Raw genomic sequence first — 54,080 nt, 5'->3', positions numbered from 1 at the left:
ATGGACATGGACAAAGTTAGACTTTGTTTGTGCTGAAAAAAAGGATGGAAGGACCCATGCATGTGGGGCGATTATAGTTATAAAGGTGCTAAACAAAGACAAAAATGAACATATAGAAAGTTGTCAGAAATCAACCAAAATGAACCTGGACCCTAGAGAGTTAATGGACACCTTTAATATCTTGAAGTTTTCTTAAACCTTAAACCAATCTTAATAGTTTTGCCATTGAAATTGGCTCATGAGAAGAAATTATTCAATGGCACAAACTATTTACTATCAGCAGTTTTGGCCAAAAGAAAGAAACAGCAGAATGTGGACTTCCCCAATGAAATGACAATAATTTATACTATATGTGGATGTGAGAAACACATGAAATGATGAGTGTAAATGAGGCCTACAATAAATGTTTTACATGTGATTTGTGATGTGCTGAAATATTTTGGTGATGGGTCTTTTTCACTGAAGACATGTCACAGCAGGAAAAGCACAGATGTTAATAATAAAATTAATGATGGCTTAATTCCATTTAGCCACATGCTGACTCGCTGTCACACCGTCACTGTGACACTTGAATAGAACGGAGGCGTCGTTAATGTTATTAGTAACACCTGTTATGATGTGTCAAAATGTCTGCTGTGAAAAAGCGGTATGCTGGTTCTAAAGCTAACTGAGCTGACCCTGAACTGAATCAAACTGCCAAAAATGTACCGTGATGTTGTCATCAGGGCCGCCTGTCCTCGTGGAGCGCCCTCATACCTTCACCTCAGCCTACAATCCTTTTTAATTCAACCTCCACCCTTCGAGGACTGATTGATACCAACACCCAGGCCTACAGTATGAACAGAGGTGAGTCCTGACACACACTCATCACTGCCATGGTTTAGTTGAGGAATGATGCTGATTGTCACAATATCCTTTAGATTACTTGGGGTTAAAAATGGATTTAGTGGATGTATTTTCATACACACATACACAACCACACAAACAGAGATGTTTTCTGTCCTCTGGATTCCAGTGTGTAAGCCTGAGTGACAGAGCTGGTGTTGGAAGTGAATCCAGAGCCGGAAACAAACTTCACCCTCCTGTAGACCTGACAGACAAGTGTGGCGTCAGACCCCCAGAGACCCCTCATGGTATGATTAACAAATTTGCAAACACACACACACACACACACACACACACACACTTAAAATATGTCTCCCCTGTTGGCAATGTACACGCATCTTACAGTCCCTGCCTCCTCTCTTTTTGCTCCCTCACTGCCGCCGCTGCTGCCGTAGAGCTGCCTGACCTGTCTTACTGCCTCGTTTGTCATCTCCAATCACTTGCTCTTTGAGAAGCTCTGACAGACAGGGGTATTAGCTGCCTCTGTCTGGTGTTGAGAGCTGGGCTTTCCTGCTGAATAGAGAAACTATGTATGTACGCCACAGGAAAACATGTAATGACACACACTGGCACACTCCCACCAACAGCTGCTCCTCAGAGTGTGTATGTATGTGAATGTGTATGTGTATGTGTGCGTGTGTGAACTCTTTTCTTGGTTTGGCTTTAATTTCTGTTTCCATTGCACTATATATATGTATTTTGATGTACTTTCTAAACCTTACTTCTCTGGTATGTGTTGTTAAGTGTGTGTAAGAGGAGGAGAGAAGTGTAGAAACCAGGAGTGTAAGAAGTACTCAGATCCTTTATGTAGCGACACCACTATGTAAAAATACTCATTACAAGTAAAGGTCCTACATTGAAACTGTTCCTGAAAGACATGAAAGTATGTTATTATTATTAGAAAAATGTACAAAAAGAACTAAATCAATGCAGAAAAATGCCCCCTGTCAGTATGATAGTATATTATTGAATGATGAATACTGATGCATTAATGTGTAAGTAGCATTTTAAAGTTGCAGTCGGTCCAAGTTGAGCTAATTTGAGCTTTTTCACATACTTTTGGGCAGTTTCTTCTATAATAAGGCATCATATTTTATGAGCTCACATGTTTTGTATGTAAAATATGATTTTTTTAAAGTAAATAGCAACTATAACTGACAATAGATGTGGTAGAGTACAAGTATGAAGTTTAATAAAATGCCAACACTCAAGTTAAATACTGTACATGTATCTCATCACATTTAAAATATAGTAACAACTGACGGGAGCCGTTCGGCTGCATAATGAGTTATACTTTTGAAATGTTTACGTACGTTTAGTTGATGCAGTGCAGGACTTTTTACTTATTTATTGTGGGTTTACTACTTTTACTTAAGTAAAAACCATAAAGTCGAATCAACAATTTTAACAAAAACTCAACATTATAACCATCATGAAGGATTTATTGTAGGCTGTTGTATTAGCTTTAGCTAGGTGTAGCAAAACTAGCAACTGAGTGTATTATGTATGTTTGGAAACCTTGAAATGTTGAGTTTAAACTAATTTTCAGTGCTTGGTCATGCAACATGTATTTTTATAATGGATCCAATTGAGTTGAAATGATGAAGTAGATTTTTGTCTAATGCTAGTTTTGAAGTAATTTGTTGTGGAGTTTGTAGAGTTTAACAAGTGCTTTTCTTCAAATGTCTTTTTTAAAGAATACATACAGTAGTATATACATTATATACATTATCTTTTACATACTGTGTGAATGGGCAGTAGAGCCGGTTTTAATGCACTGTAGGTCGTGTGAGGTATATACTTTGTTCCCTCTGCTCCAGTGAGAAAGTGAAACATGTCTGTAACTGGTGTGGGTGTCTTGTGGTCTGTTGCGGTTTGGGGTTGGCCAGAAAACAGATGCAGTCCGCCATTCATGCATTCAGAGCGGCGGCTGATTCAAGTGTCAAATATGATGGAGTGGCTGACTAACTTGCCAGTTTAAACTAGCTGAACGGCTCACTGAGTGTGCAGCATCGCGCCTCTTTACACGCAAACTAAGTGAATTGTGGAGTCCAAAATCCTGCAGACGTTTCGGTTCAGCTTGATTTCCTGTCTGAATTTAGATCAAAAATGGCAGCGACAAGAAGTGTTTCATAACACCTGTTGAAATGAGCTCAGTCGTGGTTAAGGATCGTCTGCCATCAGTTGTTAGAAATGTTCAGTGTGTGAGTGTCTGTAACGCAGTACGGCGTGGGCAGACACAATGGCTGTGAAGGATTTTTGGAAAAAGGAGCTGCTGTCTCGTGGTGCTGTGTCCAAGCAGGCCACCCACCAGGAGAGAGGGTCTGAGGAATGCTTTTTACTGGATTGCCTGTCTTGTCCCCCCCCCCACCCCCACCCCCTCACCACCACACTTCCACCTCCACAGACCTACAGTGTGTGTGTGGGCATGTGTCAGGAGTGCTATTATATACATTACCTGGAAAAGAGGAGAGTGTGTGTCCATGTGAGGAGTATTTGTGGCGTGTAGTCATGCTGTGTTTGTTTTGCTTGGACATGGATTGCACTGTGACCACCAGTGTTGTGGTTTTCAGTCACTTGTTTCTTTTTTTATCCGCCTCGCTGACATACTATTCAAGGAAAGAGTGAACAAGAAAGCTTTTTGTTTTTCTCATAAGTTAGAGTTGAAATGATCGACAGAAAATAAATGGCAACAATTCTGATAATCCATTAATAATTTGGGTCCAGTTCCTCAAATGTTATTATTTGCTAGTTTTCTTTGTCTTCTGTGATGGTAAACTTAAGACCTTTGGACTGTTGCACAAAACAAGCATTTTGCACATGTCAAATTGGGTTTTTGTAAGTTATGATGAGCATTTTTCACACCAAAAGATTAATCAATGATAATCTAGTTGCGGCCCTACACACAGTAGCTTTGATGGTGAGCCTAGATCAGACATCACGTAAGTCTGAATCAATAGAGCGTTGTTGTCATTGTGTCTGTCAAACAAATTACAGCAGCAAATAAACTGAAGTGCCAAGTAAGATCAAAGACAAGATACCAAAATATGGAAAACACAGAGGTTTTTATACAAACAACAATCAAGTGGAAAACAGTGGATCTTTGGCAGCCTCTGATTAATCACTTCCCCAGTAATCTAAGTACCTAATACAAAAAAAGGGTCAAGTTGGACAGGAGGGTTCCTGACATTTCTATGTAGTACATATGATGAGTGAATTTGCTTATACAAATTGAGGGACAGTGAATATATGTCTGTAAAATATGTTTTATATTTCTGCATAAAGGATCAATTATCCTCCTTTTTTCTTGCTGTTCGCCAACCTTTTATGGCTCAGAACTATGATGTTTGATATTGTTGTGTTGAGCACTGTTCAGAATCAGAAACAGGTTTATTGCCAAGTAGGTTTGCACAGGGCCGGGGCGAGATTTTAGATTGAAGCCCCAAAAGATTTAGATTGAAGCCCCCAAAAATGGACAGCAAGACCAAATTTTCCATATCGGGCCTCTCATCCACAGCCACTCCAGCACCATTATAGACCCATCCAGGCCATGCTCTGTTTTGCATACATATACTTAATATGATTATAAAGCACAAAAGGTCAAGTCAGTTATTTCTAAACAAAGAAAAAAATATTTCAAATTAGACTGTGACAAGAAAGCAGGTGGAGGTCAGTGAGTGTTTGGTGGCGTTGCCTGAGGTAGCACAGGAAGTTTGGTGGCTGTCGTAAACAGTAAAGCTTTGAACATCAAACCAGATGAAAACTCATGTGAGTTAATGGGGAAAAAGACAGAAGGGAGAACATGTACGCATTTCCAAAAGCTGTATACAAGCACACCTGTTGGTACGAAAAAAACAAACAAAAAAAACCCTCCACTTATTTGGCACCCTAGGCGACGCCTACGTGCCCCATGCCACAGGCTGGCCCTACGTCTGCACATACAATAGAAGGAATTTGCCTTGGTGTTGTGGTGCATAAAAAAATAGAAAGTGAAATGTAATTAGACATTTAAAAAAAAGATCAAACATAACTGAGAGAGAAAGCAAGTAAAAAAAAAAAGGAAGCATAATTACCAGTAAAGATAAACATATCAGTTACCATCAGCGATCATGTGGACCTAACTGCAAAACAACACTTCCATGTGAGAGCTTGCATGCTGAGCACTGTGAGTTTACCACCACTAGAGGATGCTTTACTTCTATTTTCAGTTTTAGAGTGAGTGAGAGTCAGTCAGAGAGCTGGCGTGGTTTCATAAACAACATTAAATAGGAGACGCCCTTTATCCACAATATCCAACTGTACACATGTGACAATGCCAGTTACTGTATCTTGTGGTTGGCCTAAGCGCTTGTGGATTTATCACACCTGAACCATGTCAAACAAAGTGCAAACTGTGTCTATATTTGCAGTGATCAGCAGAGCGACAGGCCACAGGGCGTGTGACTAGGAGGGCGACATGCTCTGATGCGACTCAAAAGATGTAGTTGATTAAGTCTGAAGCAGGATGTTACAGTAGTCCCCGCTTTACTAGACCAGTGTCAGTAAAGCAGATGAGTGTGTGAATGTGTGCATACGTGTGTGTGTGTGTGTGTGTGTGTGTGTGCAGCAGGACAGTGGAAGTTAAACTGTATGCACGAAAAGAGGGTGTAGCTTGATTGACTGGTGGTGACAGATAATGGGTGGGGAGACAAAAGGTAAAAATGATATCACCTCACACCTGATGTTAACTGTCACACAGTTATAACCTGACCTGGCTTATCAGATCGTCATGGATGCTGAAGTTCCTCCTATCTAATGCACAAACACCAGTATATATCGCACTATTTTACGATGGCATTGGCTTGCTTTAACTACAGTTTCAAAGTGGAAAAACACAAAATTATGCTTCTAATTCTGGGCTCAAATTCTCAAAAAAAGCACATAAAATGAAAACAACCATCAAAACAATTATTGAGTTTATCAGAGCATCACAACACTGTATTTTTTCATCACTGAATTTTCTTTTTTTTTTTTTTAATTTTATATATAGTATCAAATTATGTTGTCAAACAAGAAACAATCTCATCAAAGCAGATCACAATGGTCACTTCTAACAAAACTTGTGCTGTTATGACGTGGCTTTATTCTGAAGGGTGAGCATATGAATTTAGTGTATGTAAGAACACGTTAATAATTTAGTTTAGATTGAGCAAGTCAGTTTCCCTTTTAGCTTTTAGACTTTTCTACACTGAAATTCTGTGAAGATTAAGCCAAAGCAATCATAAAATGCTGTAATACATTCAAACATTTTGAGTAAACAAACAAAAAACAATATTGCAGTAGAGATGAAATGATTAGCAATAATGCTCATCTGGGTGATGTTCACATAGAGAGACATGTTTGCAAACACAACTGAATTGATTCAGTCATCTGTACATCTAGTGATAAGAATGAATTCAGTGCTAATATGAGGTGTTTGTTTTCTGCAGTCTGAGTGTGTGAATTCAGTGTTTTGCACTCTGTATGTAAAGAAAGCTTTTTGTGTTAAAAGATAAGAATTTAGTAAGTCAGTTTGACTCTATGCATCAGAGGTTTAATACATAGAAATGTTGTGAAAATTGAGCCAAAGCAATTGTAAAATACTGAAAATCAACCACAAAAGATAATTTTCCTGAACAAAATATAATTTTGCTCTGAGATATTCCCAAAATCCTGCAGAGATTGACTGTCTGCGGCTCCCAATTTGTGATTATTGTTACAATTTTACTTCCTGTCGTACTATTGCTGCATATTTGTCAGTGGCTTCATTTCTGTTGATTTATAGTGCACACTAGAACTCTACTATAATTCTTCATTTGTGCAGGATGTACAATATTTACAGGTTAGACATGTATATGATGCATATTCTTTGGAGCCTTTAAGATGCTTGAAGCTGTAGTCATGACTTCAATAATGTCACACTAACAGGATTATTAAGACATTTCAGCTGTCTTGGAGATTTTCTGTCTTACCTGACCTATTTTTTTCCGTTTGGATTCTTGCGAGAGGACATGAAAGAATCCACCAGGCAAATGAATAATGCATCTATCTTCATCTATTTGCTGAGCCAAGTCCCTGCTGTGTGCTCTCCATGTTCTGAGAAAACAACAGCTAGAGAAGCGCAAATGTAAAATAGCTGCATAGAGAGACATCAAATGATTTCACGTTCAGCTTCGGTTTTAAATTAAATTTGAAAAGTCGTTGTTTCTCATAACGGATTTCCACCTGCGACATATTTCCAAGGTGTGAGTGTCTATAAACAGAAGGTCATTGGGGCAATAACCATTTGTCGGTATTTATTTGAATAAATTACACTGACTTATCACATTTTTTTCTTTACATCAAGCATACAGTCTTAGAATCCAGTGCAAGAATAAAATAAAACAGAAAACAAAGAAAAAAAAAAACCAATCCAAAGACAATCATGTGCAGCACAGAGAATCCCTCCTTTCACATTGCTTCTGGATAATATACTGTATATATACATCTATATGTGTATACTTTTGTCACAGTTACAAAAATAAGATACGTTACTGTTGATGAGCGACTATACACACAAGGTGAAAACAAAACACAGAAAAGCTGTACAGTCCTCATTGAGGGCAAAGATACACACGATTGTTTAAAAAAAAATTGAAAGAAAAATCAGGGAAGGAATTTTTATCGCCTTTAAAAAAAATAAATACGTGACCTCTTCCAACTGTAACGTTATTCATAACCAGCCAACAATGTATACTGTCAGTTTAAAGTTGTGCGTCCCTTAAAAAGAAACACTTGATATGGGTTATCAGTCGATTTAGCATCATTTACTGTAATTTCTACTTAATATATATATGTATATGAATTGGTCCTTTGATCAAAGAGACATCCATGTTTGTTTTAATGTCGAACACTGTCAGAAACAGTATATATCTGAAATACCTCAACATCAGAGGTCCTCTGCAAACCTGTCCCTGTGCATAACACGAACAGTATGCAAACCCTAATACCCCGCCCCAAATACACGCACAACATCATTACAAGATGGGTGAAAAGAAATAAGTGTTACTGCTGCACAGATTATTTTGCAGAAGGGTAATACGTTGTCGACATTGCAGAGAGTAAAACCTCAGGGAGACCGTGTGCACTACAGCTCCAAACTGCTCAGCTGACTAAAACATGTTTTGGTTTGATTTCTAGATTATCAGTACATCATTAACAGAAGGGAGAAAAAAAAAAACAATCTCACACAATACTCCATACAAGCATGTAGCTAGTTAGAGAAAATGAAACATAATAATAGAATATCTAACACTTTTTCTGAGGTCTGACATGACACGGAAAAAGAAAACCAGTGGCTTTTTGTTTGTATTATGATGGCGAAAGGGTTTTTTTTTTTTAGTGTATGTTGCATCATTTCAATTAAGAAAACATTTCCATCAAGACAAAAAAAGAAAGAGCTCTCATTCCATTCAGCCATTTGTGCACTCCTTTGTCCTCCTTAGAAAGCATTTCAAAGAGAGGATTGTTGGCTATGTCTAGTTTCATATTAATGGCTTATAGACAGCTAACTAAAGGATACTAATTGGACTACAGTAGTAGGAATGCAGCAAAAAGAGCTACACCTTCTGCTGCAGAAAGAAACAGGTGCCTCAATGAGCATTAAAGTCCTACAAGTTATTATTTCACAATACTTCAACCATTTGTCACACAAGTTGTTGATAAAATACACGTCAGAGGATTGGAACTTATTTCATACTGAGCAAATGCACCATAGTTTTCTTACATCACTTCAAACGGTTTAAACTGCACAACTTGTGTTTTTTTTGCAAATCATGTCATCACTTCACTAATCACTGGCTCAGACATGTAATGTCACATACTGAAGAATACAATTTTTCTCCCCCAATAAAAATACCAAAGAACTAGAACTTCACCCTGTTGCATCAGATTTGTTGACACCTTGCTGTCTTGTTGATTCAGGTTTCTGCAGGTAACTTTGGTATCTAAATCACATATAACCAATCACACGCACATGTAGATATGTTCAAAAATAACTATAGGTAATCTTAAGTTGTTAGCAACTAGATGAATCAGTCTACAACTTTTTTTTTTAAATGTGATGACATCCTTTGGACTGATCTTTTAGAGCATGACAGGGACCTGGTTTCTCTAGACACTGCCCGAGCATGCCAAGAGACGACTAGCATTAAAAAGAGGAAGATTTAAAATGAAACTAATCAGCTCAATGTATTTTGTATAAGATAAGTCAACACTTGAAACCATGCTTGATCAAGAGTCTCTAACAAACATGAAGCACGTGGATTTTTTTTTCTAGTATGTGAGAAAAAATTTCTATCTACTGTAGAGGTTTGCCACAAAGTACAGTGAATGGGATAAAGTGTGATTATTTTGCAAAGATGTTCTGATAAACTCATGAGAGACTGACAGCCAACCTAAACTGAGACAAAAGCCAGGACAGAAATGGGTAAAATGGCTACGGAAGCCTGAAGGCAGCTCCTTTTAGAGGTGTGGAGGGGAAGGAACGACATCAATGCTGATTTTTCTTCTTTTACTTTTAAAGTTTTTATGCTCAATTGGTGCATACTTGCTTTTATTCATCTTCGTCAATCTCGTTTTATCTTTATTGTGTTGCTGTTGTTTTGACCCCTTTAAAGCGGAGTACAGGTGGTCGGTGGGAATGTTTAGGAACGGTAACTGGGAATACACAGGAAGGAACTGGAGGCCAGGATTTGTTGCAAACTCAGCTGGTGGCTGGACAACCTGCCGTCCTAGTGGGGCAGCGGCACCAGGATATCCACGTAGTTGATGGGGAAGAAGCCGGAGTTGCCGTGCAACATCCCTTCGTACCAGTTGTCATCGATCTTGTTGGTCAAGGTGATGATATCGCCTTCCTTAAAGCCTAGCTCACCTTCATTCTCGGGGTCAAAATCGTACAGTGCGCGACAGCAAGGCTGGTCCATGGGAGCTGGAGGAAAGGAGGACGGTTGGAGAGATAAGAGAAGAAAAGGCGAGTTAGAGGAGAAGCTAGATGTGGAGATAAGATGCTGCATATAGATTAGAGGCATAATGATCATAAGAAAACTCGTAAATGGCTGAAAAAGAGAGAGGCTCACCTGGAGACCTTGCTGAAAGGTGTAAAAAGAAGAGAAAACAGTAGAGAGGAGGAGACAAAACAAAAGACACAAAACTTATTTATCAGTGACCAGAAAACAATAATTAGGCATACAGTGTTTAAAGGAATAGTTCAACATTTTGGGAAATATGCTTGTTTGCTTCCTGGCAGATAGTTAAAGGAGAAGATCGACCACTTTCATGTCTGTATGCTATATATGAAGCTACCGCCAGCAGCCAGTTAGCTTAGCATAAAGCCTGGAAACAGCTAGTCTGTTTTTGTCAAAAGGTTACAAAATTCACCTAACAGCACCTAAAAAACTCACTTATTATCATGTTAGATCTCATTTGTTTAATCTGTACAAAACCGTGCAGTTATGGTTTTACAGGAGGTTATGTGTTGGACTATTTCTTGGCTCTGAGCAGTTGCTGAAACTCAAGGAAGTTACTGCTTCTGGCCAAGTAGTAGTCTGGCACATAATGTCCCGTAAAATGGCATATCGTCTTTTTTCTGCTTAATTTTTTTAATAAAAATAAAAACAAACTAAATCGTATGTTAATTAGTAAGCTTTAGAGGTGCTGATGGGAGGATCTTTGTGCTAACCTAACCAGCTGCTGGACAAACATGAGCGTAGTGTCAAACTTCTCTTCTAACTCTCTGCCACAAAGTGAATAAGCGTGTTTCCAAAAATGTCAAACTACACCTTTAACAGTAAAAGAAACATAAGCAATTTCATAAAATACAGGAACAAAAGAGAAACCAGGGGTTAGACAGAAACAGCACTGCAGACGAGCTGCACTGCAGACAAAAATGCAGACAAAAAAATACAGTCTATTTAAAAAAAAAGATAAATAAATAAAGAGTGATAAAGAGATTTTGCATCTCTTCCCAAGTCACTCTTGCTCACCTGGAGATCTTGCTGCAAAGGGGAAAGGAGAAAACACAGGTGAAACAAGAGTACTTTAGCAATAGTATTATTTTAAATGGATAAATTGGAGGATGGATAAATGATGAATTAATATTAAATTGAATTAATAAGTATTGTAGGCGCAGCAACAAAGAGGTCAATAAACAACAAGGCAAGAAGAAACAAGTAGGACAACAAATTGAAAGAGAGGCAGGGAGACAGACAGACAAAGAAACAGGAGGATAAGACCGATCAGAGGATTGACAAGAGAACAAAACAGAAATAGCAAATGCTTGTCCGCTGCCAGTCTTTTCATTGTTATTGTAGATCTGCTATTCTTTTATACTGTGAGCGGGCTGCAATTGTTTTTTCTGCTGTTCGTTGGTATCAATTGAATGCAACAATTTTTCATACCAAAGAGACAAACAGAAAAAAGAGATGGACAAAAAACAAAACAAGAATGATGAAGTGATTAAAGAGATATTGTTGTATCCAGGATTCACTTTTGTCTCACCTGGAGACCTCGCTGCAAAGAGGAAAAGACACGGGGGGGGGGGGGGGGGGGGGGGGCAATGGAGGTAGTTTTGAGTTTTTTGCAAAAGATTGCAGTGTAAATGAAAAGGATGTAGTTGAAGAAATTAATTTATGAGCGCACAGATGGAGAAACATATTGACAAGTGTGACCTAGGCTCACCTGGAGACCTCGCACCTAGAAGAACAAAAAAAAATCATAAAAGAGGGGAAAGAGAAGAGTGCAGAGTTGAATCTATTTATTCTGGACCGAAGGACATTCTGTACAGGTAAAAACTGAAATGTTGGGAAAAAGAAAGATAAAATTAGCAAACACAACAAATGTACCATAAATTCTCAAATTGCAGCCTTTATCTCAACTGAAGACAGAACCTATACTTTAATTTAAAAGCCTCCCTGTTTTCTTATCTACTTCCTTTGCTGTATTAAAGGCAGGGAGGAAAAAAGAAGATGTAATCCAGGATTTAAAATCAGCTTTGGAAATATTTTATGTGAAAAGATAAGCATTAATTCTGTTTGTTAGGCCTTAAACATACACTGAATGCATTTTGGGAGGAAACATTGAATGTAAACATACTGTAATTTTGTTTGTTTACAAGAAAACCCCACATGGTACCTTTAATTATCTTAAACCCCCTGAAAGGCTTTTATTTCAAAACATCTGCAGAAATGGGACTTTCAACAAATCAAAATAAAAATGGCCATAATTAAAGCAAGCGAGTGGTAAATATGGTATGGGTGTGCAGTTTTACTAATTACATATGCTGTAGAAATGATTGAAACTAAATTAAATTTACCCCTGAAAGCATTTTTCAACATCTATTGGATATTGGATTTCCTTTTTTTTTAATGGTCTGTATTTGTTTGAGACTTGACTATCACATCTTTACAGGCTTTTATTTGAGAATTTACAGTAGAAATAAAAACATAGAGAGGGTTAAAGCAAAGAAAATCATTGATAAATAGAAACTAGCCCAGAAACCTGTACAGTTGAATTCTAATCTACATTAGACACAAACTTGTGAGATTCCCCAATGACAGACTAAAGTGTGTCCACCCAGGCTGGTTTCTGGATATATTTCTGAACGATGAGGTTTCTGTTACTGGACTCACCTGGAGAGCGAGCACTGTGGATGCCTCCATTGTGGTTCTCACTGATGGAGAAGTCCAGAGATGTACGTGGTTTAGGCATGTACTCTTTCCTTGGTTTGTTAGAACAATCCCTTATCCTGCAGTGGAAGTGGAAAACAGAATTCATCAAAGCTTCGCTGCAGAAACGTACGAATGCTAACATTCTGTTGCACTAGTAGGTAGTCCAAAAATCTATTATTATTTGTGTTTGAACGCCACTGAAATTCTATGTTATTGTAATTACATCCAGTAACCTACAGTAAAATGAGAAAGCTGAAGTCCTGGTGGGACAGAAAAGTGTCAATACTGACCGTTCATCAATCTTACTGGTGAGCTGTGTGAGGATCTCCGCAGCCCGTCTGTGATACTCCATCTGAGCGTGGACCAGTGCGGCGACCTGGCTCACCTGTTCAATCTGTTGATGCACAGAGTTAACCGCTACATTTCAACAACATGGCTGCCCGGCAGACATTACAGAAGTGCGTCTCACAACATAACGAGGATTGTTACTGGAACTTGGAGTCAAAGTCACTTATACTACGACCTCAGATGTAATTGAGGGAGTGTTTTTAGATGATTTAGGATTACATATACACAATAGTACATATGGACGGCTGGTAGGACAAACATAATTGACATTTTTAGCTGCATTCATTTTTGTGTTGTTGTTTTTTAGTGATTAGAAAGAAGAATGAAACAACAACCTGAAAAAGACTAGCTATGTTTCCATCCAAATGTAGCACAAATCTGAACCGAATTTTCAGAATATCTGTAGAGGACAATTTGGATTAATGTGCATTTCCATCCACTGCTGATTGCAAATATTTGGAGTTAGTTCATAAAGACAAACAGCTGGTGGCGCTATTTTTCCCATTCGAGGACATTAAACCATTTCATGTATTAATTTGAGGAGCATCTCGTCTGTAGAGCGGAAACATAAGTGGACATTTAAGTCTCATGCTTCATGTACATCATGATTCAATTGCTAAATCTGTTTCCACTTCACTTTTTCACATTTAGCTTTTCCAACTCAGCCAAGCGTAAAACCTTTTTGCAATATTTCAAGATTTTTCCGAATTTTCGCTGTTTCCAAGTTTTTTTATGCGCAAGTTGAAAATGTGAAATAAAAACTGGTGGATGGAAATGCTTCTACTGACTCCAACATACAGAATTATCACTTTATATAATGACTATAGTGAAGGTGTTTACAAACAATTGTATATTTACACATCCAGCAGACACGGAGCAACGTAAGCATTCATTTGGAGACTGGCTGTGTCAATGGTGAGTGCTATTAACAAAGCGAGCAGGCAAGAGTTAAGGGGGAAATAATCCTTACATCACTCTCCAACAGGTTGAACATGCTCTGCTCAGCAGTGTCCTTGGATTCGTCGAATTTGTCTAGTGCTTGTTTGAGCTCGTCGTCTGTCAGCTTGCCCTGACGCTTCTTCTTATAATCAAAGTCCAGACGACGGCCCTCCATTTTCTTCAGGTGATGCTGCAAAAGTCCACACAATAAATCTGAATCCATGACCAAAAGAATCATTTATTTATTATTTTCTGTAGTGTATCGGTGTTCCCAGATGAATTAGTGCTGCTGAGAACCAGCTGGCTCCACCTGTAGGCTCTGTACCTGAATCTCCTTGAGGTCTTTTTCATGGAAGTTCTGCAGTGGATCAATGAAGTTCTGTTTGACCTCCATGTCCAGAGCGTCCTTAACCTCTCCCAGCTCACGCATGGCTTCCCCAGCATCAATCAGAGCAAGGCCTGAAAAAAAAGAGACATTTTAGCACAGAGACACATCAATAACACAGTTCAATGTCAGCATAAAGTGCAGAAAATCTCCAAATTTGATAATAAGGTTTTCCTTTTCACCATCACTATCTCATTCTACAGTAGATTTTGAAGATGGGTATTTCTCTTTAAAGGACATTTTAGCGCCTTCACTTGTGAACTAAATAAAGCAAACTGTAGGCATCTTGTCTGGAAAACAGGCTCATATATTTTTCATAAATTTTTACTGAGTCCTTGAGGGAATAAAATTATGCCACTTTGTTCTTGTTCTTATTTTTCTATAAAAAAAGTGTGCTTCTCAGTCGTTCTGAGGCAAGACTTTTTATGCAAGGAGCTTCACCGAAATTAGACTCCTCTCCGAGCTCCCTGCCAAACCGCTGCATGGACTCTCCCAGGATAGTCTCAGTCTGTGTGTAGCCCGGTCCCTTCTCCTGGCCTCGCATACGTGACATGGAGTTCATCATGCTCATCTTGGCTCTAGTGGCTGTAAACACAAGGCATAAATAAGATGAAACACCTCTGAACTCAATGCTTAATGAAGTTTTAACTCTGTTGTCAGGAAAACAGAAAGCTTGAGGTGCCAGAACTTGTCAAGTAATTGTGAGTTTCATTCTTTTTAAGTCAGTAGTAGAACAAGTGAGAAAATATTTAGTTGCAATATTAAGGTCAAGTAGCATCCATGATACTGTAGTGAGACATAAACATTGAGTCAGTATAAAGAATAAAGTCTACAGACATGCTAGCATCTCTTTGAGGATGTACTTTAGCACAGCAGTGCTTTGAGCTAAATGCTATCGTAAACAAAGTAACATACTAACAATGACAATGCTAACATGCTTATTTAGCATGTTAGCATGCTAACATTTGCTACTTAGCACTAAACACAAAGTAAAGTTGATGTTGATGGGAATGTCATTAGTTTTGCAGGTAATTGGTCATAAACCAATTTATGATTTATGACCATAAATAACAGCATTGGACAAATAAAAATTTGGACCTGATGATGGCGCTAGATAAAAAGTCAGAGGATGACCAAAGTCAGCAGAATTCATCCACTGGGGATCATGAATGTCTACAAAGTTTCATGGCAATCCATCCAACAGTTGTTGAGATATTTTAGTCTGGACCAAAGACAAAAGTGGCGGATGGGGCTGGGAAGTATATTGATATTATATTGATATCGTGATATAGGACTAGATATTGTCTTAGATTTTGGATGTCGTAATATCGTGATATGGAATAAGTGTTTCTTTTCCTGGTTTTAAAGGCTGCATTACAGTACAGTGATGTAATTTTCTGAACTTACCAGACTGTTCTAGCTGTTCTATTATTTGCCTTTACCCACTTAGTCATTATATCCACGTTACTGATGATTATTTATCAAAAATCTCATTGTGTAAAATATTTTGTGAAAGCATCCCCACAATATTGTCACAATATTGATATTGAGGTATCTGGTCAAAAATATTGTGATATTAGATTTTGACCATATCGCCCAGCACTAGTGACGGACTACGCCCCGCTGCTAGCATGGCTAAAAAATATGTAATAATGAGACTGGAAGGTGCATCCCAATTTGCAGGATAATTAAATTATGGAACTGTAATAATAATGCACTTTCACAATTAATAATACATCAGTTGTACTGTTGTTTATAAATTTTAATGTGACTGTCAACATGCATTATTGTCTTCTTAGTACAGTATGTGTGTACTAGTATAGGAATATATGAAAAGATGAATGTTCTTGTAGATGACTTTGTATATCCGTGTGTGATAATAAATTCTTGATCACATGCACATAGTATCATCTTGTCCAGTTGATTTATGTCACCTGGGTTTGGCTGCAGATACTCAGTAGTCTTGGTCATGATGTCCATCACGGCCCGAGAAGTGGTGTCCATCCTCTGTAACCCACAACATAAACCAACATGTGAAAGGAGAGAATAAAAGAAGGCACAGAAATAACTGTTAAGATGAGGATGTGGCTAGTAACATAAATTTCTAATGGCTGGTATATTGTGGGAGAGGATGAGAGAAATAAAACAGCACTGAAACATTTTTTTATCTAGCAAAGAGAAAAAAAAGATAGAAGGAAGTGTTGCTTTGTTGTGCAGTGTGGTGGTGAGAGGGAGATGTGCAGAGCTGAGAGCTGGCCGGGATCTTGTTTTTGTTCTTGTTTCTGTGTGATGAGACTCGCCAGCTCCTGCAGCCCTCAGCTTCACACTATTTTTACACCACTTACATATAAACACATACAAAAGTACATACTAGTAGTACATAGACAAATACACAGTGATGCTAAAACATGTAAGCACTGTATTTATACTGAAAAAGACATACAATATGTTATTCAGGCACTGATGTCTGTGAGCAAACAATTACATTCACAAAGATACAAGAGTAATTCATTTTTTGTGATAAATATTGTTCCTACAAAAGTCCAGCTGCCATGTTGTGAGTTAAAAGGAAATTTCTACTGAAATTGTCCAGATTTGACTTGTTTGAGTGTGAAAGAGGAATTTCTAGAAAATAAATCATTTGAATGATTTTCAAAAATTAGGTCAAAACAAAATTCTGAGAAATTGAATACAGCTACTAACGTTTACTGATGTATTAACATGGGTACATTCGTGGTCTGAGCAGTGCCCTTCAGCTTGTGAAGCTTTCAGTATTATGCAGGTATACTGTAAAAGTTTTGCCTTGTAAAGTCATTCATGCAACACTCTCAAAGTGTTCAAGGTAAACAGGCAATTTGACTTTTTCAACCAACTTGCAACATTTGAGTTTAAATTCAATTTCAATGTGAAGACTTGTGCAACATATTTCAGGTGGGAATTTATAAGTAAAATATGGCTTAACAGTTTTTGGAAAGAATATAAATGTCTTTAAGGTGAAGCCATGGGTTAATGAGAAAAGTTGTGTCAAAGTGAAGATGACCACATGCTAACATGTTTCAATGATTTTATTATATGACTGATGTTTTGACCACACTTGGTCTCTCTCAAGACAAGTACTTGACTTGCATTCACCAGACAATTCTTTCTGACTTAAATGACGAAAGTTTACACTGCAGACAAAAGTGTGTTTCCCTAAAACCGTAGGGAGACACAAGCATGTTGGATGTGTTTAATAATGCAGGAGAACACTGGTGGACCTCTATAACCATCAGCTGTTGGTTGTCTGATAACATGATGGTGGTTTTTTGATGTGACAGCAGAAATAGTTGGCGTAATGATCAAAGATGCTTCAGCACAGATCTGTGTGGATCCTGCAGGATTTGTTTATCTTCTAGAAATCTAGTAATAATCTCCAGTATAAGTTCCCAACAAGCTAATAATGGGACAATGAAAAGAGTTCAGTCTTGCCTTTTCCATTTCGGTGAAGTCATCATCAAGCTTTGTTCCTTCTGCACCTCCGACTTTCTCGCTCACTCTCTACAAAACAAACAAACAAACATGTTAGACTTTAGTGTTTTATAAGTTTCATGCAGTAAATTATGCTGCAGTGAGAAAACATGAAATACTACAAATTCCATGTAGTATGATGAAAGTCATCGTTTAAGTGACATGAGGAAAAAAGAAGAATCTGTCAAAGGAACAACCTTAAAATGTTTTGTCTTTTTAAGTGTTACACATGAAAACTCAAATATGTTTTTAACAAATTCAGGTATGTAAGATTTGTTTTTCATGTTATATTTGTATTTATTCATTCAAAACTACATCCTTGCTGCCAAATCTTAACCAACAAGACTTAAAGAAAGGACAGATTATGCTGTTCTATAGTAAATTATTCATGAAGTGACATGTTCATTAAAATGGTATCTTAATGTACATGTTGTAATGAGAGAGTTGTTTGCCCTCTCACCATGTGCAGCCTCTTTCTGCTTTATCATCTTTGGGCCACAACCTCTCCATTCCAATTAGGATAATGTCAAACAACAAGTAACAACATATCAGCCTGACCTTGTGCTTTACATAAGAGAAAGCCATTTCATTAGTCAGTATTACACAGCATGAAGAACATCACCGTACACTGTAATGACGCCAGTGTTCACAGATAAGAAAGTCAGCTGTGAAAATAGTGCTCTTCACCTCAGTGTCGGTCATCTTTAATCGAATAATACTGATATTAATGTGTTATTAATAAAATAGTTTAACACTTTCTAGAGCAATAGTATCTTTAACTGGCATGTGACCCTTTAAAATGAAGGAATACTTGTGACTTTTTGTTACAGGTTGCATATGTCTGAGTTCTGAGCAAATTCAGAGTGATTTTTCCTTCTCAGGTTGTTTCATTTAGAAGATTTTAGAGGCATAAATGAGCAAAAATATGTAGTATTTCACAAGAAGTAGAAGAATAGCAAAAAATAACATGTGTAGCAGAAATATGTTGCTACTTCTTTCATATCCTGTTAATCATTTCTGAACCTCTCAGATTTATCTTGGAAAACCCATGGAGGCAGCAACCCATAGATTGGGAGCCATCTACACACTTATGTACAGTTTACAGCAAACATACTGTACATATTTGTACCAACATATTTTAAAAAACACAACCCTCTTAATTCAGTCAAACAAAAGGCAGTGGGTTAGCCCCTGTGTGACAATGTCAAAGTCACTGATTAGAAAAGCAGAGACTCTCCATCACTGCTGGAGAAAGATCCAGCAACAAGCTGCAGGCGTTGGACCTTATAGCTTCAGGCATGGCACAGATCCACGTGCACAGACATAAACACAGAAATAACTCCTATGGACGCCCTTCCTCTCCCCCTCTGTGTTTGTCTGCTGATAATATTTCCAGCTCTGCCACCATCCAGCTCCTGTCTGTGATGTAACCGGGCACCAGACACCTTGAGGGGGCAGAAATCTGACACAACGAGGCCAGACATGGACCCTCACAGGATGGATGGAGGGAGGAAAAAAGGCTTTCAGGGAACGACACATTGCGTGACTAAAGTAAAGAAAAGCATGAAAGCTAAGGTCAGTGGATGAACACTTTCCTCCGGTAAAAGAAAAGAAAAATCTCACTGTGTGCTGTATGTAGTTCTTTGACAGAATTAGTGAATTGTACATTTTCTGGTTTTTAAATGTTCACAATGTCATAGGAGATGGGCTGTGAGATTTGCAGTTTCTTCAAAGACAGAACGTGAAGATCCTGAAAGACAGCAGGGGTCTCATTCATAAAACAGTGCGTAGGACCTGTACCGAGTGTACCTGCACACAAAAGCTGGAATGGCGTGCACCAAAAAATAATCAGATTCATCAAACTGTGCACACGTGCAAATGCATGAATTTCTCCCTTAATAAATCACAATCAACTTGAACCCCCCTCCCCCCCACACACACTCCCACAATTAACTATAAAAAGTCAATGCGAACGCCTTCATGAGTATCGATGTACATGTTGTTCCTGTGGAGAACGGCAACAGTAACAGAAGAACGTTTGAGAGGCTGATGGCTGCAGCAGCTGGTCAGACGTGGAGGTACCAAGAAGTGCACTGCTGCACACTGTGAGTGTATAAACTAGTGGAGGCACGGGGGCTTGATATTTGTTAAGCATCTACTGTATATAGACACACACATGATGAGACCACACACTCAATATCTAAAAAACAAACAAAAAACACTATTCATTTATATTTACTCCAAAACCAGCATACAGATGTTTCTCTAATTTACACAATCCATGTATAAGTGCAGGTGGTGAAGATGTGCCAGTGAGGTGACTGGGGAAGGCAGAGCATGCGTGTGGCAGCCACTGTGGTGTCTCCAGCGTGCTCTGTACGCCTGACAGCACGGTCGTGTGTGAAATATGAAAACTAAAATCGTACGTGGTGATATATGCACAGTATTAGAAAATATTATTAAAATTCTACTAGTGCTCTGTTCTGCAGTTCTTTAAAGTTATTTGATGTCATCTTGGATTTCTACAACTGATGTTGATAATTTCATCAGTTATTTAACGTAGTTGAGGTGAAGATCTGTATATTTAGGTTTAATATCGGAGAAAGGCGAGCCAGACTTTCCTGCCACATCCTGGCATTTCATTGTGAACACCATACAGTCTGGACCTCTCCTCTGCACTCTGGGGATCACTGATAGTTTCATTAATAAATCACAGATGTAATTGGTTAACATTTGAGTTTGCTGATATCTTTTAAAATTGAAAGGTGCTAATGTTAAAGTGGATCTATAATTAACTTGATATGAAGTGAAATTAAATGTGTGAGAGGAATCGTTATACAACCTGGCTTCAATTCACCACCTCACCATCTCCTGTCTCCAAAATGTTCATATGCATGGGTGAGAGTTTCCGTACAGGTGCGCACATTCTCCCATCAAGTTTGTTTTTATACATCCCAACTTTTTTGAGGGAAATGACGTATGTATCTTTCAAGCCCTGCCCCAGAAGATGGAACAAAGAGAATAAAAGTAAAGATGCATATTTCCTGGGGTAAAACACAGAGGGGTGATCTGTGATAGACAGGGCAAAGGGGGTGGGTGGGTGGGTGGGTGTTACAGCACTAAGCTTGTGACAACAGTTTATGCAATGTAAGACTTTCTGAGGATTGGTGCTCTATGAGTCATCTTTGCAAAGTCTCTTCTGATCCCACTTGTGAAACAGCTCAGTATTCTGACAGAAATACTAAACACACACACACACATAGTGGAAAGCCTAGCAGTGAGCCACATTTCCTGTCATTACTTTCACCTACACATCACTACAATGTCTTTAAATCCTCCTTCGTTGGTTGCCATGGAAACAGGTACCTGCCTGCACCGGGCTTATCAGGTATGGTGTATGTGTGTGTGTGTGTGTATGTATATCTATAACTTCCTGTTACTTCTCACTACTTTTCCTCTGATCAAAGACTAATGGGGATGCCTGCTTCATGCTTCATGAATCATCACCACTTGGGAGAGGATGATGAACCGAGCTTCTAAGATGGAAGTGTGTGCGTGTCACATATGTTTATATATATGTGTGTGTGTGTGTGTGTGTGTGTGTGTGTGTGTGTGTGTGTGTGTGTGTGTGTGTGTGTTAAGGTTGATCTATGTATTGGTGTGTGCTTGTTAGCCACAGCTGTGCCAACACAAGCGATGTAGGTAGCAACACTTCTGGTGTTGATCCTGGCCATCTCATCACATACTGTACAATTTTAAACCTGGGCTGCTGTAAGAAGGCAGTTACATGTGACTCTTACCTGGTTTCAGAAAGTGGAATTTATATTTGTAAAAAATGAAGCTACCAAGCACACACAGGCTTTAATGAGTCATCTGAACATCATCATGTATTCTGAATTGACAAAGAGAAGGATAACATCAAAGAGGGAATTTGACACAAATGTTTTTTGGAGCTTTAATCTTTTCAAAGCAAAGGCTCATAACGTATAGTAGTTTGTAACGACTGAGTTTAATGATGCAGTCACTGTTTTTCTGCCGTTATACTGAATACTGACAATTATTCTTTCTCTTCATAGTCAATTAGTCTGATATTCTGATCCATGATGATGATTAGTGTTCATGTCTAAACCAGGTTTAACAGACTCAGGTGTAACAGCTTTAAGATAAACAGAGCAATTCCTTGTATGGAGGGTTTTATAAAGGGAAGAGAAGATATTTTCTTAGTTCTCAGTCCATAATCGCCTTGAATGTACAGAGAATTTTACACATGTGCTTGCATTGGAATAGAAAAGGTGCCACCACTGTTAACAAGCAGCCTGTTTAACATGCACATGCAGCATTTAGAGTTAGATAAACTGCATAACAATAATTAATTTCAGGGTAGAAATAACTAAAAATATTGTATCTATAGAGTTATTTTCCACACATCAGATGTACTTTAGGTGACAAATTAGGTGAGTTAAAAAAATCTAAAAATACTAAAAGAAATGTGCACAAAAGAAAAAAAAACAAAGAAACATAACCCTTGATACCTGCCAGGCTGTGTACAGGCCATTTATGGACAGATTTAGGAGGAGCCATCAGAAATCTTCTCCAGCAGGTTTCCGACTAAACTAGACCACATATCGTGGCTCACACAGCTGCACATTTTCACTCCACTTATGGCTTGTTTGAGCAGGAAACATGAACAATAGCTACACAATGAGTACTTACATGCATTAGAAAGTGGCAGTAGTGAGTAATAAGTAATAGTACTCAGCTGAACAGAAATGCAATGTGTTGGTACTTCATACCAGTGAGTTCTTGGTTTATACATCTGATCCCTGACCAGCAGTATTTTGAGTTTTGAGGATCAAGTTTGAAAGCCACTGTATTAAGGACGTTGAAGGTGGGTTTGGATGATGCGGACACTCACCTACCACTACATGCAGAGCTCTAAATTCAACCATATCTGTGTTTGTTTTTAGGCTTAGTTGTTACAGAGAGAGGGAGTCTATAGAAGTTAGTTATTTCTTGGGCTAAATGGATGAAAAACAACTCAGTCAAGGGTGCCTGTGGGGACCTGTGTATAGCTTGGCAGGGGAAGAGCAACTGAATGAATAAAACAACTGTTGGTGGCTGTTTTGAATAAGTGGAGCGGTGCTGCTGTCAACGCATGTTCAACCCCCAGACATTTGCAAAGTGGAGAGCAAAGACAGTGACAACGTTGTACTTTAATGGCTGCAAGCTGAAGAGACAGCAACTTAATGCAGCGATGAAGGGGCGATGCATGCCAGAAAGCCCTCACACGCATGAACACAGGCACACATAAACATGCTGGGAATCACTAAAGGACTATATGGCATGTCACAGACAATAACCAACTGACTGATGATTGATCCTTAACTCCCGGTGACTTACAGCATACTATGTAAATGTGACCTGAGCCACCAATCTCACCTAGTGGCCAGGGAACCAGCGAACTAAAACCCCCTTGGGGAACCAGCAATGTCACTGTGTTTTCACACATAACTGATCTCTTTGTCCCCTTAATCTTTCCCTCTCTCAACAACCAACCTCATCCTTTTCTTTCATCACCCATCACCCACTCAGCCCTCGCACTCCACTTCCTTGTTCTTTCTGCAGGGAAAGGACACGACAAGGTGAACTGAGCAGCAGTAACGGCAGCAATGTGAAGTGAACCTTACAGGGCTGAGTAAAATGCGCAGTTGGCTTCTGGGAAACAACAGCAGTGGCGTAGATGATATGTAACCTGTGACGTCACACAGAGAGCACACGCACTCGTAGTGGTAGTGAAGGCTGTCGTGCACGGTGCTGATACATGCAAATGTTTCTGAGTCGTGACGCCTCTGGACAAAGAGGCAATGCAGGGATAAGGTTTCACTGCAGAGCTCTGGCTGGGCTATTTGTAAAACACTGCCACCTTTGTATTCTAGGGCTACTTTGACATCATTTAATTTAACATATTATTGTAGCGCTGCAACTAATGATTAATTTCATTATTGATTATTCTGTCAATTCTTTTATCAATTGCTCGATTCGGTGTTGGTTGGAAATAGGTGAAAAATCTTGATCACTATTTCCCAAAGACTGAGGTGACGCCCTCAAATGTCTAGTTTTGTCCCGACCAACAGCCCACAACCGAAAGATATTCAGTTTACTATCATAGAGGACTAAAGAAACCAGAAAATATTCACATTTGAGAAGCTGGAACCAGAGAATTTGAAATCTTTCTTCTTAAAAAATGACTCAAAATGATTAATCGATCATGAAAATAGTTGGGGATTATTTTAATACTTGGCAACGATTAATCAACTAATAGTTGCAGCTCTAAATCATTGTAAAAGACAAACAACACTAAAACTAAATGGATATGTGCATTGGAGGAAAGAAGTCAAACGGCTTCTCCAGTACAAAACCCCCCAAACTTCGTCAATTCAATCAAGTGTAATCATTAACATAAGGTGGACAAAATAAAACAAACAAGAATAACAAGACCAGGTAAAAGAAGTGTAAGTGAGGCTTTGAACTAAATGCTAACATCAGCATATTAACATGCTCACAATGACAATGTGAATGTGTGAGTTTCATTCACACTTTCACAATGAGAAGGCACACATTAGTAGAACATGTGAGAAAATATTCAGTTGCAATATTTGAAGAAATCCAATAGTCACAGTAGTGCTTTGAGCTAAATCCTTTTGTCAACAAGCTAACATGGTTAGCAGGTATAATGTTTACCATGTTCAGCCTCCCCAGAGGGGCTCCAAACAGTTTCAGGGGAAGCTCAGTCAATGGAAGTGAAAAAAATTACATTAGTTATCAAAGGGAGAACACATAGAATAGCCTAAATGTGTGTCATATGGTTAGAGAGTTTAGAGATACAGTAGTTTTGGGGAATTTTACTGTTTTTCCCACTTTCCCAGAGTCAGAAACAAATAAATGCCTTCAAACAGACCTTTTTTATGTATTTGGTGTAGTCTGAAGTTATGTCAAATAGCAATATCCAGCTATCTTGGCTCAACTGTTGAGTGTCTATAGGATCAAATAACATAATCATGATCCCATAGGCATCAAGGAATTGAATGAAACTAAGCAAGTAAACTAAGAGGGGGTGAGGGGCCGTCTTTTTCCAAGCTTTGTCTGAGGGGAGGCCCAGTCTCAGACTTTGAAAACTCCTGGTTTAAACACAAAGAACAGCTGAGGCTGATGGGAATGTTGTTGACATTTTGACCCATTGGTCGCGCTCTATGAAGTTAAGGGAACATCAAAATAATTGCAGCTCATCTTGAGGAAAAGATGAATGTATAAACAAAATTTCATGACAATCCATCCAATAGTTGTTAAGACATTTCACTCAAAACCACAAATGTTATCCACATGGTGGTGCGAGAGGAAAAGTCAGGGGATCACCAGAGTAGGATTCATCCTCTGGAGACAATAAACATCTCTATAAAATTTCATGACAACCCATTTAATAGCTGTTGAGATATTTCTGTCTGGACCGAAGTGAAGTGGTGGACCGACATTGCTATCACTAAAATCCTTAATGAATAACAAGATCAGGTAAAATTAAAAAAGGGAACATTCAACTATAATAGGCTACTAACTATAAACCTTCGGGTGTAGTTCATAGCTTTAGGTCTCTCTCCTCACACGCCATTTCTCTCCAACCTGCACCCACGTCAGGCACATCTGACCAGATTAAATATGCTACACGGGGAGAGGAAAATAGCTCATAAATCTTGCCAAAAGCTCCAGACAGGGTGTCCTTCCTCCCTCTATCGTCCCAAAATCTCTTGCATCATCACAAGGGGTCAGACAGCACGACGTGTCCTGGCGTGATCTCACAGCAGAGATTTTGAGAGTGCATCAGTGTTCGCAGGGCCCCAGGTGACAAAAGTGAGGTGTAGTAAAGCTGAAAACCAGCATGACATAACAGGTCAACTTGCAGTGGATTTACAGCTGAGAGGGATTTTGCTCACATGCATTTTGCTGTTATGAAGAAAAAAACTTACGCAAGATTTCTGCAAGCCCAAACGGATCTGACTGAAATTCCTCAACCAAGTATTTACTCATATCAGACACCACTTAATCTAAAATTAAAAAAGGTCAAAAATACTCTAATAACATAGATTTTAATGGAAAGCATTTGTATTTGGCCTGATGATTTGAGGAATGACTTGTTCCAAACTTCTGTGGTTTCATCCGACACTGATAGATGTTGTAATTTCTCCTACTGTCCCAAAAATAACAAACCATTACCAGGTATTGGATCCTTCTCTGCTATATTTAATCAGGAGTGACAATTCAGCTGCAGGCCAAGGGTATTTCTTTTCTATAAGGAGAGCTGTCCAAACAGATTAATGAAAACACTCTTGGCAAACAGCACAGCAGAGTTTAAACAGCAGGGTTTTACACCTGTGTACGACACCCTGAGCTACTAATACTATTAAATGGCTGACGAGGAAACCGGCCGGAGACACACTGTGACACATAAAGTATCTGCTGCTACTGCTTTTAAACGGAAGTTGGGGATTAGATTTCGCTACTCGCTGCAGAACACGGTGTGATCAATACTACTGCACAGCATCGTATCCACACATGCACACACAGGATGTTAGCCTATCTGTTTTCATGTTTATACATCTGTTCATGTGTTTCTCTGAACATCTGGATTGCTTAAATCAAATCCTACAAAAAAGAACTCTATACTCTTCCAAAAGTAAAACAATAGTAAAACAAGTAGCAGTTTTAACACTTTTAATATAATATTTCTTTTTGCTTTAATTGGTATATTCCCTGCTATGTTTTGCTGAAGGACAGAGGGAAGAAAAGGGAAAAATATGCAGACGTATATATGAAAATTTGCTGTGTGTTTTAAAAACGCAGTGATTAAAAAGACTATCCGGCTTATTCCCCAACACAAGAAGTACAAAGCAATGACTTAAATAATATATGGATAGACTGGGCACCATCAATAATTTCCTCATTTCTTTATTAGTTTGTTTTTTTTAAAAATGTATTTAGTTGCCTTTTTGTGAATTTTTAAGAATGTTACTTACAGAATATAACAACCCTGTCTCCTAGAAACTATGTTTATATACTAGCCTACTAATTTGTTTTGTCAATTACATTTTTGAAGGAAATGTATGATCGTATCGCTGGCAACTTTTTTTCAATTTAATGTTTTGTTGAATCTCGTAGTCAGGCAGTTTGGGTGGATGGATATTAGCCAAACACTGTAGTTGCCTAAACGCAACCATGCAGATGTTAAATCATGCTTTAGTTGCTGTGAGTTTATGCTGTAGGGAAAACAAATAAGATATGTTGTCAGTGAATGTTTGACATTTTCTCAGTGTGTTGATAAAAATGTAAATCAGCAAGCATTACATTTCTCTCAAAAATGTGTTTTCCGCTGCAAATTAGTAGTTTATAAATTGAATTTTGTACCAGAATACAATGGTTAAAATGTATTTCTGTCATACATCAAGACAAAGCCAAATGGGATTTAAAAAAGCATAATAACAGGATGGCTTTCATTTACAAATTTAATATGGGTTTATATGTTGGACGGATATGGATATATAAATGAATACAAAGTCCATCCACACACCACCCACATTGTTCACACTGTAATAATGCAAATCCTTTTCCTTTACTGCTGAGAGACATTTCTCAGCTTGTTCGCACTTCTTCAGTTAAAAAACCCCCAAAAGACATCATCGGTTGGTGTATCTTTGTACTATCCAGTACTGTTAGCATTCACAGCTGTACTGTTAGTATTAGCATTGGTCACATGGCGCCCAATGTGAGCGTGCTGCCTCTGCTCTCCTCCCTCCCCCATGCCTCCCACACCTCCTCCCTCCTTTCCTGCTCACTAGTCTAATCCCGGCCGGGCACACGGAGGCCCCTGCTTAAAATACGCCCAGGGTGGAAGAGGGAGATTAAAAATGACAAGAGTGATTAGTGAGGCTATTAGTAGGACAGCCCCTGCTGCTGGACAATAACAGGAGGATCTGACTCTTCCTGGTGGCATTAAAACACCCCTCCCCTCCTTCTTTACCTATCTGCTCCCTAACTGCCCTTTTCCCTCTCTGTGGGGAAGGATCTAGGAGGAAATATGTTCTCCCTCGTTTATTCTGTGCTCAGGTTTCACTGGCATATTTTCCCCCTTTTAACTCTCATTTTCACCTAGTATGTTGTGAAAAAAGGATGATAAAAGAGGACAGAGGTATGGAGAAAAGCATGGCTCAGTTGGGAATATGACAATGCCCAGAAGATCTTTGTATAGTCTTCTTTTTCAGCTTGTTTTCTGCCTTTCCCTTCCACTTTTGTCTTTAAGACTCCCTTTTTTCGTTTCCTCTTCTCACCTCCAAATACTCTCAGGGCCTTGCTGTTCTCATTGTCGCATTTCTCATGCAACACTGCGCCAAGTGCATTCACTGCTGGACTGTGACTCAACAATACGCCTGACTACATTAGCTGCAACGGTTAAACCTCGACACTCCGCTGACCAGGATTTCTAAGGACACACTGTATCACCACAAGGACCCAAATGTGTATGGATATTAAAAACTTATTTAGGAGCAAACCTTTAAATGTACTAGCTGTCCTAAGTATCGACCCATGCTCTCGTGGAATCAAGGAAAAATCCATTTGTTATTTTTAAATCCTGGCGTTCAGATTGAACGTGGGGGTGGTTGGTTCTTGCTCCAACTGCAGCTGTTTCAGGATGACAGTAATCCTGCAGAGCATCAAGGCCTGGGGCAGAATTAGTAGGGACAAGATTCAAAGGTACAAAACCACTGAGAAACAACCAATGACAATAGTCTACACAGCCTAAAAGTGGAACCCTAAACTTGCTGCTGAGCTTCATCCTGTACGACAGGTAGATGTCAAGCTCAGGCTGATTGGACGAGCACCCAGACGGGACAGGGTGCCAGCGTTTCCTCTGTCCAGACTCCTGCCAGCATCATTCCACTGGTTGGCCATGTTGCTTCACTGACCTCTATCCTCTCTGAGTGTGTGGCTCGTGGCTATTATAATCTGATTTGTAAGCCTTTGCATGGCTCTTATGTAACAACAGGGATGAGTCTGAAGCTGGGGAGATGTGTGCACACTCCGATCCATCCATGTACCACTCAGTAAACGGGGGAGGAAAGGAGGGAGTGAGGAGGGGGGGGGGGGGGGTTGGCCAGCTGGCACCGTGCGTGTGAGGAAAGCGTGCCAGAGTTTGAGAGCATTGGGATACATGATGGTGATGATGATGAGACAAAGATGGAGGGTGAATAACTGCACGCACGACATGACTGATGGGAGCTTTTGCTGAATGATATGATGGGATTGTGAGAGCATTGCTTTATGGCACCATGACAAGACATATATGTTATTACTGGTGTGTTTTCATCTTATTTCAAGGGCTGGTACTAGTACTGTTTCTGTTTGCCGCTGCCTTTTATGAAATTAAATTTGGGACTATTTATTCATTGCAGATCATTTCATTTTGAAACAAACTCACAGATTAACTCTCACTCAACCAGACAGTCATCCGTCACAACCAGAGGTCCATTTTCCAAGCAGATACAGGAGTTCAAATTTATTCTATTCTCATTGGGTTAAAATTCCTTTGCCCTTAAAGTCCTTTAGAGCATATTTGAAAAAGGCTTTCATTTTGGTTTTGTAATCAAATTTTTTTTTAACACTGTGACTTTTTATATTTATGTATGTTTATTATTTAGGTAATGAGTGCACTAAGCTGTTTTCCTCTCCACACACACGCACATTGATCTCTTTACTCATATCTTGAACTGCACTATAATTTTTCTTAATCGTTTTCTATTTTAATTTTTTTTCTTTTAAATCATATATAAATGTGTCTTTTTTAAAACTTGTCTTAATACCTTTTATGTTTAAAGTAAAGCACTTTGAATCGTCTTGTTGAAAGGTGCTATACAAGTAAACTTGCCTTATTTTTTATATTAGCACTCTCACTATTGTTTTTACAATTAACGGAAAGACAGTTAAACTGATCAGCATACAGAGGAAATCAGTAGAGTAACACAGAAGTAGACATTTTAATAGTACTATCAATAAAGACAAGAATCCTCCGTCCATTAGAAGTAAATAAGTAAGCTTCTATTCTCAGTATTACTGACAGTCTCGGTGCTCCTCTCGGTTACAGTTTTCGCCTGCCAGACCACCTAAAGCTCTGCACAGGAACCATGAGAAAGTGTGAAAGACTCAATGTGCTCAGTCCTTTCTTTGAATTCTCTCTTGCAAAAATTTTCACACCCATAAGAAGTGATCCTGTCCTCGCTCATTAGTTAATCTCACCTGCTACTAGAATTGGTTTTTTATCCTGATCTGGAGGTCTAGCACACAGTCTTAGCAATACACTAGCATGATTTATGTCAAAACGTTAGTTGCTGCACCTTATTTGAAAGCTATAACCACACATATGCTCTAAATCTCATCACGTCAGATCCAGTCTCATCGTCCTGTCAGTTGAGTCAATGGTTTGTCGTCATCCATTAGTTTTTGTGTTTTTGTCTCCCTCCTTTCTCTCTTGACATTCATCCTGTTTAGCCTCATATTACCTTTTATTAAACACCAGATATTAGCAAATAATAGTATTTATTCACTGCTTATATAATTGAGCTTTCTCCCTGATCACAACTATGTAAAAAACATTATAAATGTGCCATAAAATGTTTATTTCTTTGTATATTTTAATGAATTTATTGAATTGCTGAATAGCATTTTTTGGTGAATTCAGTCTTCACTTAAAGGTCATAATATTTACCTGAGATTATCTGTCATTGAGGAGTGTTTAACAGCTGCTGTATTTACGTGTTTGAGATTTAGTGTATAGTCTAAGGTCTGCCAGGATTTGATCTCTGGATTGGCAGAATAAATCTCAGCAGAGAACTAATGAGTGCATGCACTGCTTCTTCATTACGTACCACTAAGATGCTCTTGAGCAAAGTATTTCAGCAAAAACTACTCCAGATTGTAATATACAACTGAAAGAGAGCATTAATGCTCATTGAATCTTGAAAAACTTAAAGTCAACCTCCGCTCAAAAATGTGTTTTGTTTAATGCTACTTTATTTGGATGTTTGAGCTTCATTGTGCAGAATAATGTACATGCAGAGTTTCACATTCATCATCTGAAAGGGGGATGGTTTTTCTCTGTTCACCTTAAATCTGAGTTTAAAGGATATGTGAGCTTCATTTGTGACATCACAACTAGTTTGGAGCCAATCGTGGTCCAGTATGCAACTTACACAAGTGTGATATGGAAACTTGAAGCCTCCAGTGCACAAACACTGAGAATTAGGGCTGGATATCGGTACTCGATGTCTTTATGGTATCGACCAAAATAACCCAGTACCAAGTAGTATCGAAACGTCTCCAGTCAAATGATACCTGCATCTGATCCTTTCTGTACCCAGATTTGGAAAAAAATGACTTTTTGTATGGTTTTGCTGGCAGCCAATCACTGCAAGCCTTCTTCAATTTAAAGCGACGTGTGATTGGCCCACTACTGCAGCAGCTACAAACCATACAGTCTGAGCTGATAATACTTCATTGATCAGTTTTGTACAGTTATTTAATTAATATTTCAATAATTTAAACACTTTCAAAATGTATTTGTGTAAAAATCATTAGGATGGGGAGGAGTGGTGAATGCTTCCATTCACATGATGGGTATTGAATTAAGCAGAAAAGAAGGTATTGAATGAAGTACTCTATCGGAGTATCGGTATCACTTTAAGGGCACTGATATGGTACCGGTATGGTAACTTTTTAAACAATGCCAAGCCCTACTGAGAATAGACTTTCCAGTGAAGTAGGAAACATCTTGTGTCCAGCAGATAAACTTTTGAAATGAAAAATATTTACATATTCATAGATTTTTAGATTTTTCAATGAGGGAGAAACAGAAGATGTCATTTTAAATAGTTTAATGAGGTGATTTAACTTTTTTTTTGTAGACAAACCATATTAGACACAAATGAAAGCAACATATTTTTATTTATCTTAAAACATGTCTGAAGGGAATCTTTAAAAAATAAAGTAAAAGAAAAGCTCTTTGTTTTACTAGAAAAAGCCTTGAGTGAGGGCCAGAAGATTTGACATGTTTTGGCATCAAAATGGAAAAAAAAAAACCCTCACCAGCTTTTATCGAATTCAGCTCAAAATGATACATAAATGTGTTTCATTATTGTTTAAAGCCAAAGCCAAGAGAGGAAGATAACCCTGAAACAATGAGTCTATAAATGACACTTCATCCCCACATTGAGTGACTCACCATTCCCTCAAGAAACAACACACACACACACACACACACACACACACACAAATGAATGTAGAAGCACCTTCAGTTACATCAACACACTTGCTTTCTCGCTTCCTCTACACATAATTGCCACTCTGCAAGTCACATTTCAAACGTGAGTGTGTCTCTCAGAAGAGATAATGACGGTGCTCTGAGGTCTGTTGACTTCTTCCAGCACGTTATACAAGTTATATTTATACAGCAGGTTCACACTCACAGTAATATTATTCTAATGTTTACCCCGTAATGTCGCAAGTTAAATCTGTGTGGGTGTAATGATGGTGTTGTCTGGGATAACGATCACTGAAAATCAGTATTGATGACAGTTATTAAAGCTCGGTTTCAGATGGCTGCCTGCACTGTGTGTGTGTGTATGTGTGTGTGTATGTGTGTGTGTGTGTCTATAATCCACAGATTCATGAGCACATTTTTTATCTGTAAGATCATAGTCATGTCCAGTCATCAGGAACCAACATTAAACCAACGTCAGCCTCAGTCAGTGTTACAGTTCGCTTTCTTGCAGAAGTAAAAAAAAAAAAAAAAAAAAAATTAAAACACTTTCACTGATTTTGGATATTAAAGACGTTCTCATATTGTCTGTCAAATTATACAAGAACAACCAATCTGTTTAGTAATATTTCTGAAGATGTGTTATTGCTATTAGAAGGCAGTTGAACTGTCTGTGTATAAAATATAATCTTTAAATTTTTATAAACAAGAGGAATCCAGAAATAAGAGAGTATGACATTCAGTGGTAAAATTATGGGGAAAGTGACAAAGCAGACATTTTATAAATGTGATGCTTTCTTGACTTGTTACAGGAAGTTACTGGTTTTCTATCTTTTCAGTCTCTGGTGGAAACCTCGAGGAAGGAAAGATGCTGCTACAGTAGCAGGAGGAACCTCGCTGGTTTGTCCTCTTCATGAGGTGTGTGAACTTTTACACAAAGTGCTCTCTCTCTCTCTCTCTGTCATACACTCACACACACAGTCAAGAAAAGTAAAGCTGGATTTGTTGTCTTGTGTGGGTACTGATTATAAAAACTATATATAAAAAAATTCAGTGCAGACATTGAGCGTAGCGGCGCTCCCTCAACCAAGACTCCTCCCCCTCCTCCAGAGCACATGACCATTAATCAATAATGAAGCCAAAAGAAAACATGTAAAAACTAACTGAAATCCACACTGACTGATGGAATTACAACCCTTAAATCTTTTACTAAAGAAGCAAAACTACAGTAAGTAATTCTGGAGCTTTCAATAGTATCTAATGGCCTTAATTAGCGTATGATCTTCAGCGCTCATGGAGGCTGTGAAATGTGGTTGAAAGCTGTGAAAAAAGCGTATAAAATGGACCTAGAGTTTGATTATTTTATCAAACTGTTCCTAAAGTCAAGAATGAACTTTTACACTAAAAACTAAATGTCAGTTCAGTGACACTCAAATAACTGTACATGTTAACCACTTTAAGATATGCCTCTGCCACTTCTTTGATGTGGTTTAACTGGTTTTATGGGAGGAAACCAGTGGTGCAAATCATACACTGAACACCATGTTTCATAAAAGATGTACAACTGTACAGCTTCAGGAGATAGTAAAGATGCTGAAGCTTTAAATTGATATCTAAAAATCAAAGGAAGTTTTCAAGTAAAATTAATGTAACCGAGAGAAAGACTTTTAAAGATGGTAGAAGACTTACAGAAGAGTAACATGCATGGGTATAAAAAATGAAAGCAGGAGGAGTCAAGTGTAACAGAAAAATGAATATATATGGAAAGCAAAGAATATAAAGTGAAAAATGAAGTGAAATGCAATTCTACTAAAAGTAATAGATCCTGTGTATTGAATAGTAAAGATGAAAGAATTAGTTGATCAACAGAAAATTTAACAGCAACTACTTTGATAATCAATTAATCATTCAGGTAATTTTTCAAGAAAAAAAACCCACCAAAAATGTTCCATTTCCATCTTCATATTTGTAAGGATTTGCTTTTGCTTTTATCTCTCTCATGTGATAGTAAACTGAATATCTTTTGGTTTGAGACTTGTACAACACAAACAATTTAAATGTGTTACTTTGGGCTTTAGGAAACTGTGATGGGCATTTTTCAGTACTATCTGACATTTTTGTAGATCAAACAATTAAAGAGAGAAAAAAAGATTAATTGATAATGAAAATAATCACTAGTTGCAGCCCTATTGTGTAGTATGTATCAATTTTTTTCTGTGTATCTATAATATTATAATTACCAGCTTTGTACACGGTACATAATGTATTGTTATAATATAATCTATAAGTAAACAATAAAGATAAACTGTTGTTTACAATCATACATGCAAAACCATTGGATTTTATATGTAACTTCACATTTTATTCAAGTGCAAGGCCATGTGTGGGTACAATAAAGTACATGTCAGAAGTTCATAATTAAAAAAAAGAGATGACAAGAAAAGATGTGAGTGAAAATGGATCTGGAGAAACACCAGTATAACAAATAAGATAAAGAGAGAGGACAGTATGTCAGAGTATGTGCTGTGACAGCAGCATGCCTGCAGAGAAACAGTATTTGCACCATTAGGGAAAACAATATCATAATCTACAAGGAGTGTGCAGACAATACCTGATTGTGAGAACGGAGGAGACACAAACATTCCCAAAACACCTCATCACTGGTCCCTAAACACAACACACCTTTAACACAACACCTGACTGAAGCCACAAAAATGCTGGCTAGCTTGAAAGAAGATTCATTATTGTTGTTGATGAAGATAAATGTCTTTTACTTCTAACTTCAGGCTAAGGAGTTCAGCTACAACAACAGAAAATGGATCCTGGAAGAAACAAGCAGTGGTACATTTACACTAAAATCAATAAACCAGCAAAAAACAGATTCTTCACCTTCCAAACACTACTGCACTCTCAATCACACTGCACTAGTCCCTCCCGAAGCTATAAATAATAAACAATAATATAAATACATCCAGCCGCTGGCACGACCTATTAAAAGACGAGAAAATTGAAAAGCCTCAGTAGAAAAACATCCTGTATATTTGATATTGACTATCTGCTATTCAACACCAGTCTGGTTTGATTAGATTTCCTGTCCATAAAGAAGGTCAAGATTGGGGAGGGAGAGGCGAACCAGAAACGTAATGATACCCAGAATATTGATGGCTGTTGCTGAACCTGTACATGCAAAAAGACGTGTATATTTCAACATATACAATATATGATAATAAATATTAAAATAATACAATATTTGGAGCTGAAACAAGCAAAAATACCAAACATTTGCTGGCTCCAGCTTCTAAAACGTGAGGATTTGATGCTTTTCTTTCTCATATATGACAGTAAGTTAGTTGGACAAAACAGGCAATGTGAATATGCCTTTACACCTTTTTTAAAAACTGTTTTATGACACTTGAGAGACAAAACCATTAATCAATAAAATAATTGGCAGATTAATCAAATAATCGTTACTTGCAGCCCTAAAAATATTAAATGATACATTAAAAATCTGCAGTGAAAACACCCTAAAGGTTTAAAGGAGGGTTAAATACAAAATGATTATGATTAAAAGCCAGTAGACTCAAAAACAAAGTGCAGATAATTTTGCAGTACTTTATCTGAAGGAATTCAGTAAATAGCACACTTGTGACCTTGTCCTTTACTAAAGCGTTTAGATCAGTGTATCTTACTGACTTCTTGTCCATGTTTGCTTAAAAATTGAGAATAAAAGGCAACTTTTATCTCTTTAATCTCTTCACATAATAAAGGTGTTCATAGTTTAAAAACTTAACAAAGAAGACTGAATTTACGCTGATGTGCTAAAAGCAGGAAATGTGTCCAGTCAGCCTTTCAAAAGGTGTTTAACGAGAGCTGGTCAACAGTGTTTGTACTCACACTAACAAAGTAGGTTGAGAATCAATAATTTATGGATTCGAGCTCAGACCTGCACACGCTGTAAGAACATTTATGGAGGCTTTAATCTATTTATCAGCCACTCCATATATACAGTATGCTGTACAAAAGCTCAGCTGTGATTAACGCTTCCAAAAACTGTCAGCACCACCTTGAATTTTGCTAACAAGCTTGGATAAGAAAAAGCTTATCCATAAACCTACATTAAGAGATTTTTTTTAAGGAAAAACACCCAAGAAAGAAAAATGAAAAGAATTTTCTGTCTGTCCTTGACAATATATATTAGACATGAAGAATCTGAAAAAGCTCATTTAGGTGAGTTTTATGTAGACTAGACACCCAAAATTTTAAGATGGGGACAAAGACAAAAAAAAAATCACACATCTTATCAACTGAATCAACATTTTCCTGGATTGTCTTCAACTCTCTTCTTTATCTGTTTTCTTGCAAAAATCACACAATCATCTGCAAACACACACACGGCTGCAATGACACACACCTACATGAATGGTCCACCGCCATCTCCTAATTAAAAAAGATATTTGTCATTTGCATTTCATTCAAGATGTCTAATCCACTGCTCAGTCTGTGAGTTATTGACGTCATATTAAGTCTGTACTGTAGAAAAATAACTTTGTTTACCAACAAGCCTCTGGCACTTTCTACAAGTCATGAAGGTAATGAAGAGGCTTGTTTACACAAAGCACCAACGTATTTAAATACTCATTAGTCAACTGCACGGTGAACAACAACATTAGGGCAATTATAAGAAGAGTTTAGTCATAATTCATATTTATATAAGAGTCTAGTATATTTAGTTAATTATATAAACTAAAACAGGTTTAATATACTGTATCTGCCTCCTCACATGATCATCCCTGCACATTTTTGAGTATTTTTTTAGTGTAAAGCAATATAAAGGAAAGGGCAGTGGTGACTCTTAAGCTGTGGATGAATGTGAAAATGGTTTATCAGCATTAAAATCCCCACAAGAAATCAACTTTGATATTAAGAGGACAGAAGAGTCATGACTCTCTGACCTGTCACATGGTACATTTGGTGGTCTGGTCCAGCACATGCAGCACGTTTCACAGATTACAGCTGCAGTGCTCTGATTCTGAGTCACACACAGCTCCAATATGATGCAAAGTCACTGTGCTCTGATTAATCTGAGTATAATCCCTGACAAGCCATCCAGTCTCAGCTCTGCAGTTGGTGGGAGGAAGCTGTGTGCGCACATGGCGAGTGAGTTAACTGTGTGTCACATAACATTGCTTTTTTTTTTTTTTAAATACTGGGGAAACGTCTCACATACTGTCCGCCCAAAACTCTGCTGGACTCACTCTACCAGCAGACATGTAAATACAGTAAAAGCACAGACTGTTCCCTCCCAACCCTCATTACTGCTCCTTCATGAGCCAAATTAGGCATTAGATTGAGGACATGATGCTATACAGCTGTCTGAAAGCACAGCCCCCCCCCCCACTCCTCTTTTGTTCCTAACATCCTCCTCTTCTCTCCACTTACTCCATCACTTCCTCTTCTCATCGCTTCCTGCTCTCTGTTAGACTTTACAGCTTCTCTCTATCATCTTTTCTCCTGCCATCCTCCTTTCGGTTCTACGCTTTTCCTGTCCAGATATCTTCTTGCCTTAATTTTCAGTAAAGGAATAAAATTAATCTGCTATAATATACAAGTTATGCTGTTTCATTATACAGTATTTTGTGTGTTGTTGTCGGTTAGTCCAACAAGTACGGGATAGATTGCCATTATATTTTGTACAGATATTCATGTTCCCCAGAGGGTGAAGGCTACGAAATTTGGTGATTCCCTGACTTTTCACATAGCACCATCATCAGGTCAAAAATTCAATTTATGCACTACTTTTTTTTTTTTTTTTTACAACAAAATACTCCCACAATTAATATCATTCCAATCAGCCCCAACTGTACTTTGTGTTTAGTGCTACTTGGCAAACACTGATGATGTTTAAACTGTGTACAAAAATAATACATACATGTCTAAATTGTCTTATTTGGTCTTATTTTTCTCCACTCCTCACTGTTTTTTCCTGTGTTCTTGTAATGTAATTATTTTAGCATTTTTACTGTTTAATCTGTTGGTTTTACTGTTAAGCACTTTGTAACTCTGCTTAGAAAAGTACTCTATAAATAAGGTTGTTATTATTATTAAATAGTCAGAAAAAATAAAGATTGGATTCCTTACATCTTTCTAGCCAACACAAACTGTAATATCATGAAAATCTCACAAATTACTTAACATGACGACATCCCTGCTGACACCATCCTCACATAAATAAACTACGTAATATTGCCGCAAACTCTCATAACACTTTCATATTCTCAACACACAGCAGGAGGCTGACACCACCCTCTGGCTAATTATTACATTATTACTGCTGCCAGAAACAAATTTTGGACCTCTATTTGTATCTAACAGTTTGGTTTGCGCTGCTAGCGTGGCTGTAGACTTTTTTTAGTGCTATATTCTATAATTAAATTATAGAATATAGAATTCTATAATTAAATTATAGAATATAGCAAAATGTTACATTTCTGTCTCAAACATTGATGAAAAACACAAGTGGCTTATATGACCTCATGATTCATGATGTCTGCTCGGACAATGACCTTTAACTCTGAGAAACTGCTCCACACATCACAGATAATACCTTTGGCAAGGTCTCTGGGGCTCTAAACACATCCATAACTGTAAATGATGTTGCATTGCCCTTCATTATATTCACACTGTGTTGGCAGCTATAACAAAAGCCAATAACCAACATGCTGAATGGGTTTTGGGGAAAGTGAACTGCAGGCTCTGGGTAATAGATTTACGTAATAATGATGTGACCCAAATGTCCCTGAAGTAGAGGTATATGTGTGTTTATGAATGTGGTTTAATTTATTCTTATCAATGTTTCCGTGTATAAAAGTAAATTGCTTTACACTCCATAAGAATGGCAACACATTAACAGTGGAATCAACATACAATGAAAAACCCAATGGTATTGTTTTGTTGGGTAATATAATTGAACTCTATTGTGAGTCATGTTAATGGCCAATATCTTTAAACGCATATGTTTTGGAAAACAAAAGGACCAATGCTAATTTTCACTTTTTAATTAGGCAAACCTTTACCTAATGCTTAATAACAGGTCCTGAGAAATTCCCTTTTCAAGCTCCATGCTATCGGTTGTCTCTCCTGCAGTGGTTGATGCCCAGAATATGTAATATACCAGTCGTGAATAAAACATCAACCATGGCCTGAATACTGATGCTGGGAGGATGGGAAAGGGGGGAGAGGAAAAAAACAAGGGAAAGGAGGAGGAGAAACTGCGGACAGTGATGAACAGCAGCTCGCTTTCTACAGACAAACCAAAAACCTCAAGTGAGCGTCACTGTCAAAATAAGAAGGCGTGAATCTGCAGAATATCACCCACCAGTGTTTTCTTCACCCAGCACATCCTTCTTTTTTGACAGATTTTGAAACTGGCTTCTTTTTTTTCTCCACATATTCATTCACATTTCTTTTGGATGAGGATGTTTAATGAGTTTATCTCACCAGTGCTCTTATTTAAAATGTGCCGACAGCATCTAACCACAGGACGAGCTAAAAATAGATCTGGTACAGGTAGAGTTCGTCTGTCATTAACCTCTAGAACAAAGCTGATGTCAGAACACTGAACAACTCCACAGTCCACTTTTCAACCCTCCGGCTACTGCATGCACATTCATGTCAAAAGTGGTATCGCTGACAGTTTATTAAAAGTTTCTGCTTTGTTCCCCTCCCTCTACTTAATAATTTTAGTAAATCTATGGGACTTAGTGAGATATATTGGTATTTACAGGTAGGGTAGTAGCAGCTCTGGAGCTTCTGTTTATCACATGCTCAAGTGTCAATAGACAAAAAGTCACTGTTGTAATGGTCTCTAAAGGATTAATGTGATGTCAGGGGAGTGAATGAGAACATTTGCTGGAGGAGAAATGATAGAGGTGACATTTCGCACGTACACTAGTCAAAAAACTGTCACTGCTGCTTTAATATATAGCAAAACCTGTCTGAGAACCAGTGAAAGATTTTATTGTTTGAAAGATAAACTGTTTGCACCCGTCAGACAGCAGACCAGAATTTATGTCTGTTTAGCAAGCCCAGGGAAAAGGTCTCCTGGTAAATAAAAACTTTGTTTTAAAGCTGGAAGGCAAATGACAAGTGCATGTTGTAAGGAAAGGAAAGAGATCAAGATAAAAAGATGGGAGGTAGATTGCTGCGGGTACTGTACTGCTGGACTCGATCCAGTGCAGCACCACTTTTGCTGCAATGCTGAACCGCACTTGGCAAAAACTGGATATACTAAATGGGATGGGACAAATGCGTTCAACTCTTAGGAGACTGTTACAACAAGGAGATTTTGTCCTCTGACTCATGAGCCAATGACAGACATGAAAACAACACATCTACAGCTGATACTCAGCCCAGTGTCCTGCAGAATTACGTCCATATTGGATGTCTCTGCACTTTGCAATTTACAGCCAACGCCAACATTCAGTGCCAATGCAGGAAGTAGGCGGAAAGAAGAGTAAGTAAGAGAGAAAATGAGATGGTCAGGGAGATGGATCGGTATGTAACACATGTGACTTTTGTGCAAGAGACTTAAGTCCCATCACAGATCTGCAGTAAAAGTTTTCCTTTTTTAATTAATAAATGTAACCACAATTTTTCCCTAACCTGAACCATTTGCATGGCCGTATTTATAGGGGCAGAAATTAGTTGATGGGCCCCCAGTAAGCCCTGGGTTCTTCCACCATCAATGTCAACAATGTTTAATACTACCTGGCCCAAGGTTTGCAATGGGTTCATTTGATTAAACATGGAACCAGAAAACCAAAATAATGAATGTCTTGAAACTCTATTTTGACAGCGGCCCTCTTCATGAGTGTCTCAGTATTAGAAAAATAAAGAAGAACCCACTTTAAGGCCCTTATTTTGTCAGTTTATATTCTGCTTTAATAGTACATATGAAAAAACAGATGATCAATAATATGTAAATGAACACAAACTAATTAACACACAGTAAACCTGGAGCGTTTGGACTGCAGGGCAGCTGCCCGCTCTGACCAGTTAGTAATCCAGCTTGTTTATTTGCCACAACAACCGTCTTTCATAACCTCAATCACACTTAAGTTACTGCAGTTTAAATAAAAGGTTGTCATTGAACATTTGCTGAGTCGTCCAGTATTGATGCTCTTGACTTGTGATACAACAACCACAGTTACATACTCTCGCTACTACTGCTTGTATCGTGTGACTGAGATGACTGAGACTCTTCATAGAAATCATCCAATAATATTTTATTAAACAAGATGGCGCTCATTTCTCAGAACTGCTAAGTAAAAATTGGCAAACTGTAGTGACAAAATTCAAATTTCTCCTGCAAGAATCCCTGCAGATCTGCTGTTCTCCACACTCTCTCCTGTTTGACTTGGCAGACTCCCTCCTCCTTCTCTCGCTCTGTTCAGTATATCTTGGCTGAATTCTCCTTCTCTCTCTCTGCCACTCCCTACCTGCTCAAGGGTGCTTTCTACTTTATCTCCCTCTCTTTCCTCTTTCTTGTCTTCTCTTATCTCTCTTTCCTTGCTTCACTCTTTTTGTCCCTCCCGCCCCATCTGTTATCTCCCAGCTGGATCTGTTTTACGCTGCACTGCAGTAGGCCTAGCGAGGATCCAGGCTGGATGAGTCACCCACTCACAATCTGCTGCCCTAAAGCCCTGCAGGCATCAGCCACATCCAAGGACCCCACTGCTGTGCACAGGCACGCACGGATGTACATCTATGCACACTTGCACATTTCATTCTCTTTTCTAAGGAAAGCACAAATGCTGGAGATGCCTTTTAATGTATGTGCACATACATTAAAGTTAATGGACCAAGAAAAGACCTCCACAATACTTAATCATTTGCCTTTAAGCTACAAACTAAAATGAGATGGTTTCCGACTGACAAATCAAAATGCTACACACAATACAACGATGGTTAAAACAAGCAAAGTACTGATATTAGTATTCACAACACACACTGGGAAACCTCTGGTCAGACCAAGACTGAATACATAATAAAGGATTACTGCTTCATCACTCTCTGTAAGAAATATACCCTGTTCAAATTTGATAGCTGCTTGCTGATTTTAAAATACCAAAAAGGACAGATGTGCAATCCAGCAGTCACATGGGTACACATGTGTAGCTATCTACACAGATCATTTTGTTCCCATATAGAACACAGGTGATATAACACTTCGTGCTGCTTGCACAGCTGCTCTTCAAAGGTGTACTGGCTGTGTTTTACAGCTTTTCTCAGTGACGTGTTACACCTGAAGAGAAATTTCAAAAAGATAATGGCTGACATTGTCACAGTACCCAAGTTCACCCTGTGATATTTCTTTCCAATCTCCACAGCTGTCACAAACTTAAAGGGTAAAGCTGGTGATTTTCTTCATTTTTCTTACTGTCAACAAATTTCATGTGCAGAGGCAAACAAACAATGAACTCATCCTACTCACAAGTATTGTATGTCTATCCAAAGCCTGATATATCTTATTCCTCTGTGACGTAGACCTCCATTGTTGTTCAAAAACTATTAAAAACACGTCAACGATCCACAATGCTGCTGTAACATGTTCCTTCACTATGAAGACAATAGTTACAGATGTTTGTTTAGAAATGGCTCCAAAGACTAATAACAGCGATCACGTTTTCAGTCTCAGCTGCTAGTATTTAAAAAGTAGCACCGCTTGTTTACAAGTTGTGCTGTCTGTAAATTAGCATCTTTTTTAAAAACTCAAACAGTGAGTGTCTTATAAATAAACTCATTACATGGTGTTTACACAAATCTGTTGCTACTGAAGATATACTGAATCAATTGTGCTGCCATCCTAAATCTATCACTGTGATTAGATGTCATAATTAATATCTTAATATTATTTCAATATTATATTATAGTTAATTCACTGTTTATATCCATATGGTGTCGATCTGCAGACAAGATTATTGGTCACTCAGTAGTGCAGGGCTGCAACTAACGATTTTTTTCATTATAGATGAATCTGTCAGTGATTTCCTCAATTAATCAATTAGTCGTTTGGTCAATAAAATGTCCAAAAATGGTGAAAAATATGGACTACTGTTTTCCTACACCCAAGGTGACATCCTCAAATGTCTTCTTTTGTCCCAACCAACAGTCCATTCCCCAAAAATATAATTGTTGCAGCTCTATAATAGTGTGTTTAGCACACAATATTTACTTTAAAAATAGCTTCTTATCTTATGAAAATCTTGTATGGTATAGTACCAACAAAAATGGACTAATATGAACCTGTTCAGAGATGCAGCTGTGGGACTTGAGATGTACCATAAATCTTACAGAAAAAAGGATCTAGAGTCTGTCATATCTATGATTTTATCATGTAAAGGTGCTAAATTTACAAACATGACATAAAAAGGAAAAGTCAGAGGCTTTAGTCAGTAGATTCATCCATGACATGCAGAGAGGAAGCCAAACTTGTGAGGAAATTCGTCAGCCTCCTCCTGACATTGACAAGAGGCAAAACAACCATTTTATCTGGAAAAGCTGCCAGACTAAAACCCCCCAACAACTCTTCTTTTTTTGTTTTCTTCTCGTACTCACTCTGGCATCTGGCACACTTTCTCTGGCTTCAACTTATCTCTCTCTCCTGCAGTACTATTTAATGATCACATTTTTGTCTCCCTCCTGGCAGCACGAGCTCATTCCATTGAGATAAAGTATGCTCTCCGCAGCCTTAAGATAAATATAAAAAACTGGTATTTTAACAAGGGTTTGATTCAAATATAACGACAAGCAGAACTGCAGTTGAGTCTTTTTCCCAAAACATTAGTTTTAAAAGAAGAACATTAGCAGATTCACATGCATGCTCACAAAATCAACTGAAAACCAGGACACACATACATGACTCTCTCCATGGGAACAGAGCCATCATGAATGTAGCATCTGCTCAAAGCATGACTCATTTGACTCTGAGGTGAAGATGACTTGTGACGTCATAAAAGCAATCCTCACCTTCAAAAATATTACAGACAGAGAGACAGTTTGTTAGCTTAAAGTAATGAGGAGGAATATAACGTGTTTTTTTTTATAGCAATATATATGATGTTTTTCTTAAATACAGTGAATGCAGAACTACTATATATCACTTTATGACATAGTGATAGGATTTCCAAGTAAATAAATAAATAAAATTTTAAAAAGCTGTTTCTGGTGGACCTGCTGAGTTTACCCTTCATGCTCTGTGCTTCCCTTCTTTTTAAAATGGGCCCCGTTATTAATGCACCACTCTGAGCCCCGATGTCCTTGGGTGAGAGAGAGAGAGAGAGAGAGACAGAGAGAAAGAGAGAGAGAGAGAGAGCTGTCCTCTGTCAGAGAGAAAGTGTGATTGTGGTGGTGTGAAATAAATTACTCAGTGATGGATGTGAGAAGGTAAAACTGAGGCTGTTTGAGGATGTGTGTATGTGTGTGTGTGTGTTTGCATCCCATTAAATCCCTCCCTCACTCCATGGCATTCTGCCTTTTATGAGCCGCTTCTCTCAGCACACTCCATAAAGTCTATAATGAAGAAATGCTGCAAGACTCCATGCAGAAGAATGAGGATTTTTATCTCTTGCAAGCTGTACACTTACTTCAGACAAAGCTGCACAGCTAATTAGCAATTAGTGACGCACGGGGCTATAAGGTCAATGCAACATTTCAGGATATGCAATCTGTTCCAATCTACATATAAACCAGTTTGATGTTATCATGCCATCATTTATTCATGGAAATGTTTTATCTTGAGATTTTATGACATCATAGATATGTAGACTAAGAAGCCCTGTTCTCTGTTGTCCTTATTATGTGTGGACGATATGACAAAATATAACAAGATAATATAAACTTGTCAACCTTCAGAGAATTTGCTATATGTCTTATACCTAGCTATTCCTTTCATATCTGTGTTTATATTAGACTACTGACAACAACGGTTTGATATGATTTTTGCATCAATGTGATTAAGTGCCTAAATCTTCTGTGTATTTAATTTGCTTGATTAGCTTAAAAAAACATTAATCTCTGGTTATTCGATCCATTAACTTCCTATCTTTTTCCAGAAAATCTACAATATTGTGATATATATTGATATCACTATATAAAATTACATATAGGCTACCTTGTTGGAGGTTTTGTCCATATCACTCACTCCTATGATGGCGCCCTTAGATATGACAATAAGAAGAGAGCCAACGACTATTATACATTTTGTGTAAAATTAACACCAACTATGCAGATATCTATTCTGCCAAATTCCTATCCGATTCTTTTAAATCTCTCATGCTATCTCTTAATCTCTTGACCCCCCTCTCCTTGTGTTGGAGTGGGGGTCCTGCTAATGTCTGGTCGGAGGATGTGTGTGTGTGTGTGTGTGAGTAGACAGATTGCTGGGTTGCTGCCTATGTGAGTCTGGGCCTGGATTACAGGGATGTGGCACAGGAACAGAGGGTTGAGGGGAGCCTTCTGCCACTGGGAGTCTGGGGAAGAAGACAGGGTCTGTATATGTGTGTGTGTGTGTGTGTGTTGAGGAGCGGGTGGGGGGGTGAAGCTGAGGAACAGACGGCGGGAGACCACAGAGACAGCTAACTTTGAGCCTAGAGCTGATGGAATCTCACAGGGAATAAAATTGTGTATTGAAAATGGTGTAGTGTGAGATCTACTAATTCAGATGTATTCACTATGTACACACTCAACCACACCTCTTTACAGATATAAATGCTCATATGCGCCCCCACCTCACACACACACACAGATACATTTGAGGCTGTAAAGAAACATCTGCAGGGTGAGAGAGGGCTCTGCTAATGGGTGACAATAGACTCATCACACAGAATTAAGACAATCTGTGCGGCCGTCTAAATGCCCCATGTGGGCTGCTGTCTACAGCTCTTCCAATCTGACAAAACGAGCTCCTGATTAAAACTGAGAAGTGTGTTAACAGCAAACCATGAGCTTTAACAATTATTATTTTTTCTTTTTATTAATCAACTCTTCCAGGTATGTTTTACAGTTTTTATTTACGGTTTTATTTTTGATCCCTAAGTGCTGCTCTTAAAGATTACGCAACATTCCCGAGTCTGGCTCAAATCGTCTACGTAAGCCTCTTGAATGTCAGTGTGACATTAACATCTATACAAATGACTAATAACTGCTTTAAATGACCTAAAAATACAATACTGCCTCTGCGCTGTAGCACCATATTGAAACCCAGCTGTTAATTGTGTAAATTAACTCCTGCCATCAGAAACTGCTACCTTATTCACAGTTATTCGGATCCAACATGCAATTAAGAGTTTGAACATTGACCTTCAACAGACATGCCGTTATTAGTGTCACAATTAAGTCATTATAATTATTCTCTCCCACCTCACTGATAATTGCTCATAAGGATGAGGAATGGTGCGAACTGGGAGCTGTAACAAAGCCCATATGGAGGCTGGGTGAACTGGAGAACAAGGAGGAGAGTGGTGTGTGTGTGTGTGTGTGTGTGTGTGTGTGTGAGTCAGCCACGCTCCAGGTTTCCTACTGTGAGGGGCCTCAAGCTGGCTGTCAGTGTCACTGTGACTCACCCCTAAGACCCTCAACCCCCCCACCCCCCAGGAGCTCTTAAGATAACACCGGAAATAAAGCTACTCAAAGGCCCTGGAGTTAGTGGCAGGCTGCAGGGACAGATCGGTCCATGGCTTTTTCCATCAAGGTCCCATTCTGGAGCACTGGTGACCAATAGCCACCAATCTGATGGGCTCCAAAGTTAATGATGGTTAAAATCTCAATCTGAGCTTCTGGATACTAAAATGGGTGGTATAGTATGAGCCTCTGGGTAACCTTGAACAGCACTGGACCAGCATCTAATAATAACAGATAATTTGGCATTAGATGGGGATGGTGTAATTAAAAGCATCACTGGTATCCCACAACAGCCTTTAAGTGCGTTTAGAGGGCGCCGGGGTCATGGCGTGCCGCTGCTGATAGGAACGGATTTCCGCCAAGGCGCACTTAACGATTGCATAACACAGTGCCCGTCGGAGTTCCCACCGTGGTTGGCTGAAAGAAACACAGATTTAAAACCGTCTTTCGTTTAAGGCTACAACTTGCGCATTACATGTGTGAGCGGCTGCCATGAGCTGCAGCTCTGATGGTTTTCTGTGCGTGTTGACGGTGCGGAATGTCATCTGAAGGGTACCGAGAGGAACTGACGTGCCCGACATCACTATCATCACATTGTCGTGCCATCTGCCTCCAAGACGGCCACACAGAGAAATGACATTGAATAATTATCGTGTCTTTTCCCGTCATGCGTCAAATAACCCATAATAAATCTAAACGGAGGATTCAGGGTAAAACATGAGTAATAAATTACTCCTTTGGTGCAATGCTGCACCACGCCAGTCTATTCACTGGAGTGCATTTCAGCACCAGGACAGCGATGGGTAACTGATGTATGGATGGAGCACAACTACAGTAGCTCACTACTACACGGGAGTGCAGCATGAAAGGTCCATTAAGCACCAAAACGACTAAAGGCGAATCTCTACAGTCCAAACGCATCCCCACTCCTCTCCAATGAAGTGACACCTCAGTGTGAATATCTGGTGTACAAGACGTCGCGGTCCTCTTACCTGAGTGGCTTTGTGGAATTGCTTCTTCAGCCCCGCTACAGACATGGTTGCTACACGGTGGTTCTAGCTGGGAATATAAACTGATGCTGCAGTTACGTGTAGGGAAAAATCTCGTTCCTAATTGTATTTGGTGAGCTTGCAGCAGCGGCTAACCCCCGTCTACGCTGGTCTTCACCAGAGGGATCTCCTGTGAGAAAGGGGCTGACTAAAGCCTCGATCGGGTTATTGGATGTCAAACCCACATGTCTAAAACGGCGCTGACGTCAGAGCTAGCTCCATTTAAAGCGGCCGGCTCCTCACCGGGAATGGACTCCAATCTCTAAAGCAGGCGGAGGAAATTTCTAATTTAAGATCGTTTAGTAGAAGGATGAGGACGTACGAGGATAACAAACTGACACATAATTACTCTTCAATTAAAGTGAGCTTTAATCTGACATTAAGATGGAGTGATACCGAGAAGAAGTAAAACATTTCGTAACCCTAAGTAGATCAAGTTTGTGGGTAGAGACTTAAATGCTAGTTGTCCTTTAGAGTGATGGTGGTAATAGTTGCCTTAACCCTAGATTATATCTATGGGCTACACTTTTCTATTACATTAGAGAGAAGGAGAGAGAAAAAGACACACTAGAGTACACATACATGTCGATGCTTGCCCCCTTAATGAGACTCGTGACTTGTAAAGACAAACTGCAAAGTTTCAGTAGCGCCGCTACACCTCCAGCACCCTGGACAGCGCCCATGAGCAGAGACAATCACGATTCAACTCCTATTCTTCTCTATTCAGTGTAACAGCATAATAGAAATGACAGATTCATCACTAGACGAACACACCGCGGGTCAGATGCAAAAATGTTGATTTACACGATGAAAAAGATCACACAGAAACCGGTGCCATGAAAATGTGCATCCACCGCCAGAAACCAATACTGGAGAGCTGAGCGTGACAGACTAGCAGTTGGCAAAGGCGAGTATAACATCCCCTCAAAGTGAATAATAATAACATCTATACACGCATAATTACACTGTGGCTAATATCTAGGGCTGCAACTAACCATTAATTTCACAATCGTTTAATCTGCAGGTTATTTTCTCAATTAGTCGATCAATCATTTGTTCTATAAAACATCAGAACGCAGTCTATGTCCATCACAATATCCTAGAGGACAAGGTGACGTGTTCAAATGTCTTATTTTGTCAGACATGCAGTCCAAACCCCCCAAATACTCAATTAACTATAGTTTAAGACCAAGAAAGGCAGCAAAATTATATCATTTGAGAACCTAGAACCATCAAATGTTCGCATTTTTGCTGAAAAAATAACTTAAACAATTGTTAATAATCAAAATAGTTGCCAAACAATTTTCTTTCGACCAACTAATCGATTAATTGACTAATCGCTAATAGCTGCATTTTAAAATCGTGTTAACTTGTCAGGAATTGTCAACTTTCCACACGTCAACTCATGAACTTGACCTACTGGTGTCATCAGTCATTTCATGGAGCCTACTGCGCGTGATGGATGTGCGTAATGATGACTCAAAAAGCTTCCATGGCACCTTGATCGGACGCTGTGTCAAGACTCCTAGTTTATGTCCACACAAAATTACACAGGAGTGACATCATTGATACATAAAGGACTTTAAAATGGCCATATATTGATCATAATAGAAATGTTTCCTGTAACAACACACTGTATAGACGGGGTTCTGTAAATATTGCAAAATGTGCAGTTTTCTTCCCTTGTGCACACACACACTGTTATTCTTGCTCTGACACCTGCTCAATGCGGACATCACGACATTTTTTGGCTGAGAAGATTAAAACGACTGCACGAATCTGCAGGAGTACTGCGAGTTTTATCACTGAATCTGAAGCTAATAAGTCACCTGCACACATTTGTCAGCTCAGCGGCAGCCCCTCGACGCCAGATGGCTGGGGTCGACTATGGCAGGACTACTTGGACAGACAGAGACTCGTCCCATATGGCCATTATTACAGGACTGGAATAAGACTCGGAGTGAAGATCACCACATAGGCTATCAAACCCTATATGTGCCCATAACGGCGTCTGTGATTGTCCAAATGAAACAAATTAACGCTGTATTTTCCAGGAAGCCTCCATGTAGGAAATGAACTCTGTACTTACGACTAAAGCGCATTAAAATTCCTTTTTTAAAAAAACTGTTTTTCCAAATATATTATTCATATCTAAATAATAAAAGCTTCTAAGTACAGCCAATTTCTTTTGGTCTCGAGAAGTGAGTACTGGGTGATGAAATGCAAACAGTGAGTGATCATAATGTGAATATTGTGTGCAATAAAGTGTACAGTTGTCTGTTGTAGGAGGTGCATATCTGACCATCAGACTACAGACTGAGTGTAAGGAATACAAATGCGCACTTATCAAATGCATCAATAAAATAACATAAATAAACTTCACTCCAAAGAAATAATGTGCCTCAAACCAGCTAACAATACACATCTGTAACTATATCTGTTGACATTTCTTCATGTAAACCCGAAAATGTAAATAACTAAGTAATTCTGCATCACTGTGTGTGTCCCTGCATCTGCATATCCATTAGAAACAGCTAATATACTTCACACACATGCACATCATCTTTGTACTACTATTCATCTATTAAACGATGGACATCTTGAATGCATGCTGTTAATTCGTTCCTGTTTAAAATACAAACTCCATCACTGTCATCACTACGATTTGATTGATGCATGTTATTATGCTTTTATTCTATTTTTATGTGCGTGTTATTTCTTATTCTCTTCCCTTGTAATGACCAAATTCCATCACAGCAGATCGTTTACGGCAGTGCTGTTTGAAAATGAGGAGAAACATTTGTTATGTTAGTGGCGCCATCATGTGGAAAATATCTGAACATACATCCAAAAACAAGGAAGGCGGAAGAGAGCTTAGACCAGTGGTTCTCAAACGTTTTCACATTAAGGACCCCTAAACTAACACAAAGTAGACCACGGACCCCCATTTTATGAGATTTTGTCACAGGGTCCCCCATATGATAAGATTTTCGCTTTTAGATGTTTTACTACAGAAACTGTATGAAACCCATGACCAAAACAGTCACACATTCTGTCATTGTGTTACTTATGGATGAAATTATTGTGAAAATAAATTATTCCCCTTTTTGCTGGGGACACCCTGGAGTCCCCTCTAAGACCTCACTTTGAGAACCACTGGCTTAGACAATCTGTATAATCTATGGAAATAAAATTAGGACCTTTTAAATTAACAAATTCACATCATCAGCTCACCCTGAAGGCATACCACACTGGATGTTTCTATCACAAGAACAAAGCATTTTAAAAGTGTTGCAGTATATGTTGAGAATGATTATCTGTTGTTGTGCGTCATTCAGGTCTACACACTGAGTGATTTGTCCAAAGCTGAGTTCATTTATTACAAACTATGATGATTTGCTTCCACCTAGTGGTAAAAAATGATGCAGCAATGATAATGCATGTGTGAAATAGAGTGAAAATGCTACTGTATGCAACAAATATAACTAAAGTAAGCTGTATTACTCCATCAGATTAGACCAGCTACACAGTGAAGGCAAAATACATAAAAAGGTTGAACAGATATGTAACAAGACCTTGAACACCAAACAGTTATTTTGTCTGAGTGTCTCTTATTGGCAAACACAGAAAGTAAGAGTGATACATCAAAGTGGCTGTCAGTGACCTGAGTACAGTTCTTCGCTCAGTTTTCCTGCTCACTGGCCTCCGCGGGCGGCTCTGATAAAGTGCTTGGTTCCACGGCTCAGTGATCGGTATGTGCGTGTGTGGCCTGAGGAAAGTGTCCATTTGTCTTAGCTCATGAGACAATAAATCTCACCTGGGCTGAACAGACAGATGGAGGCTGAGCTGAAGTGAAATATGAAATTGTTGCCATTAACTTTATTACACTGACCACTGGTCTCATTTTTGTCATCAGCAGACTGAAAGCTGGAATAGCAGAAGTTTTTGGTTCACACATTAGAAACTTGTTTATGTTTTTGTACAGAGCAGATTGTTGTTTTTTTTTTAATGTGTACGACAGTCATGATTCTATGTAAATGGCCTCTGCAGGTTCTACTCTACACTCTACTACTATTGTTTTTAGTTATGGATACCTTTTAAAATCAATAATTCAAAAGTTTTTCTGTTTAATGTGTTTAGTGTTCAACTGAGATAGACAGATATTCCTCAGCTCATTAATGAACATCATGAAAATATCTTTCAATATGATTTTTTATTTCCCCTCAAATGGGAACAAGCCCCAGGGATACCTGAACTCTGCTATTTGGGACAGTCACTCACTCCTAACCATAGGGGCACCGTTTTCCACCTCAGACTGAAAGTTGCTGAGTCTCAATTAAACTTGGAGGTCACCAAACTGGATACTCTTTTCTCCTCTGTGTTGATTTAAATCCCAAACAATTTGTGACAAGGTACAATTTCATGGAAGGCCAACACCATCAAGAACATTCTTAAATGTTTGCAATGAATACAGACGTAGCTCTTACTCAAATTATTCAAGGACAGGATGACTTGTAGCGATGGTCCTGGCACCCTATTTTCCCACAGTACATCTATCCCAGGGACACAGTCATAGGTCTTCTCTAACTTTACAAAACATTTATAGACTGGATGGGTAAACTCCCCTCTTTTATCTCTGTACAAACTAAAAGACTTAGTCCACTTTTCCAATGACTATAGCTGAATCTGTATTGCAATTGGCCGGATCATCCTTCCAGCACCCTGTTATAATCTTTCCTGGGGAGGCTGAGCAGTATGATATCCTGATGATTGGACCACACCGTCCACTCCCATTTAAAAAAAAAGTGACCACCTCCCCCGTCAGCTAATCCATACACCCTTCTCCTAACCTTTACACATTAGTAAGGCAACCAAGACAGCCCAACAATATCCACAGCTTTCAACATCTCAAGGTGAAATCTCATGCACGCCTGGCACCTTGCCACTGCAGAGGGTTTGACTACATTATTGACTTGACCTATGCCAGAGAAACGGGCAAGGTTTTGCCTGAGTCTCCCAACTCTGCCTCCTCCACAGAGGGTGTGTCGGCAGTCTGAGAAAGGTCTAGCCTCCCCTCGTCTGATGGTTTGCCAAAACCTCTTCAGGGCCAAACAAAAGTTGTAAGTTCAAACCCTCACCTATGATCATGAGCTCTGAGGAGCGACCAAAAGAATAAGATCACAGGTTCAAGTGGCCTTTGCAAGGTGTCTATGCTATCCCCTAGGGATAGAGTGAGGTCAGGGGCTCAGACATCTACACAGAGCTTGGAGTAGATCTGCTGCTCCTTCACATTGAAAGGTACTAATTGAGGTGGTTCAGGCATCTGATCAGTACGCCTCCCTGTCGAGGTTTTACCGGGCACGTCCAGCTGAGTGGATACCGCATGACAAACCTAGAATATTAGGCCTGGGAATGCTATGGGACCATCATTTTCAGTGTAATGAACTATTCGTTTTAATTTTAACCTAAATTCAATCAGTGGAGTTTTGCTAAGAACAATGGTGTCTTTTACTGGTGAGGATCAACCTGCTCCACATTCAATAAGTTACCGAAAGACGAAACACGTTGTGAATCACATTTTGCTGCTTGTTTCTATTATCCTTTAAAGCAACAACCCACTTGAAACTGACTTAACTTTTTTATATTAATCTTTAAAACAAATGGTCATTTTTATATTGAATCATAAATAAAGCTCTGACTTACTTTCATTTACAGTAAGAAAGCTGTTGTATCTTTGAGTAAAATGTGTGTGTAAGTGCAGACATGATTAGCTGTGACAGCAGATCAGGGGACATTTGTCACCCATATGCCTATCATGTCATGAGAGACAAACAACTAAAACATACCAGGCGGTGGTCAGGTGTTTGTGTTTCGAAAGGCTTACCAATCCCCACGCCATCACACTCCACTCAAACATGCTAATGTACCTGTGCTCTGCTCTAATTGGTCCCAGTGATGCTCGCCCTGCTCCACCTGTGTTCATGGGAAGCCTCCAGTCAGTCCTGCAGTCAGGCCCCCGCCACTGTGTGCGAGCGTGCAGTGCTAATATTATGCAAACAAACACTTCTTTGTTGTTTGGCACTTCTTGCACCGACCCGCCACTGTGGAAGGAAGGGAGAAAGTAAGTAAAGGGAAAAAGAGAAAGGAGTAAGGGGTGGGTGGGTGGGGGTGCTTGAATTCATTAGTGTGATTACCTGAGGTGTGCTACTTTA

The 54,080-nt window shown here is 38.8% G+C and overlaps 1 protein-coding gene across 5 annotated transcripts; it reads right to left on the bottom strand.

Annotated features, from left to right (window-relative positions):
• Nucleotides 1-7,173: 7,173 nt before the first annotated feature.
• sh3gl2a (SH3 domain containing GRB2 like 2a, endophilin A1) lies at nt 7,174-48,016 on the bottom strand. 5 transcript variants are annotated; one of them, XM_044347115.1, is made up of 13 exons: nt 47,812-48,016; nt 17,749-17,817; nt 16,215-16,287; nt 14,722-14,865; nt 14,221-14,354; nt 13,927-14,085; nt 12,899-13,002; nt 12,570-12,685; nt 11,620-11,634; nt 11,440-11,451; nt 10,926-10,937; nt 10,020-10,031; nt 7,174-9,871 (listed from the first exon to the last, which is right to left on the bottom strand). In XM_044347115.1, the coding sequence occupies exons 1-13, from the start codon at nt 47,854-47,856 to the stop codon at nt 9,675-9,677; spliced, it is 1,092 nt and encodes a 363-aa protein (XP_044203050.1). In that variant the 5' UTR covers nt 47,857-48,016; the 3' UTR covers nt 7,174-9,674. The 5 variants fall into 5 exon arrangements, with proteins under 5 accessions (XP_044203050.1, XP_044203051.1, XP_044203052.1 ...); XM_044347116.1 differs by lacking the exon at nt 11,440-11,451; XM_044347117.1 differs by lacking the exons at nt 11,440-11,451; nt 11,620-11,634.
• Nucleotides 48,017-54,080: the final 6,064 nt, after the last annotated feature.

This window comes from Thunnus albacares, chromosome 3 (genome assembly GCF_914725855.1).
Source record: "Thunnus albacares chromosome 3, fThuAlb1.1, whole genome shotgun sequence".
NCBI lineage: Eukaryota > Metazoa > Chordata > Actinopteri > Scombriformes > Scombridae > Thunnus > Thunnus albacares.
The sequence above is the reverse complement of the archived record's forward strand: the minus strand, read 5'-3'. Positions and strand labels throughout refer to the sequence as shown.

Coding starts and splice junctions, on each gene's coding strand:
- sh3gl2a (XM_044347115.1), bottom strand. CDS start 47,856: ATGTCTGTAGCGGGGCTGAAGAAGCAATTCCACAAAGCCACTCAG. Junction 14,355..14,721: donor CGGAGAGGAGTCTAATTTCG/GTGAAGCTCCTT, acceptor CTTTTTTTTCAG/GCCTTGCTCTGATTGATGCT. Junction 12,686..12,898: donor ACCAGTAAGATTGATGAACG/GTCAGTATTGAC, acceptor CTTCCACTGCAG/GATAAGGGATTGTTCTAACA.